Source organism: Simochromis diagramma, unplaced genomic scaffold (genome assembly GCF_900408965.1).
Source record: "Simochromis diagramma unplaced genomic scaffold, fSimDia1.1 OVJJ01000321.1, whole genome shotgun sequence".
NCBI lineage: Eukaryota > Metazoa > Chordata > Actinopteri > Cichliformes > Cichlidae > Simochromis > Simochromis diagramma.
The window spans coordinates 11,319,893-11,391,981 of NW_024386772.1; the positions used below are offsets into that span (position 1 = coordinate 11,319,893).

The 72,089-nt window shown below is 39.2% G+C and overlaps 2 protein-coding genes and 1 long non-coding RNA gene across 16 annotated transcripts in view; 1 reads left to right on the top strand and 2 right to left on the bottom strand.

Annotated features, from left to right (window-relative positions):
- Positions 1–2,365: 2,365 nt before the first annotated feature.
- LOC120744294 (serine/threonine-protein kinase LMTK2-like) lies at positions 2,366–32,131 on the bottom strand. The gene is given in 15 exon segments (XM_040048591.1): positions 2,366–3,936; positions 4,301–4,504; positions 4,595–4,775; positions 4,864–6,221; positions 6,224–8,154; positions 8,852–9,001; positions 9,190–9,311; positions 9,395–9,479; positions 10,191–10,324; positions 10,463–10,550; positions 10,644–10,762; positions 11,115–11,194; positions 15,656–15,797; positions 19,649–19,782; positions 31,432–32,131. Coding segments are annotated over 15 exon segments (4,812 nt in total). The 5' UTR covers positions 31,487–32,131; the 3' UTR covers positions 2,366–3,907.
- A 7,847-nt stretch (positions 32,132–39,978) lies between these two features.
- The window catches only part of LOC120744375 (immunoglobulin lambda-1 light chain-like), a 47,565-nt gene continuing 15,454 nt past the window's right edge, over positions 39,979–72,089 (top strand). Inside the window, exons 1-5 of one of the 14 annotated variants that reach the window (XM_040048840.1) lie at positions 45,641–45,747; positions 45,847–45,945; positions 58,834–59,057; positions 66,638–66,671; positions 67,435–67,944. In XM_040048840.1, coding sequence (XP_039904774.1) covers positions 45,708–45,747; positions 45,847–45,945; positions 58,834–59,057; positions 66,638–66,671; positions 67,435–67,757 — 720 coding nt within the window. In that variant the 5' untranslated portion in view covers positions 45,641–45,707 and the 3' untranslated portion in view covers positions 67,758–67,944. Of the gene's footprint in view, positions 40,044–40,137; positions 40,461–41,693; positions 41,737–45,640; positions 45,748–45,846; positions 45,946–47,334; positions 47,408–47,492; positions 47,819–52,004; positions 52,163–52,245; positions 52,571–58,603; positions 58,655–58,734; positions 59,058–62,463; positions 62,546–62,641; positions 62,968–66,637; positions 66,672–67,434; positions 67,945–72,089 lie in introns of those variants that run through there. The other 13 variants (XM_040048834.1, XM_040048825.1, XM_040048817.1 and 10 more) reach the window with 13 other exon arrangements.
- LOC120744477 lies at positions 41,966–46,844 on the bottom strand. The gene is made up of 4 exons (XR_005698373.1): positions 46,014–46,844; positions 44,134–44,145; positions 43,943–43,948; positions 41,966–41,982 (listed from the first exon to the last, which is right to left on the bottom strand). It is a non-coding gene; the product is annotated as an uncharacterized LOC120744477 (long non-coding RNA).

The following is a 72,089-nucleotide window of genomic DNA, read 5'->3' on the forward strand; positions in this document are numbered from 1 at the left end:
ACATTTTTAGCAGACGTGCGGTTGATTTTATTTATTTTTATTTACTGTCAGATTTGTTCCCAGTGAGCTTTGCAATTTGAAAGGATTGTAGAGTGCTGTATACAAGTATGGATGTTGAGCATGAATTGCGTACCTCTGTTTTGCATCCTCCCCATGGTCAGTCGTGTCATGTTATCAGTTTCAGTATGTATGCATTGCACCAGGAACTAAACAGTGTTCCTTACAAAAGGTACCCATGCATGATATGAGAGATGAGGCCATTCAAATCAAAAAGTTCTTTTACCTTCCAGTTTGGGTCCAGAATTTTCCCGGGTTCTGAGGGAACAGGACCTCCGTAAGTCCACCAGTCTCCATCGCCTTTCAGCCAAGCAGTCTCTTATCTTCTGCTCTCTATTACTGTCTGGTTCTCATTGTTGTCATTGGCTGTCTGGCTGCAGTTAAGACGCGGGGAATAGCTGGTTCTTTCTAGTCCTTTGGCCTCTTTGAGTTGCATCACTTGGTTCTGTCAATCCAGCAGGCCTTGGGTTGTAAAAGAAGTACTTTTATATTTTAATTTATGTATTTTTTTTTTTCTTTCTGTGTGTAACCCAACATCATACAGAGAAGACACTAACCCTTCATGCATGCCTATTAACACGCTATTTAATTAGAATTTTGTTCATCATATGCTTGCCTAAATCTCACAAAAACTGCAACTTTTTGCTCAACTTACTGTTGGAAAACTTTAGGAAGGTAGAAGTCTTTGGGTGTGGTTACATATTAAACCATCTAGATCTTGTACTTTTGCTCAAGCTACTATAAGTCTTGTCTCACCCCTCCTCTCCCCACAGTGACCGTTCCCTGGAGGTCTACCTCCGGCCTTCCTTCTCTGATGACCGAGCTGCACCCATCTTCTACTAGCAGCCTGCTGCCCCCTTTTTACCCTCACGGGCCTTTCCTTTTTAAAAAGCAAGAGATAATGGCCAACACTGGCAGGTTTCAGTTGTATAACGTTATCGCAAGAGGGCCCAGTGGCCTGTGGAAATTCACTTAAAGAATTTCCCATCAATGTTTTTTTGCGAATGCTTTCACGAAACATTGAATGTTTTAGTCAGAACAGTGTGCCAGTTAGATTTAATTATTTAGATCATACCAATTGTGAATAAGGTATTGCTAATAAGTTTTACTAGTGATGCCAATACATTAATATTTATCTGTACTTCTGTTATGCTATTTTTTTTTGGTTTCTGCAACACTTTACACTGTAACTTTCACTGGAGGATTATTTGAATTAAGTATCAGTGGAGGGGCACACTGCAATAGTTGCTTACGTGAGCTGAGGAAAACGAGAAAAAGATGGTTGTAAACAGTCTACCACACATTGCTGTAATGTGAACTGAGTAATTTGAATACTCAGACTGATGGTTGAACCCGACAGGCGATGAGTAAACTATAATTTTGCTTTTGTTAGGTAATAATATAGAATTATATATTGACTAGTTGTGATACAGTATACCCAGATTTTCAATGTGGGAACTGTGCCTTCTAGGTGTTCTTTTTTGTTTGTTTGTTTTTCTTTATATGCATATGGCGATATCCATTTTGTTCTGTAAAGTGGTTTGAGGGAATATGCATCACAGTTCTATTTGTATTTTTATATTACTGAAAACGTTGATGGGATTATTTCACTTTCTTTGGCTTGAGCAAGCTTTCGTACAGTGCAGGCGCATTTCCACAGGTATAACACGGGAATAAACTGCTACTCTTATGTTCAAATTTCAGTAATATCTAAGCTGCCAGATTGCCAGGAGGTTTGTTTTTTTAATATATATATATATATATAAATACATATATATATTCAGCTTAGAGGGGGTGGTAGCTTATCAGATAAGGTACAGTATTATCATAGCTTTGATCATTTGTTCTCAGTATTTTGCAGTACACTCACCTGGGACACAAGATTAGAGGCATGTTTTTCTTTTCTACAATATGATGTATGGGGTTAGTGCTGAAAGTGTGGTTGAAAAGTAAGAATGTGTTGTGTGAATGAGCTGAAATGCCTCTTAGTCTCCAGGAAATAAACTGTTACGTCACAAAAACCTTTGTGGATGAGTCGTTTCCACTGAGAATTGCGGTCATGCTTTTACTACATAGCTCATTTAAGAATCAAGTTTCAAATGCATTTTTTTTAACTTTTATATAGCCCTCACCTCGTCCATGTCTCTCTGTTTGTATTATATCTGTACCGTGCAGAGCATGCATGTAAATTAACTTGTCCAAAATAAATCCATATGGGCACAGACTTCATACTTTTATGTGTTGTGTTTTGTTTGTTTTACACTTGTTGACATTAATGCAGATAAATATATCACAGACACAAGAGGGGGAAAAGTATTTGGATTTATTTGTTTTGGATAGTACAACAGCCGTGAGTGAGGGATGAATGGAAACAGCAATGATGTTACTACCGGTGCATAGAACAACCCACCTCACCTTCTCCAAAGGCGTCTGCCACTTTAGCCAATGGGCTTTGAAATATCTCTTTGGCAAATTTGAGAGACTATCATCCTGGATTGCATCTTCTTCAAATTCTCTATACAAAAATACTAGCAATGTTTTCTCTTCTTGCAGAACTTCAAAGGCAAGGAAAGAGGAAACTGAATTGGCACTTGGAGCTACAGGAGGATAGAGAGGGGGGGAGTGAGCTGCCGATACAGCAGTAGTAATTCAAGTCAAGCTACCTGCTACATGTTGATATAGGATTCATACAATTGTCCTATTTTGAATGTCTTTTTTTTCTTCCCCTTATCACCCTCATACCTGGCTCATTCAGCACTAACATAACAGATGCATAATGGATGAGACCAAGACCTAGATGTAGAAAAGATGCTCGAAAATGATAACTGACATTCAACATTTATAACTGGCATGTTGATACTGACACCACTCAACAGCGGTGACACATCTGAGTCCCTTTTAAAGTCATTCTACTGATGATCAAATTTATTTAAAAAAACAACCCTAAATCTATAAACGGCACATGGACACTAATGGGGGGAATCTCATTGTTCAGCTGATTCGTTGCAGAATGTGGACACGAAGAGCAACGTGGGGAACACAAAGTGCTTCAGAAAGGTGTGGAGAGCCGTGGGTTGTCATTAACTAGAGTGAGTGGTGGAGAATATGGTAGTGGTAACATCCTGGTTTCTGTATTATGTTGCCATTAATATTAAATCCACAAAGTCCCACAATGGTGATTTGGATAACGTGAGAAATTAGGATGAAGCACCTCCAGCTCCACCATCATCACCAGCTATAACTTTTCATTGAAGTCAAATATTTTGTTTGAAAATCCATTGTAGTTTCTTATGTAACAATCATCAAGCACTGTTTTCTGGCACCAACAATGAGAGCCGTAACAGTCTTAAGTTGCCAGAAAATGCCAGATGGTAAGCAGATGGACAAAGGCAGCCAATGAGAGGAGCAGCTATGTCTGTCATTTCACTTTTTTTTTTTTTCTTTTTCCTTTTTTGGGGGATTATTTTTATAATTCACAAATCAAAAGAACTGTAAGGTCACGAAAAGGAACTGATGCCGCATTTAGCAAATAAATACTGCGTGTCAAAACTAACATTTCTATTTCTGCAGACAATAACACTTCGCTTTGTATCCACTTTAGGTTGCCATCCGTGCAGCTATTGCTCTTTCTTCATAAAAAATAAATAAAATAATAATAATAGTGTGCAAATCATTCGGGGTACTTCACTACAATATGAGGCACTGTCTCATAAAGGGTCACCAGGGTCAGATGCCCCAAAGGTCGATTAAAAATAAAACTCTGTAAAACATCTAGATATAATAATGCTGCTTTTTCTGTGTTGAGAAGAACCTGGAATCGACCTTCTCTCATCGTGGTGGCACGGCACTCTCAGTCTTTTGGATTATCGTCACTGTTCCCTGTGGGACACAAGAGATTGGAAATAGAAGGTAAAAATATTATATTTATGTATTTGCCAACTTCACAACAAAAACAAATTAACCAGGAATGCCCTAGATCTACTTTGTCTGTGTAATAAGCCACATCGCTGCAAATATTAGCACTTAAATATTAGATTTTAGGAATCTTTAAATCCACTTTGTCTTTCAGCTGTTTATATTAGCTGCATGTGGATCTTTGCTTACAACATTACAATGGAAGCCATCTTTCAATAGCCACATTACAAAGTAGGATCAGTATTTTAAACTGAGGTGACGTTTAGTGGAGTCTCACAATTTTAGAGAAACTTTTACTACTACAAGTTGGACTAAAAGGCATTTTTACCTTTTGCTGAGCTCATCTGGGAGTCGCAAACATGTGTGATAGAGAATCGTGACACCATAAAACGATTAAGTGCTACAGCGGCTGGTTTAGGTGCCTCGGGACTGTTGGAGAGAGAAGTGGGTGTTAACGCGGGCTCAAGTGTGGTGACAGGTGAGGATGGACAGGGCTCAAAGGACAGGTCATCTTCCAATTCGCAGTTCCCACCTGAATGCACACAGAAAATCATAATCGCTTTGTTAAATGCAGTGAGAAAAAAAAATGAGGCTTATTCTTTGCAACATATTACATCCTCACCCTCTTCTGATTTGTTTCCATCTGTTTGTTTAGAAACACAGGGTGATTCACGTGACTGAGCTTCAAGTTCAGGGTCAGGTTGGGGCTGCTGGTCAAAGTTTTTTGTCTCTGATGTTTCCTCTCCACTGGCCTCTACTTCTGTTGAGAAGGAATAGTCGGCCAGCTCTCCTGTGGGGCTCTCCTGGAAGGCATAAAAACCAATTAAGTGATTTAATTTAATATAATAATCTCCCCAGTTTGTACAACGTTGACCTATTAAAATATTGTACCTGGTCAAAAAGGAACACTGTGACATCATCAAAAAAAGACACCGCTTTTTTCTTCCTCTCCAACTCCTCACAGAAGGATTCGGTGAGCAGGCCGGGCATCTTCAGGAGGCTGCGGAGGTGTCTAGCCCTGCTGCAGTCACTCACCACCACCGGCACTGTGGTGAAATCCTCCTCACTCTCCTCACTGTCTTCATCTTGAATGTTGTAGGTCCTCAGCTCTTCATCAGAATCGCTATCATCCGAGTCATCTTCATCCTCTGCCTCCTCCAGTGGAGCTCTTACATTCTCTCCACAAAGCTCCAGCAATGATGAGGAAGTGGACAGGTCAAGAGGACCATTGGATTCTCCACACAAACTGTCTTGTGAGTCACATTCCTCTGCATCTATGTCCTCAAATTCTTCCTCATTTATTCTCGCACCATCCCCTCTGTCGTCTGTCTCCTCGTTGACATGACTGAATTCGGGTAGCTCCTCCTCCTCTGTGGAGCCATCACCATTTTCATTTTCTTTGGGGGACTCGTCATTGTCATTGTTGGTTATGGTGGAGCCAGTATGCAATGACTGGGAATTGGAGCAGTCTTCTCTCCTGCTCCCCTCTTCCCGGGCATCCTGGACAGTGGAATTTGGCTCAGATCCAGTGGCGGGGTTAAGCTCTGTGGAAGGTTCGTCTTCTGAGTGCTCTGTCTCCAACCCAAGATCATCATCTGCAGGGGCGGTCTCTTTGGTCAGGCAGCCACCCATCTGTGGAGGAAATGGTGACAGCATAGACAACCCAGGGGTGGGAAGAGAATGGGGTGAACTATTGTCAGCCTCTGAGAGATTCACCAAAGCACAACTTTTGATGTGTCTCAGATTTGTTAAAGTTTCCCCATTAGCAAACTTCTTTTCTACAGCATGATTATTTCCTAAAAGGCTTGGTTTCTCAGCAGGGGGGTGACAGTTACGTGGACCTGCAAAGAACTTACTGCCGTCCTCTTGGGGACTCCTCTCATCATAGTCAGAAAAATAGGCTGAGTCCCTGTAGGGGTTCTTCTCAGTTAGACTTTTTAACTGTACCTCTGAGTTGCTTGTGGAAGTGCAGACCCCTTGTCCTAAACCCACCTGCAAAACAAGCTCGGATTCTCCGCCCAGCCTAGGGCTCCTCTCACCACCCAGGGGATCTCCAAGCTCTTTAAAAATAAACTCTGGAGATTCGTTGTTCTCTGTGTCATAGCCGCTATCCAGTGATTTGGGCAGGACTGGGATATTGAAGGGATCAGGGCTTAAGGGGCTTGCCATTGATGAAAACATGTTGTTGGTGTCTAAAGAGTCACCAGCTGTCTCTGGCTTCTTCTGCGGGCTGAGCTCTTCCTCCTCTATCTCAGCATAGTCGAGGTTAAGTCTGCAAAGATCCCTGAAGTAATATCTGTAATGTCATCTTCTTCCTCACTGTAGTCACCAAGTTCAACCAGGCATATGCTGGAGTCTCTTACGCCAACTCCACTATCTAATGTTCTGCTTCTCTCAGGTGTCTCTGCATAGTTTAGCTTCTTGTCGCTCAGATCAAAAGATACTCCTGTCGAAATGCCCTCCCAGATCTTACTTCTCTGCTTATCTGACAGTTGTCCTGCTTGACTAGCCTGAGGCTTCCTAAAAGAGGATGGTGATTTTATGTGGCTTGCCTCAGGTATCATTGCAGGATACGTTCTATCTCCATAAAGAAATGATTGCGTTTCATATTTTCCACCCTCTCTGTCTCTGGTATTTATTCTTGCATCTGTGAGAGAATTGGTACTTTGCACATTATCTTTAGTTGTGTTCCTTTCCACTTGAAAGGCATCTTCCTCTTTTTCTTGGTGGCATAAGTGAATGTATGAGCCTAAATCAGTTGGTTTGCTACAACTATTACAGTCAGATCCTCTTCCTCCTCCTTCTGAGGCATCACAAGATCTGGAGCTGTGGAAGGTTCTGGTGGAAGCTTTGGTTAAAGACCATAATTCAGTTGTGTTTGACTGACTGGTATACTGCAGATCCAGACAGCTGTCACTTCCGCTGCCTGTCTGCCTTGTGTCAAAGCTCAGGCTGTTATTGTTTGCAGAATGGTTTGAGATCCAGTTTGTGGCCTCTCCCTCAGAGAAAAGGTCGTCCTCGATTTCTCCACTTCTCTGTTGACCCAAAAGCACGCCGTCAGCAGTTCCTGCATCAATTCCGATGTGGTTAACAATAGATAGTCTCTTTCTAAGATGACCTACCATATTATGGCAGCTTTCATTAACTGTGCTATGATTTGTGTTTGCTTCAAGGTAGGGATCACAGAACCCTAAGCTGGGGCTACTGACTGCTTGTGATAAACTGCGTGGGTTCTCTAACTGCTCCTTAGACTCTGCTGGCCTTTCTGCAGAGTCATTGAGATTGGACGAAAGGCAATTTTGGGAGTGGCCTAATTGTGGGGGGCTGGTGCTGTATATGTGTCTGAGCAGTGGTTCCCTGGTTAGCTGGCTAGTGGGACTTGAATCAGAGTCATAGGCAGTGGATTTGATGTTATCAGCAGTAGACCAGTATGCGCTGGGTTGTGCTGTGGTTGAACAAGTTTCACTCTCAGATAACAATCTACTGTCACTGACTTCTAATCCTGGGCTGTAGTCCACAATGCTGTCATCCAGGTTAATGTTACACTCTACTGGTTCCTCTATGCGAATGTAGTACTCACTGCTGACTGAGGGGCTGTGGGCACTCAATACTGGAACCACACTCGGGTGTTGGGGTTCATAATAGGATGGGGACATGCTTGAGGTAAGGCTATCAGTCTTGCAGCCCCCTGTGGTGCTTCCCTTGCTTGAATAGTAGATATCCTGGTAATGTGGGTTCCCTTGGCCCAGTGGACCACTGGTGGAGGAGGAGCAGTAGGGTTGCTCAGCTCGGGCCTGCTCCCATTTGTATTCAAAGTTGAGACCGTGGCTGGTCTCTGTGACAGTCAGTAGGTCATCACCTGTGTCAGAGTGGAAGCTGTCAGAGAAGTGCTCCAAGAGGGGGAAGGAGGATGAAGCAGAGGAGGCCAGCTCCACTGCTTGAGTTTGGTCTGTATTAGGGGCATCAGCTGAGGCTGGTGTAGGGGTTAGAACTAGAGCTGTGGATGTAGCTGTGTGAGAGGTGCTGCCAAGCAAATTGGGTCTCAAGGCATTCCAGCGTTGCTCAAAGTCTTCCTCAGCTTCACTGGAGCCTTTGGCACACAAGTATGTGACCAGAAGGTGTACTTCCTCACTGCTGGGTCTCAGCTCTGGCTGCAGCCAGCAGAACTGCATTACCTCGTACCTGAACGGAGAAGAGGGACCGAAAAGACCACACACACCTTCAGGCTGGAAAACACTTACTGGTATCCTAAGATATTTTTGTTAAAAAAAGAAGAAAAGTTCAGAAGCAACATTTAAAAAAAAAGGTGATATAAGGAGAACTTCAAAGTCAGCACTTTATAACAACACCTAGCACTTATTTACTGCACTAGTCAATAGCATATACAGCATAGTATATGAAGGAGGTGCAGTGGAGATGCTGACACAGTTAGAAGATGTTTATGCTTTTCTTTGTGCATCTGTGTGGCTTCTCAGTGTTTGTACCAAATAGTTTAATTCCTTAGGGAGCAGTTTTGAAATAAAAAATAAATAAAAAACAATATCTGGCAGGCTTCCCAGGTAAAGATGAATGAGGTGATTCGGATCTGGTCGATGCCAAGGGGATCATAAAGAATAGGGAGAGTATTGATCATCTGCCCTTGGTAGCAAAGACAAATGTTGCTACAATGGACTTGTATCAAAATAAATAAAAAGATATAAAACAGGAAAAATAAGGTTGTTAGAAACTCATTGGTCAGTTTGAACTGAAGGCTTACCAGCATCTAGAATCTATTTTGTGTGGCATCACTAATGTATAAGCTACTAGTCTTTTCTGAGTGTCAGTATTCACTGTATGTACAGTAGGTTCTCCTGAGTGTAGTTATGTGTGGATGTCTTACCAGCGGTCAGCCAAGGGGAACTGGAGCTGGGGTTTGGGTAGTTTAAGCTGCTGTTCCTTCACAGCATATGTCAAGACCTGTCTGTCAGAATAGTGTCTATACGGCTGGTTTCCCAGCTCAAACAACTCCCACAAAGTCACCCCAAACGACCTGAAACACACAAAGAAATCTTTTAGGTTGGTCACTTCACATATTCCGGATAGAAAAACTTTCCAAACAAACTGTTCCACTCATTCGGTAACCCTTCAGACGGCTTGCCTTAAGTATGTGTGAACTCGAACTGTAGCTTCGGTAATCTGCAATAAAAGCTTCCATTTCTCTCTCTTTACATAACTCACCATATGTTGCTGCTTTTGGTTTGGTCAACAACCAACAGGTTTCCATGGACCTCGTCTATGAGTTCAGGTGCAATCCAGCGCAGGGGTACCCAAATCTGGTCTTGTGTTATATAATAGTCATCCTACAGAATTAAAAAAAGAGATATTGAGTACTAGGAGCATTACTAGCAGTCTTTAAAAATTACAGATATTTCAAAAGCCTGACCTTGTACCGACTGTGAGAAAGTCCATAGTCTCCAATCTTAACTGACATTTCTGATGTTAGGAGGCAGTTTCGCAAGGCCAGGTCACTGTTGAAAATAAAAAACAACCAACCCCCCCAAAAACTGTTAAATAGAGAGATAAAACAATGCCACTTTTATTCAGAAAGACGCACTATGTGCAACAGTGTAGCTGTTATTGTTTTCCCCTAATTAACTCTCTGTCCATGTGTGTGTTACAGTCTAAGCCTGTTCCTTAATAATTTAACTTTTTGGTATTTTTATGTTTAAAAAAATGTTTCTCTTGGGATCCGATCTAGTTTAAAAAATTGCAGCTGAAGTGTCTTGAGAAGAGTCTGGGTGATTTTTCTTTTAACCTGCACTAGAATGTTGGCACTTCCTTTTTTACAGCAACATACAGTAATGTTGTCAGTTAAAATTCAGTGATAAATGACAGAATTATACAATTAGAGTAACATACATATCACCTAAGTGCGTAAACACACTCACAATTAAGTCAGTAAGTGGAATCTCACCTCCTCCACAATGGGAGCTTTCAGCCTGGCAGTCACTAATTGGTTGCTATGGCCACCACCACTGCATGGATGGTGGAGTGAGAGCGAGAGGGGCTCGCCCCCAGCAACAAAATCACTGATGCTGGAGTTTGTGACAACTACTCAGGCAGCACCAGGATGTTGTTGCCAGGAGAGACCAACAGGTGGCGCACAAACCATTCAAATAGATTCTTCCTTTTAAAGCTCAAATTCCAGAAGGTAAAGGGAGCGGGACTGACACACATACCTGTGGATGAAGTTGTTTTTGTGAAGGTGCAGAAGCCCTGAAGCAATGTCACATGCCATTCTCTGGAGGATCAACGGGTCAGGTGTCTCAGAATCAGCTACTTGACAGCTGTGGAGGTAACTCTTCAGATCACCCTAAGAGGGGAAAAAATATGAGAACATGAGACACACTGACTTTTCTTTAATTCTGCAAACAAAACTAAACAAAGAAATTAAAAAAATATATATATGAAGGACTGAACAAACAAAGTTGGTCATTAAAATGTGTCTTACCATAGGGCAAAACTCCATGACCAACAGAAAAGGAGTAACCTCTGTACATTGTGCCAAGCACTGCAAGAGGGCAGGGTGCTGGAGGGTCCTGTGAGACAATTTTAGAAGGTATGATTGTGCAAAGACCATACCGGTAATAAAATAAAAACGTGTGGAGTTTCTGAAGTTTGATAAAACTGACCGGTATGGCTGGACCTCTTCAAGAAATTGCATCTGGTCCTGGACACTGGCACTGGCCTTCAGCTCCTTCACCACCACCTGCGTGGTGCTGAGGCCTGCATTGACCTCGCCCAGCAGAACCTGCAAGATTTAGCCAGCATCGATAAACTGTAGATTTAGAAACCAAAGTAAACATAAACTAGGAATGGAAATAGTGTGCGAAACAATCCAGGAAGCAAGGTAAAATGTAGGGAATCTAATGTGGCTGTGTATTTCAACTCTTCCCCTGTGGAATAAACTCCCCGATCGAATTAGCCTCACTGGAGCATTCAATATAAGAGTAGAACACATTTTAAAAACCACGTATTATAGTAAGGAAGCTGCTGTTTAAACTAGAATATTAAAATAGTAATATTGAGTGCAAAGGTGTTTAAAATCCCTCTATCTAAAAACTGCGTGAGTGTATGCTTTCAGAACTAAATAAAAGTTTTACCTTGCCAAACCAGCCATTTCCAATCTCCTTCAGATAGAGCAGACTGTGGCGTCCAAGGTCTGATGATTTCAGCAGTTGGACTGGAAAAGAGCAATAAGAAAGACATACAGTAAGATTACTCTCAGACAGGAAGAAAATGACGGCTTTAGCATCAAAGAAGTGACTAAAAGAAAAGGAATCTTACAAGAACAATTTTCAACGCACTGAACGAGGTAAACGAGTAAAATCGAAAGTTAAGAATGCTCTCTGCAGAAACAAAAAGAAGCTGAGCTCCACAGCAGAGAAAAAGAAAACTGAAAACACAGATAAGGCAAAAATACAGAAACCTCTCTGAGCAAAAGAATACATTTCCTAAATAAAATGTCACATTTACTGAAGAGAAGCTTGCCTGAAGCCAAATAAATGTTTTACTTTCCATATAAATTAAATTGTCCTTTAAGAACAAAGAATTTTTTTGTCACGACACAAATTGCAGCAACACCATAATTCTACAAATCATCCATCTTATGCACAAAATCAAATACCTCCATGGATCTTCATATTTTAAGTATGAAGATGTTGAAAGGACGATGATGATGGAGCAGCGGAGCGGCCAGCCACTCTGAGCACCGTCACAGCGACTGAGTCCGAGTCCCAGGCTGAGATGAAGTACTGGTTCAGAGTGTGAGAACCAAGAGCCCGTGGCCCCGGCCCCAGCCCCAGGCAACTTAGCCTCATTGTGTGTATGTGAGAAGGAGCCCACGGTCACAGTGTGTGTGTGAGCGCCTCGGCAGGATTTAACCCTCCGAGCCCTTGCACAGCTGAACAAGCTCACCGCGTTGCCTCTCCCCGTCTCCACCGAGCTCATCCTCCAACTGGGACACATAGAAAAAACACATACTGTCCTCATCTAAAGCTCTCCAGCTGTCGAGCAAAGGCCGAAATCCCTGCTTCCTATATAGGCTTCCAGCTACAGTACACAGAAGAGCAGACAATCTTTAAGTCCGATCTACTGAACCAAAAAAAAAAAGATGAGATGAGATTTCTGCCCCGGCTTCTGGTCATGTATCCCGCCTGATGTGACTGTCATGTATGTTGGTTGTGTGCCGTTTGACACGCCACCTCTATGTGCAGCTTCAAGACACCCAGGAGTGACATAAGGCCCCCATAATGCCCCCCTATCACCCAGGACAGCAGCATTCCTCAGCCAAACATGACACAAACACTGCTCTGTCCACAAAAAAAGACCTCTGTCATACGCATTCACCACCCCTATCTCTCTGCTCTTAGGTCCTGGTGCATGCCACCACCCTTCCCCTGTCTTTCCTCATTCTGTCACAGACCCCTCACTGTATTCTCCTCATAATGCCAGTCCTCCGCTTGCGCGTTCCATGGACGTTTTAGCCAGGCCTTATGCTCCCCCACTGCCCAGCCGGTTTAAAACAGGCCCATTGTTTGGTTCGCTCACTCACACACACATTCACAGTGTCTCCTGGTACCCAGTGCACCAAACACACACTTGCAGACACACACACACACAAAAGTGGCACACAAGGCCCATTCTCCACTGGATCGCTGGACAGAGGTTGTGTCACAGTGATAACAGAACAACACTTCTCCACCCCAGCCTCCAAGCCTCCACTACCCCTGCTCGACAGAGCAACAGAGAGAGAGAGAGAAATTAAGAAGTCATATTATTCCAAATGTGGAATTTATGAGCGTGAGTGTGCATTCTTGTCCTACTATTGGCATTTCATGAAAAGATGCAACTGAAAATACATGCTAACACTTTAAACATGGATTTTGAGTCAGCTTTGAGCTTCTATAGGGAGTCTGAAAGTTTGACACGATCTGTTAGACAAAAGATTAGAGCAACAAGTGGAAAAGAAGAACTCTCAGATTGTTAAAGGCAAACATTGTGCTGTGTGTTCAAACTGATGTATGGGTTCATATAGAAAATATCATCCATGCCTGGTGTATAAAATATACTACTGGTATTTTCTTACCAGTAGTGAGGATAATTCATTCACCCCATGCATGCTAGTGTGAGGGTAGGCAGTTTATGACATGTGAAGGAGCTTCTGATGATTATGTATGGGTAACAACAAATGTAAAACATCTATTCAGAAAAACCGAAAATATCAACTTTAAAGGAAATATACATTCTGTGTATCTTCAGTGCTTAATTGTGTGAAATATACATGTAAAAAAGTAAATCCAATAGTACAAAAGGTTCAACTATTTATAAAGAGGAATGAGTCATAGAGTGTTCTCCCTCTGAATCACTGGAAGGAGTCAATATCACTCTTTTCACGATCTCGCCTTTCGCCATTTACCCATTCCTCACCCTGCAACACCTGGACCAATCATACAGCAGTAGCTATGGGGGAAAGAGGCGAGAATAGTGATTGGCTGTGAGCCTGAGGCTGCCTTGTCCAATCATTGCTGACGCTTACATCCTGGGACGCTGAGCAGCAACTCACCTCCCTTCTAGCTGAGCACAGTGCAGCGCGCACAGCCAGTGAGTCATACAGGGTGAGGCACTTTGAGCACCCAGGATCTGACTTGCACTGAGATCGACAAATATATACACGTCACATCAAGGCGAAAGCGCACTTGAACATCCCGCGTCTGAGGTAGAATGTCGTGAAATAACACAAATATAGAATTATCAGCTAAAAATACCAAAATAACATGAAACACTGTTCTAAAATAAGATGATAAAAACAGAAAAAAACAAACCGCATTCATGTGCTGGAACATGGATTTAACCCTCATCTCATTGCCTGGGTTCCATGCAGATCACAGAGCATAATCTTTGACATATCTCACTTTTTCTCATATTTTCATGACTTTTTTAGGCAATTTGTTCCTAATGATTCCACGTCCCTGTTTTCCCTTTTTTGCTTTAATTAGTGCTTTTTAAAAATACATATGTTCTGGGGTCTCAGGAGACCCCAATTACACCTAAGCAGTTTTAAAAAAAAAAAAATAGAACTATTTATTTAGTCAATGTTTGCCATGAGTCTCAAATGGGAGTATCACACAGTTTTCACAGAGGCGGAGGCACTCTAGCAGTGATTTTAAAGAAGAAAAACTCAGATGTCATTGCCAGATGGAAACTTATCAGAACATTGGAGACATCAGGTAGACATGTCTACCTGAGACAGATAGATGCCCTGGTCCTGCCACATATGAAAAGGAGGGCTGATACTGTTGCATTGCAAGCCTCAATCTGAGCAGCAATGACCCCCCCTGGGCAAAACTCCATCTGCTGATGTGACTGTCAAATGCTAGGCTGGACAATCTAAAAGGTGTTACCTTTGCTGCTGAATGCAGAAACTGTTTGCTTCCCCTGTCACATGCCAACATGCCCTGAGCAAAGCATGAGGCTAATTGGGTGCTACAGTGTAACTGCCTGGATTTTGTGTTTATTTTTTGCTAGTTCCAGTCTCTGTTAAACTGCAGTTAGAGTCGGTTTACATTTCCAGCAATAAGTCAGACTTGCTTCAGTGGGTGTTGGTCGATTCTGTTCATGGACAGAATTTCCGGGTGCAGCCGGGGGGTGGAGGGTGTCAGGTTCAGTAGTCTCAGGATCTCGTTTCTGTTTTTCGCAAATGATGTGGTTTTGCTGGCTTCATTGAGCCATCACCTTTGAGTTCGTTCTTGGCCTGTTTGCAGCCAAGTGTGAAATGGCTGGGATGAGAATTAGAAGCTCCAAGTCTAAGGCCATAGTTCTCAGCTGGAAAAGAGTGGAATGCCCACTCCACTTCAGAACAAGCGGCTGCCCCAAGTGCAGCAGTTTAAGGTATCTTAGTGTTTGTACACGAATGAAGGGAGAGTGAAGGAGGAGACTGACAGATAGGAGAATTCTTTGCAGGCACTGAGCATATTAGTGAATCTATCAGTTTAATGGTCAGTGTAAGTTCTTACATTCTCGTATAGTTATGAGCTCTGGGCAGTGACTGTTTATATAACTAATAATGCTTTGAGTAGCAATAAGGTGTGATATTATCATTATTTTGCTATTATATTTGCCTCTTGGAGTAAATTGCAGGGTTTTTGTTTTTTGTTGGGTTTTTTTCGTCTTTGTTTGTTCGTCACATCAGTCCATGTATGTTAAATATGTTGGCAGGATGAGGGTTGAAAAGGCTGCTGTAGCAGTCTCATGCAATGGGGTTAGGTCAGATCTTTTTTTACATTTGCGAAATTATGCAGCAGGTCAATTTCTATATATGTTGCACAGTAGTTAGATATCGCTCTTGTACTGAGACACAGGGTAAGGGAGAAGAAACAAATAAAAGACTAAAAATGAAGAAGGCCAACTGAGCTTGGCAGAATTAGCTCAGTTTATATCTTCTACATGAATAAAACCAGTGAGATGTTCCACAATCCACTTGAGAAATGTAGCCTTTGTTACATCTCTTAGAATGGCTTAAAAGAAGTAATGGAGGTCAAGAGGACTGAAAAAAAAAAAAAACACCAAGCAAACCCAAGTTCATAGTTCAAATACTCCAATACATCACCATGTTATTTGTGTATGCTGTTGTGCAGTTTCTTACTGGATCTGCCAGGTTGTTTGGAGACAGGCAGGGAGACCTCGGTGAGTGGAAGGATGTAAACCTCGGGGCCATTCTGGGAGGAAGGCGAGGCCAGGGCGGAGAGATCTGCCTGGTACTCCTCTCCCTCTGTGTTTTCAAACTCCTGCCGCAAAGAAACACGCTGGGATTAGTCATCCACTCACAGTCGTCCTTCCACTGAAATAGTGGGAGACAATGGTTCAACTGTGAAGACATTCAAATGCACTGAGGCACTTCCACCTACCCATATACATTAGTCATGTACATTGTAGGGTGCATTGTGTGGGACGCTGTGGGGGAACACATAAATGCATGCCACTATTCAAACCGTGTACACAAAGCCTGTCTTTATTTCCTCCCTCCAGTGTATTTACTTTCTTACACAGCTGAACATCAGAAACATAATTCTTATTTTCAGGTTTTGTTTTGTTTTTTATTCACAGAGAAAGAAACTTTGTTGTTGAGTACATTTTATCTCATAGAGACTTGTTCTAATAGATTTAACTTTGAAAATTACATCAGGATTCGCACTAACAGGCCTCATGGGAAACAACTGTGTTCTGATAGCTGTGAGATTTAAACTGTGCTATTACATCTGCCACTACAGTGTCTGAATGATCTCAGTTTTTCCTGGTGTTTCCGTCTGCACAGTTTTATGCGACGCAGTCTGTATTGCACACTACACACAAAAAAGCTATTCACACAGTGTACACTGAGCCACTATAGCACATTAGGAGGAAAAGGAAGCGAATATAATCAGCTATAAAAAAGAAGCAAACAAACAAAATGCTAATCCCCTCCTCCAAGAGGCAAAACTCATGGAAGATGATGATCCTCTCTTTCCATTTGCTATACACCATATCCCATATCTTCCACTCTGCCACTTATACTTCATCCTAAAAATGGACTCTCTGGTCTGCTGCAGTGTCCTTGCACTTCAGCTGCTGTAGCTTGTCCATGCTCTCTCCCAAAATGTATGCATAAATACTGCTGATATTAAACCAAGAGGCAGATCTCTATGGACTACTTGTCTTTTACTGGCCAGTAGGAACACTTAGCACTTGCAAATGACAAATCCTGTACTGCCGTTTACATGTAGTTGCCTCTCCTCACCTTCTGCTGCATGCATATAGTTTCAAAATATGCACTGTGTTCATTCACCCAATAGGTAGAATTTATTGTTTGGTAATTTACAAACAAGGACCACCATTATTGATACAATTGCTAAAAATACTGAATGAAAAAAACAACCAAACAACTACAGTAAATAAACAGTAAAGTAGAAAAACTGTAATCTAATATATATAATAGGAAAAATTGGTTTCATCAGGATATGTAAAAATAACTGAATAAAGCAAGAGTCTCACGTGTGTTCCATTAATTTATTGTTCAGAGCTTTTTCTCCAGCAGTTTCAGCCTAACAGCAACCTCTGAAAGGTTAATAACCACTGATGTAAAGAAACAGTAAAGAGAGAGCTGGAAGAAATTAGAAAGGATGATATTAAGCTGCAGGTTGAATATTTGAATGGCTGTGTGTGTGTATGTGTGTTATTCAACATGTGTTATAAAACACTAATATGTACATAGGAATGTGTGTGTCTTTCTCATTGAGCAGAACCATCTGCCACTCTCCTCAGAGTGAAGTGTGAAAGCGAGCACCTGGCTGTGAGTGAGCATTGCACAGCTCCCCTGAGAGCCTTCAGTTTAGAAAGCACTTAATACCCAGCCTCGCACTACACGCACCAGTAAGAACACTGCGATGAAGAGGAATAATGAAGCTTTTTGGACGGTGCAACAGTGCAGCTCTGCAGTCCCACAACACTGCACACCTTACAAGCGAGTTGTTGAGAGGGACAGACAGGGGGACCGCTTAATCATGATGTGATACCTGGTGTTAACCTAAGAAACAGAGATAAATATTTGAAAACATCTGCGCTCTAAAATCGAAATATATCTCCCTTAACAAGAACTTGGCTTGTCTTCATATGCAGTGTCTGTCATGTCCTTGTGCAAGACACTGACTCGTTAGGACGGCTGTTTAGTAGCCCTATTTCCATCCTGAACTCTGATGACATGGTGCTGGAAGACAATATCCCTGCAGGAATCAATAGTTCTATACTGGTTTATCAACCCGGCTGAAAGACGAAGCTTTGCTTCAAATCAACTATTGTATGATGGTGTTTTAGCAACTTAAGCCATCTTTGTGTCATTAGGGCCAGTGAAAAGTAGACACAGACTGAGGCTTCCGCTGTTCCTGCTGGTTATTAAACTATGTTTTCACATAATGAGGCTGAGGCGATCTGGCATGGGAGAGACAGACTGCCACACACACAAACACACACATAAACACACTTATCCACTAATAGGAAAAGTTCTGCAGTTGTTAAAGGTACCTCTCTATGCAGTGCTCATTAGTGACACTGTTGTCCCTGCAGCATGTACCTACTAGAGGCAGTTCCCATTGATTCTCATCACATATAGTACATACACAAGGAACAAGCAGCTCTGCTCTAATCCCCACTCCTGCACTGTCCTCTGCTTTCTACAGCTATCTAATCAACAACAGCAATGTCAAACACAGGTTTCATCCTCCCATTTGAATACTGTAATTGAATTTGCTCAAGTAATTACAAATAAAGACACTGTTGTCCAGTCAGCGCTGGACAACAGTGTCTTTAGCTAAAAACAGTTACAGACAAATATACATAGACAAAATGAAAACATATTGCAACACTTCTTCCATAAAACAAACAGCATGCTCATAAGAAACTAGTAATGGCAAGAAGCAGGCATGGCAGCGACTCGAGAGTTACTCCTCCCTCTCTCCTTCTTTCCATATGCCCCCTGCCTGTGTCAGTCACTGTTAGCCCTCATCAGCTGCTCAGTTCAGCGCTGATGTTTGACACAGCATGACTGAGTCATGCTGGCAGCCAAAGGCAACACACAGACAATGTGTGCCAGTGTGGAATTGGTAAGTCTTCCACTTTCATACAATCAGACAATAGTCATTAGCAAGACTAAAACACTTAAGGTGTGCTTTACTGATGCAGAAAGAGAGAGACATTCACTTCAATTAATTAAATCAGTGCAGAACCCTTTTTTTTTTGAGGAAAAAGGGAAACGGGAACAATAATTTGTTTACACACATGCCAACATAGGCATCGTCATCACAGTTTTTTTTCAGGAAAAATTCAGTTCAATTCAGTGGTATTATATAGCACCATATCACAACAGTTGCCTCAAGGGGCTTTACATTGTAAGGCAAAGACCCTACAATAATGCAGAGAATACAGGCTTCTTAAAGGACATTCAAAGCTATCCTTTAGGCACTGGCTGCCTTGTGTTCCATGATGGGTAGCGTTCCACTGGCTGTTTTTCTACCCAGGTATGCTTTTACTGCATGGGTAGTACGTAACTGACATGCTGAAAAACAAAGCTGCTGTCAATCGAATGCTTTCTAGACAGCATTGCATGCTGGATCAAAATCTTTGTGTTCGGAATTGCATCAATTTTGACAAGATCCCGCAAACCCCTGGCTGAAGGGTCTCCACCAAGTTTTACTGATGGCTGTACACAATCAGTGTTGTACCTTTCTCCTGACCCTCTTCATATATACTGACAGTGATGTGAACCAAAATTTCAAATTTGGATTCATTAGTCCATCAACCACAGATTTTGAGCCTAGTTCTTTTGTCATTTGGCTTATCTAAGCATTTTCTTCATGTTTCCCTTCCTTTAGAATGGATTCCATGTGTGTCCATGTGTGTGTGGACACTAGCAGTGTGTTATTTTAAATGCATAAAATCTAACAAACTTCAGCAGATATAAAAGCAAGTTTCCTTTTTTTTCCCCACTTTCTTTCTTTTTTTTGTTACTCGGCTAACTCGCAGATCATCATATTCCCTGGACATCTACTGACTCCATAGAGTTTGTGTTACTCTCACTACGTCCAGTTGGGGGCAGCAGGGAGCTCACCTTGAAGCCAATGTCTCCCTTCTTGCAGCAGAGGCAAGCCAGCATGAGGAAGACGAAGGTGAAGAGGCCAGAAAAGGAGACAGCTACCACTGCCAGAGATGAAGGCCAAGACAGCTCGCTCAGTGGAGCCCCATCTGCAACATCAGAAGATAAAGCGAGTGTTAAAAGCATGGAACCAGAGATCAGATGGTAAACTGTAGTCATACAGGAAATTAAAACCAAAGTGCAGATAGAGGTGATTTGTGAATGTTTATGGGCAAGCCTGATGAAAGAAGCATGACTCCTCATTAGCATTTCTTCTTCAGTTTCATATTCATCTCCATAGACTGTGTAGAAAGCAGGCTGCCGTAGATTAATTACAGTGGTTACGATGTACTCTGAGTCATAGAAGCTGAAAGTTTTAAACTGCCCACCAAAACAATTACTGCTAAATAAATGAATAAAGCGGCAGCAGAGTAGGAGTAATGGCTCATTCTATTTCAGTGTAAAAAACGATGATGAAAATGCTGACTGTGTACTTTTAATGCACCTTGCGACTTCTTCAATACCGCCCAAACTGCTCTCAAAGGAGTGTTTGGAACTAAAGTACAACTAAAAATTAATTAGTTGTAAGTAATTGATTTCCATTAAACAACGGCAAAATGTTTTCTTTTGGTTTGTATGTGGCCACAATCTGTTGTGTTGTTCCTGTATGCATATATGCAGCACACATGTGTTAGTTTGTCTTTCAGCCTGTAGTAACTTAGAAAAGGCCAGAGGGGCCAGATGTCAGAGTTTGGCGCATCTACATAAGCTGATTTACAGCGTTAAACCTGCTGCCAGCACAGATGGAAGAGACAAAGGAAGAAGGAGAGACAGAGGAAGAGAGACAGAGAGTCTGTGAAAGAAGGCTTGGAACAGATGCAAACATGCAGGCATGAATTAGCAGTATTCTTTCCACATAGCTCAAGACATTTATTCAATAATTTTTTACTTTCTTCTTCTTTTTTAAAAATCTTTCTTCATGACATCTACACAGACACACAGCAACAAAACTTTATACACCTTCAGTTCAAACTACTGATCAGAGGACAAAACATGCCAATATTATACTGTGTTGTACATATATGTTATTTCCTCTGTCCATAATAATTATAATTTCCAATTTCTTAAAGAGCACCTTGCTTGCATTTTCTTAACTAGAGATTTTCTGTATTAAAGAGCAATTCTCAGATTTTGGTGATAACCTTCAGGTTTACAGACGCTGTAATGATAAGATTTTTATTCCTTGCAATAGATGAATAAATGTCTTTCAGACTCTGTCTTTCTAATGTCTCTGCATTAGAAAGTTTTATTAAACTGACCGTGGTGACATCATTATGATGTGACTCAGAATAACATTTTCAAATAGTGAATTTCCTATTCAGGCTGAAAAAACTTAACTTATCATAAAAATATAAATTATATAAGCACACAACCTAAATTAAGGATTATAGTTAGATTATATATATACAGAGAGATATTATATATTCAGTAAAAGGATTAGATGTTGTAGTCACTGATAATGCATTGCTTTAAATGGCTTTATAGTTTTATCTACAGTAGTTTATCTACAGTAACCCTGTAGCTTTTCTTTATATGTAAATGATGAATTCATCAGCTGGTTCAAGAAAAGGAGCAGAACTGTATTTAACTGTATTCCATCCATTTTCCTTTATTACTTTACAACTGTGATGTTAACACACAAAAGCATACTCCAGTGCTGACTGGGATTGCTGTGGTCTGTGATTCTTGTACCTGGGTTTTTAACAGCTCCATGACTAAGACCCAGCAGTTCAGACCCATTCGGCTGCAGGGAGCATCCTCTTCCGGCCCTGACAGCTTTTGCAACCCAAACAGAACTACTCCAACCAAAGCTTAACCCTGAGGTCATGGCCACAAAGCCCTGTATACCCTCCATTTACATATACATGGAAGTGGACAGTGCAAACAGGCAGGGTTCCTATGTGAAGCCTGCTTTGAGAATTGCAGTGCATGAGCGTATATGTGTGGGCACTGACCCGCCAACACATCACCATGGTAACGTCCTGATGGCCAACACATATTAGTTGATTGGCTTTTACAGTGCGGTAAACCTCATGCCCCTTCCTTTTTGCTGATGCCTTGCCCGCTGAGAGAGGGTGTGTGTGTCTGTGTGTCTCACTATGTGAGAGCTTGTGAAGTGGAAAAGAAGGTGATTATGAAACTAAACAAAGCAGCGCCCTTTCTAGATCCACCACATACCACAACACACAGCCTGTGAGGGGGCTGATAGGGAAATAGGGGATGATCCTTAAAATGCCATCTTTTCAAGCCTTCTAATGTTTTAAGTATCAAGAAGCAAACCATAAAAGTAAAGGAAATATGCAATCTTTCCCTCTGTAACACAATATTAAACATTTCACCTGTGTTATTCTCACATTTATGGCAGAATTTGTATCTGCTCAACAGTTACTCCAAAGGATTACACTGTATACTAAAACATATGTACATGCACTGATTCATTACTCAATCCTTTTGCACAGAATTTCCTGCTGTCTCCTCATTACAAAACAACAAACACAACCCATTATATCAAATAGGAATAAAATGTTGGGTGCATTAGAATGCAAGAAAAATGCAATAAAATATTCTAAAAGCAACATGAAAATGTCAAGTGATATTAAAAAGAATAAGAGTTAGCATTTTGCGTTAAGTTACTGCTGCACAATTTAGGTGCCGGCAGGGCTGGATTGATGGATGAATGTGGGGAAGGAGGAGGGAGTGGGGAGGAACCATGCTGTGCAGATGGTGCCAGAAACAGCAATGATACATGCTGAATCAGAGGGCACGGTGACTCAGAGCCCACTGAAGGACACAACATAAAACAGACATACACATGTTGTCACTTCTAAAGGAGACTATTAGTTGCCTGTCATCGTGTACAAGCCCAGGAGCTGATCAACTGGTCCTGTTTCTGCTTGCTACCAATAAACAGTTGGTTACAGTCCCCACAGCACAGTCCCACAAATATATATATATATATATATATATATATATATATATATATATATATATATATATATATATATATATATATATATATAGTTCACTAGAGCTGATGTCACTGACAACTGTTACTAACTAACTAATTTTGCAGTTTCAGAGAAGCTAAATGCCAGCTTCATACACAGCTTTGAGACAGGAGATTTCTTTTTTCTTTCACAGTTGCAACTGGGACTTCTGTTTGCAAAAATAAGGTTCGCATGTATACTGAATTCCAACAGTTCTCTCCTTACTAGATACTGGGATGCAGTATCTAGTATTCACCAATGATGCTGCACAAGGCAATCAGAATGAAGATCAGCATTTCTATGGACATACAAATCCTAAACTCTTTTATGCAGGCTCCTCTTTTGAAGCCTTGAGTTTGGAAATGTGGGTTCTGCAATCCGAATGCCAAATGAAAGGCACTGCATGGTTCTGTACAGTATGTAGCAACATGTCAGCCTGGCTCTACAGTGTGCCCTACTTTATGAGCAGTTATGCTCTAAAATTACTCTAGTAAAATTTGGAAAAAATGAATATTATGTTGTTTTAAATAAGACTTGGAACTAGTGGTCAAGCCATTGGACTCATGAGATACTAACTCACAATACTAGATTTATTTTTGCAACCAGAGCTAGAGGCTACATCGATCTTTTATGTACAGTCTATGTACATAAAACTAGCGAGACAGTACTAGAGAGACCATGAAATATCCAGGAAGTCCAAGGTTTGCTGGATGGTGAGCTATGTACTACTGGAGGTTTTTACACAGCAATTCCTCAAATAAATATTGTTGTTTGTTTATTTGTTTGTTTTCAAGAAATTCTGCTGTATGCCTGAAACTCTGGTCTGGGTTCAGGGCAAACAATCGACCAACTAACTGTAGGATCAAGTTTCTGTAACATTTTAGTAAAAAACAAATAAATAAAACAACAAATAAATATAAATAAAAAACTACTACCCTTTCTATAAGCTTTGGGAATCAATTAAAGGAAAATTCCAAATACTGACAGTAGAGGTAAGTTTTTTCACAATGTCAAACCACCTTTACTTTGAACAAGGAGTGCAAGTACCTAGTTGCTAACTTACAAGTATGTATAAGTGCATGATTGGCAAGGTGGAGATTTTAGGACACACACAGAGTTTGGGGAATCCCCAAATGCAAGTGGTGTCTGTACTTCTTTGCATATCCCTTCACCACCAGGACTCTGCCAAAGAAGAGTTTCAAAATGGGTCAGTAAATAGGGGACTGCAGAATCCATATCTGCTCCCTTTTTAGCTTCCCTCTTCCCAGTTGGGAATCTAACAGTCATATTCTAGGATACTTTTCAATATTTAGCCAAAATTAAGTCATTTGGATCATTCTTTATTAAGCCTTCCTTCTTTACCAGAAAGTCAAATATGGTCACCCAGAAGAAAATCCGAGGTATAAATATAAATATGAAAGTGCAACATTTGAAAAGCCGTCTCACTTCCTCTTGGAGGAATCGCGAACTGAGCGACAACTCGTGGTTCTTCATAAATATTAGAAAAGCACACATTACTTCGCCAGCTGCACAGCGAAATGAAAATAAAGCACTTAAATCCATGCTCATACCCACTTTATTAAAAAGCTGTCTTTAGGACTGAAGAGAGATGAGAAATGTCCTGAAACACAGGAGGGGGAGTGATGGAGCCACCATGCCACCCCCACAATTCAGACTGATGATGGCAAGGATGCAGTAGGATAAAGGGGGGGATAAAGAGAAAAACAATGTAGTGGCATAACAAGACAGAATGAATGAGGCCATCTGCATTGCTTTGCACTTCCCAATAGTGGGAAACCTTCAGTGTTTCTTCTGGCTTGTGCTGTGAGATGATGGTCAAACAATCTAATACTAGGTTTAGGATTGATGTGCACATGTCACATCGCAGTGGCTAAAGAAAATCTGCTGAGTCCTTCACCATCATAGAGCTGACAATGCAGGTTTAAAACTACATAATGGCCATGAAATACAAACAGCAGACTGGCTATATCAGAAACAGTTGACTGCTCAAAGTGTCAGTGCAGGAATAAGGTCTACCAATAGTAATGAAAGCAAGATGAACCATCTTACTGTCTGACCGTGCTCCATGAAATACCGCGGGCAATGATACCAAGTAATAAAGAGTGAGCAAGAAAAATAGACATGTAGAAAGCTCAAGGCCCACAGCACGAAGTAAAGAGAAAAGCTAAGCTCAGCATATGTACATGTGGCTGTGTGTGTGTTCATGCATGTATACAAAGGATGAGGATACGATGTGTTAAGCACAACCACTGAGCTTTTAACAGTATATCATAAATAAACCAATAAGGTAGAGGCCTTGTGTTGCTGTGCAGCTCATACGGCCCACTTCACCAGCTAAAAAACATCTACTGCTGCCTAAATGCAACTCTGGGTAACTACACGGTGCTCATGTTCATCATGCATTAAAAAAAAAAATCTGTTCCAAATCGACAGAAACGGGACACACAGGGGACAAACGAGGTATTTTATTCAGGACAGAGTGAGAATATTAAGATCTCCCTCCCACACTCATATGAAGGCCAGAGCTGAGCCATGTGTTCATATTCGCATGCAGACATAAGAACTTGCACCCACGCAGAAAATCCAGTAAAGGTGGCGCACTAAGCGCCATAAAATAACATTGGACTAATGAGGTCCATGAGGAGGAGCACTAACACACAAACAATATTGCGGGCTTCGCCCTCTGCGAGATGCCGTGTCTCCTCGCTGTGCACCTCTGTTTAGCGCTTTGCTTCAGTCTCTCGCTGGTCTCTCTGGTAGCTCTCACTTTTATTTATTTATTTATTTATTTTACCAAGGGGCCTGCAGGGTGGGCAGCATGCCAGACTACACACCACTGCAATCAAACTGTCTCCAGAAAGAGCGGGGTGAGATACAGTTTCAGCTGCAATTAGTATTCAATAGATCGGGCATGTTTTAATTTAAATAAATAGTGTGTTAAGTCTGTGTGTGGTCAGTGGCCAAGCACTGCGTTTTGTGAGTGTTAGGAAGGCCTTAAGCACAGCATGTTACAGCCATTCCTTCTATACAGAAGCTTATATTAAGAAATAATATTTGCAACTTCGTTTGATATTAAAGAGAACATTTAAATGATCTTGGAAGACAATGAAATATTTTACAGAGGAACATTTCTAAAAGGTACGAACGACTAAGTTGATATTAGTATGCTTTGAAAATAATGCAGCAAGTCCTAGACTGTGGCAGTAAGTGTCACCACTTATGCAAGAGTAGACTAGTTTCTTCCAGTTTCACACCCTTAATGCACTTCTACTGTCGCTCAATTCTACGGAGGGGAAAAGCTGAAAATCTGTGAAAGAGACACACACAGGACAGGAGAGCAGAAAACAGTCCAAATTTACATTTAGGACAATGCTGGAGGGCCAAACAAGCATCTCCATCTGCCCTGCCTGGGCGGTACCAAGTGGCATCCAATAATACCATTCGCTTTCACACATAAATCACATAGCGGAGAGAACGAAAACTGCACACGAGGCATCTGCATTTGCAAGCAGTGACAGGCAAATCACCAATCAAAACATTTTAATTGCAATAGCTGAAAAATTCCAGTTTCAGGTGATTAACAGAGAGCTGCCTTTGTGAATATATGATCATTCTGTGCTGCTTTTCTTCAAGTTAATGTCAAGATTTAATGTGAGGACCAACTTGAGACTTCTTATGTGGGGATGAAAAGTTGCTGGACTTAGTTCCTGCTTTTTCATCTAGTGGGATGTAGCAGTTTGACACAGACTGACTTCTCAAGGGAAAACCAAATGACAAGTTGAGAGAGATAAAAATGCTCTGAAGAAACAAGAAAAGTTAAATCAGAAAGTTAGAGGATCGCAAGACTGTAATGACACAGGGATGAACACAGGAACATACAGAGGAGAAAGCAACAAATACACATGTGCACAGATGTCAGACTAAGGAAGGGTTGGGAGCAGAGGGAACAGAATGACATGATTAATGGCAGGATATGGTATCCTCCACCATCTTACATCCTCTTTGCTGTTCTGTAGTCGCACTGTCTGTGCATGACTGCAGATAGCAGAGGGATGAGCTGGCCTGCAGAGAGCCATGATAACTGTCATTAACTGGGAGTGAGAGCCCAGGAGGACCACTATGGATCTGCATTATAGGCCTGCCATGTCCATCCGCCTACAGTCCAGGCAAGGGCACACTACTGTAAAAAAGGGTTTGAATATCACCTCTGCACATAATGGATAGATCTTTTAAGACAGACTAATTACAAGACCAGGGCACTGAATGAAAAAGTGTTAGCTGCAACATTTAACATTAATAATTCATTTATTTGAGCCATAATTATGATTTATGTACAGACCATTGCAGAGGGGACTAGCAGCCTCTGCTGGCCTTTACCCTGCACTTTATAATGTGTGCTGATGGCTGAGATTTTGAAGGAAAACTGCTAATTTGGGGTAATTATTATGCAGCACGATAGAATCAAAGCTGATGTTCTTCACAAATAGAACAAAAGCTGTTCACAGTTTATCATTAACTGGCAAACAGAGAGCTGCGTGAATGAATGGGATGAAAATATGTTTATCCTCTCGAGTCCACTAGAGTGGGAAACAGAGGATTGTGTGATGCATGTGTTTCCACTCAGCCATATATTCAAGTACGGAGATTTTATTGAGGTAAATGGACAGAGAGTATCATGAAGTAACCACACGAACCCCTCTATGACATGTATGTATACAAGCCTGTTTTTGTGCTTAGTGATACAAACTGTAATAGTTCTTCCTGTTAGCCAGAGAAAGAGAATATAAAAGATACTTAATTTCTACACAGCTCATATTTCATTTAAGCTCTAACAGCTCTGGACTCAACTAAGTGGCCAGGTTATGTTTTCCTATTGGCTTAGCATTGATAAATATATAGGTGTAATCATCTAGTTCAATTGTGGATATGATCTGACCATTTCTATTTCACTGCTCTCTAGGCTATAAGTACTGAAATGAAGAATTGATGTAAACAGGAGTCAATGCCTTTTAGAAACATTAAACTAACATCACTATTGCTTTACACACAAAAGAAGACGCATCAGAAAGAAAATTATTGTATGTCCTCTATGCAAAAGCTGTCAAACAAAACCGAAGAGGATTATTCCTCTACACCAAGTAACAATACTATTTAAATTACATTTGTCTTTATCAATACAGAGAATACAATGCAGTTTTTCCTAAACTCTAGTAAAAAAAATGGCAGGATTAGAGTCAAACAACTTTTACAGCTACTGAATTGTATAAATTGTCATCAGTGACAGCGCTGTCTGCATGCAGACCTGACAGAGCGCAACTCCGCACTCACATGACACCACACTTGTATACTTAGGCCTCAGGCTGATAAACACAAATTTAATGCATGTGCAAACCATATGCACTTTATATGACAGAGTCAGCCAGAGTCTTGTGATGCATACCACAGCAGTGAATGCCCAATAGTTTTTGACTGTGTGCAAATGTAAAAGCTGAAATGCAAATATTCCCGTTCAAAACAATTTAATGTGAGTTAAGCTGGTTCTCGTGTACATCCGTGTTTGTCTGCTTCTATTAAACATGTGCCTATTCTGACCCAAATGCAGTGAACACACTAGCACACAATGAGCACACTTTCCACCCAAATTCCAGCAGCAGCTGTTTAGTCATCATCTTATAATAACACAATTCTAAAAACTGACTACACATCAACCTTGTTTTTGAACTAGCGCTATTCATTTGTTATGTGAGATGTTGCTAAATTGCCACCAGTGCAATCTGACATTTACAGTGCACAGAAAAATTTAACACTGTATTTCCTCCCTAAACAACTACACACAGAGCTTTAAACAACTGTGGCGCACCACATCATCACACAGAGAGCACACAGAGGAGACATAGATGGTTTCCCTTCAGCGCTGAAATCCACTTCATTCTTATTCTAGTTCCCCCAGAGGAAGACTTATGCAACCAAAGTGCTTGGTGTTACACATGAAGAGATGAATAATCAAATAGTCCGCGGTGACTGGCTTATACTGACCCAGTCAGTGGGAGGAGCTTCGAGAGCAAGCACAGAAACCATTTTTAAAATCTCTTCCCTTCAGCATCACCGACGCCTTGGTTACAGCCTGCAGCAGTGTGTCCATGTGTATGCGGGGTCACGTGAAAGCTTTCCTCAATGTGAAACATGCATGGAACATGTGTACACCAAGACACTATTTATAACATGTACACTCGATGCCACTGCCACCTCCAGGCATTAGAGGTGAGTGCTGAAAGACAGCCTCCCACAGTGCTGCATTGTCAGCTTGTTGGTGTATCAGTGCTTCCTTCCATATCAATCCATTGTCTGTTTGCAGTGACAGTGATGCGCTGCAGATTTAGTCTGTATCAAGGATGCAGCCAGGTCTAAACGTTAGCGCGCACGTACATCTGCTACCGCTCCTGATGGGAGCGCTCTCCTTGGTGCTGAAGCAATAGTAGGCCAGGTGTTGGCTGCAGTTGTTGGTGCAGAATGCTACACTCTACTGAGCGCAGCCGGGTGCTACTTTACCCCTGGCTGCACTCAGACCGAACCCCAATCCAGTCATGTGAAGGCTGATGAATTCAAACCTGCTACGGTGTGTCTGTCTTGGCTGATGGCTTATATAATGCCAGCCAATGTGACAGTTGACTTGGCCTCATGGTTGTTTTCATGTCTGGATGTGTGTTTTTGAACATGTGTCACTGTTTGCGTGAAACCGTGCAGAGGTAGAGCACACCGTGTTCTTATACAGCCCGGGGCATAGGGACAAAATGCAGCTGTGGAGGTTGGCTTGAGGGGTGCTGCAGTTCAAACGCTGCCTGAATTTTAGCTTTGATGTCAAATCAACCAAGTGTTTGTGTGAGTGAGGGTGTGCTGAATTTGTGTGTGCATGCACAGTCGATTACACTGTTAAAATGGTCAGTTTGAAAAGCTCCAAATGGTGGAATGATGGAGAATCTGACATTTACATCCTCCCAGTAGTTTGTATGTGTGGCTGTAGTTTCATTTCACTGCCCCATTCCCTCAAATTAGTGGATCCAAAATGAGAGTGTGTTTAATTAATCTGCAAACAGCATATTCAGCGACTACAGCTAATTCCTCTCTGAGTATGTCCCTCCCCTTTAAGGGTCTCTAGCATTTTTCTGTCCTTAGCAGTGGCTGCAGAAATGATTGGTTCCTTCTAAAACACACCCCCTCCATCTCCTAGGCAACATTGATTCTCAGTCCAATTACTAGAAAGGAATCGGATCGGTGGTGAGGGCCTCCTCTCATGAGAAATATAGATCATTTTGACAGGAGTGACAGTCCAGACCCCATACTTAATTCCAGTGATATACAAGCCACATTCACAGTCCCACTCATACCCCACCCTTTCCACCTCATATAAGCTGAAATCTTCATATATGTAAAGCTGTAAGAGAGGCTCTCCCGCTTCAAGCTGATGAAAGAAAATATTTTTCACTGAATAATCCTGATGGAATGTTTTACAAACCTGTGTTCTCCAGTAGGGAAAAAATGCAAATGCAACAATATTACAGATGGCCCACAAGAGCTTTAGCAGGTATTTTACACATAATTTAATTGGGAGCTATTTATCATTTTTCCAAATTAAAAGAACTCTTTTGGTTTGTTTGTATCATATTGCACTAAACATTCCCAGGGATGGCCAGATCAGCACCCACCACTTATTTTTCAAGTATATGAAGGCAGAAATTTCTTCATGTAATATTTTACAACTTTGCAAATGCAAAAAGAAAGACATATAATCACATATAACCTAATTTTAAATGGAAGCCCCCTTTTTGTGCTACACTTGGACTTAAGGACAAGAGAGCTTAGAGACACCAAATAAGACATGGAGAGAGTCACGGGAAGATAGAAGAGGGCGGAATAATTGGACAGAAACGGATCAGGGATCACTGAGAGTGTCCAGAGTGGGGAGGACAGATAGAGCCTGAAACTTGAGAGCCACTGTGCTCAGTGCTGTCATTTGTATGCTCAGCACACTGCACCCAGTGCAGGGACTCTCTTAGTCCTGTTTACATTTGTACACAGTTATTTATTCTGCTCTAATTCAAGCCCTGCCATCCTGTGTGAGGGCTTGTCTTTCTGCTCAGTTGTCACAAAACACTGCAGCAGCACACGGGCTCACCTTTGCCAAGATCCCGTCACTTGACATGCTGGGGACGATTAAATGCTGCATCCAAATGAGGACCAAAAACTGCAACCTCAAACAGCAGAGCCATGCATAGCTGTAATGTATTAGTCAGCCTACAGGCGCACACCCTGATCACAGCACAGACATACACTACATGCATGCACACAACAACTGCAGGGATGTATGTGTAGGTAGGATTATGCAGGTTCAGTGCAGGTATAACTTTTAACCCTCTTTTCACCAAGCTATGATATGGCCTGACAGTGAAAAAAAAACACCTATATATAGACTGTAAGGGTTTAGGATCATTGTGTTTTTTCACGACATACACTGGTATATTATTTATGCTACTGATGGTTAAGAAAGAAAATGTATGTACATATGATATATGGCATATTACCAACAGTGATCACTCAACCAAATCATAAAAAGCACATAAATAACGAGCAGCTCTCCAGTGAACGGATAAACATTCTTATTAGAAATAGGAAATCCTTCCGTTTGACCCTTACCTGTGTCGAAGTGAGAACTGAAGGCAAAACTGGGATTGAAAAAAGCCGAAGACATGACAATTACATGTAGAGCAAAGACCATCCTCCTCGTCGCTTTTCAGAAGACAGCAAATGCCTAACCGAAAACAAGGGTCAAAAAATAAATTCCTGACTCAGGTGCGTGTGTAATTTAAGAAGCCTAACCTCTAACGGAAGCAATAATGCGCAGCATTTTATTCCAGCACACCTCATAGAGAGCCCCCCGAAAATCCTGCTTCACCTTCAGCTCGAGCAGACCTGGAGACAGATGTTGACAGTCGTTTCCATTTGAACACATCTGTGTGTTGACTTTTTGAACACTAAAATCATGAATCATGCCACGCGCTTTTTTTCTTTCGGCTATCTTTTGACAGAATCAGTTCATCTACTCGGTCACCGAGTGAAAGCCTTCAGTTATTTACACCGATTTTATACACTCTAAAATCTGGATTGTTCCAAAAAATTTGGAAATATCCCATGTGTGTTTCTTTCAGAATAAAAACCTTCTAAACGCCCTGCCTTGTACTACATGTAACATGCCAGTTAATGGCAAAACAGTTGATTTGGGTTTAAAAAGATGCGACGGTAAGCGACGCGCATTTGGGATTCAGCTTCGGTAAAGAAAGACTGAGCGACATCTTGCACCACTGTCAAGTGACCAGGTTTGTAGAACTACTTCCGTTTAAGACTTTCACAATAAGAAGTCAATCACATAGTTTCTCTAAGAGACCTATTTTTATAATTATTTTAATCACGGAATTAGCTTGACTTCCGTAATGACCAAGGGTTCTCTGACGCACTTGACAAAATCGTTTCTTAAATTAAAAAAAAAAAATGCTGGTAGAGCAAGCGCGCGACCATTCGTGCACTGGGTCATGATCAACCTTAAATGAAAACGTTTTAGCCTAATTTGAAGTCATTTGCATTACCTTACTGTCTGCCTTGGAAACAAGGCATGCCCAGGAGGAGGCAAAGAAAGGACGCTCAACAGCCTCCATACACTCCATAGAAGGTAGTAGCTTGGTCTATCATGGTTTCATGATTAGGTCCTTTCACTGTTAAAATGCGCTGGGAATTGAAGTCACATGTTAATTATTTTTGCACAGAATGGTAAAAGGCTGGTTTTACTGTGGCCAAAACCAGAATTAATTAGTAAAATAAAAGTCTTTTATCCCCCTTCGTCCATATTTATTTATTGCATATTTGTTTTGTTTAAATGTTTTAGATCATCAACCACATTTTAATATTAGATAAAGATAATGCAAGAAAATACAAAATTCTGTTTTAAAGTGATGATTTCATTTATTAAAAAGGAGGGGGGGGGGGGGGGTATCTAAACCTGCCTGACCCTATGTGTGCAAGGAACTGCCCCTAAACCTAATAACTGGTTGTGCTGCCCCATACTTAATTCCAGCTATATACAAGCCGCACGCACAGCCTAATTCTCTCTCTCATCACTAGATGGCAAAGAGCGATCTTCACAATATGTTGAAGAAATTTATGATTATTTATTCCAATTGTTAGTTGGTTTTAAAGCAGATTGACACTGTAAGAAACTTTTTTTAATTATCAAAAGCATCAAAATAAAAACAGACAACTTGTTAATAAATATAAATGTTAGTTAAAGCGCTTGATGCTCCTGCACCTCCTGAAGCTCCATTGTTCCACTGAAGGAAAAAGCACCCCAGACCATTATGGTGCCCCCTCCACTGTGTCGCGTAGAAAACATCTCAGGTGGGATCTGCTTCTCATGCCAGTAACGTTGGAAACCATCAGGACCATCAAGGTTACATTTTTCTCTTCAGAGATTAAAACTATCTTCCATCTTTCAATGTCTCATGTTTGGTGCTCTCTTGCAAAGTCCAAACGGTCAGTTCTGTGGTGTTCAAGGAGACGAGGACATTGAAGATGTTTTTTGTTTTGGAAGCCCTTCAGTCTCAGATGCCGCCTGATGGTTATTGGGGGGGATTCGGCACCAGTAACGGCCTTAATCGTCCAGTGTCTTGACGGACAGCCAATTGTATCCTCCAGCTCAGTGCTAGGGGGGATTATTTGGGGTTTTCCACTTGACGTCTTTGTTCCAAAACCCTCAGAATCATTTAACAAATTTCAAATGACTGTCTTACTGCGTCCTACCTCAGCAGTGATGGCACGCTGCAAGAGACCCTGCTTATGGCTTATGCAGTTCAACAACCTGACCACGTTCAAAAAGGGAAAATATTTTGGCCTTTGCCATCAGAACGTCATGACAGTGTGACAACCTGACAGAAAATGACAATGAATCCACATTTTTGCACAGATTAGGCCTTTTAAAGGCACGTGGTCCTAAACTTTTGATCAGCTGTAAAACAGCCTCTTTTAGTTTAAGCGTTGTTTTCAAGAAATTGCATGTTCAAAAAATGTTTTGTCGCACTCCCATTTATCCTTGTTGGATGTTGAAGCTGGAAACCTTGTTAAGATCCAGGCAAAATATGATTTTTTGCCATCTTTCAAGTGATCTTTTGATCGGGACTGAATATTAAAAAATAGAAATGTTTTGAGTGCGTTTATCTGCAGATACTTAGTTAAAGTGCATAGAAACTGATTTGGAACCGTTTATACAATATCATTTGTCTTAAAAATTCGTATTATTTAATTTCAAGTTTAGTTTTTTGTTTTTTTAAGAAAAAAATGCTTGTATTCAATCTCCTCCCATTGCTAACTGGTTTACTGAAGTTAATATATGAAGTAAAAACATTACAATCTGACCTTAATATGGCCAAGTTTTACATCAAATCTGATTGTCTCTGAAGTATTTTATTGGTCTCGAAGCGATCATACTGCTACTGTATAATTTTAGAGTACTACTAATAATATCAGTAATGATTTAAAAAAAGAACTGATGCTTTTGGGAAAAAGTTTTTCCTTTTCATGTGTAAAAAAATTCTGCTGCACCAGATTTTCTACATGTTATTAATATTATTTTTATTATTATTATAGATTTTTCAGATTATTGTCTACATCACTTACTGTTACTTCAGACCTCATTTCTGGTTTCTGAACACCTATTAATTTTCAGGCTCCAGCCTCCCTCCTTCAGTTAAATTTAGTAAAGAGAACACACACAGGAGAATTTAATTTAATCATTTTTGAATTATGCAAGTAGTCTTATTCGTATAATCAATATAAAACACATAAAGTACATAAGTAAAATTCTGAAAATGCATGCTTTATCATATTTGTCTACTAGGTGGCAGCATTTGATAATTCTAAGTATACATAGGCACACATGTAATTGGTTTAAACTGCTGGTTGTGCAGCAGCTTGCAAATCTTCACACTTCAGTGAAGCATCACCTCTCTACTCCTCCACCTCTTCCTGCCCAGGATGCACCTGTGGGTCTCATCCTCTCACTTAGAATACATGAAGAAATATAAGTCAATTGTATGAGATTGCCCCAGACTGAGAATGTTTTAGTAAACATTAATTAGCCACCACAGTCAACGTGTCACCAGGCGAAGCACTGATTTTATTTAAGTGTAGTGCAACAATAATCCAAACACAAAATCCACAGCAGTGATGATCCCAATTCCCAAGTTTCAGTGACTCTCCCAGATTCAGCTTCTCCACAGAAAGTCTCTCCAGAACTCTCACAGGATTTCTCCACAGGTCTCATGTATGTATCAAGCACAAAGAGCGAAACCCTGTATCGCTGAGTGTATTTTTTTTGTAAAATAACTAAATAACTAAATAAAATAATCACATGACTGATATAGCTGCTGTGTCAGGAAGTGGTGTGTTTGCATTTTTGGCTCATCATCACCCAGTACACAACGGAACCATTTAGAGAAAGAACATTTTCTCCAGTCTGAGATCATTTAATCCATCCTTCTCCCCTCACATACACAAGCACTTCCACTGTCAGGAGCACTTCTATTTCCTAAACAAAACTTTCACTCTGACTTGAAGTTCTTCACTTATAGGACCCTGCAAAAAAACCAAACAAACAATTTTATAAAGTCTGCATTAAACACACTGTATTAATCATATAATTGTATTTCTAAATGAACAAATTATTCAATATATACTCTTCTTCTCATTCAGTTAGCACTTTATCATTAGCTGGTTATTTAAACAGGACCATTCGTCACTCATTTGGTGTTTAGATATCAGTTAAGTCTCTCTCTACAGGTTTAATCCAGGTTGCCAGCTATATGCATACACATATATCATTTATATATTTATTTTTTAAATCCATTGCTTAACCACTCCTTTTAGTGGCGTCTCCAATAAAGTTATCGGTGATAGCAGGGTGGCACACAAAAGACAGGAAACTAGGATGAGTCACACTATTGCACATAGACCAGCACACCCACAGATAACAGAGGAGAGGTAGAGCGCTCAAGAGGGAGACAAAGAGGACAGAGGCACCATGATAGTTTGTTGTCCATGTCCTTGACCTCACTGATTATAGTGTAGTTTGTTTTAGACCTATGGTCCTAGTATTACAGCATGATGGGTAGCAAATAATACTGTTCTACTTTGTCTGCAGTTGGTTGTTGCATTAGCTGTGTTATGCCACCAGGTGGCACTCTGTGACCTATTATTAGAAAGTTTCATGACCGCTTTAGGTGAATGCAGTTCCTTCTTTGTGTAAAAGTGTTTCTGTGTTGCATTCATACAGAGGCGGCGAAAGTACAGACATTCTTTATGCAAATAGAAGTAGAGACACTTGTGTAAAAAATACCCAGTCAAAATCTGAAGTACTGATTCAGGTGGAAAACGTACAGGCTTTGAAATGTAACTAAACCTTCTGTTACATTAATGTAGGGTAGTCACCGGTTAAAGTGAGGTTTGGGGAGCCCTAAGTGTGTCACTGCTTGAATACGATCAAACTTCTCCTTCTGCAGGTATCCATGTAAACATGCTGTTACTGACAGGAGGGCCTGGAAAACAAAGGTCCAGTATGCTGAGGAGAATTTAACAAGTTTTGTCTTCAGTCCCACTTGGATAGGTGTGCTGAAGGTCGAGAAGCACTTAGTGATGGATGGGAAATGCCCTACAATGACTGAGGGGGTTTGGCCCTTGGCCATTTTGAACTTCACATGGCTGCATGCTGAGGCAGCAACCCCTAACCCTACTCAAGTAAGTTAAAGTGAAGTAAAGACTCGTTGAAAAATGTACTTCTAAAAGTGCTTTTATTGCACCATGTTCATTAACTCATGAGCTGCTGTAACATGAATCAAATGGGTGAATTACAACCTCAGCATGCAGTCAAGTTCTATAGAGTCTTACTAATGACCTACTCGTGTTGCAGCAGGTGTGTTGCAGCAGGGACACATCGAAAGGTTTCAGGATACCTTGTCAAGTCTTTTTACACACAGCAAGTTTGTTGCTGTGTGTAATGTGGCTCTGTGTCCCTGAGGATATTCTAGTGCTTTCTGGCAACTTATTTCCTGACTCCATTTGGCATATATTTTTGATTCCTTTGGACTTGTTTTGGATTCTTTTCCTGTATCAACAACATTAAAACTTGGTGGTTTGAAATTAGTTTTAAAAAAAAAAAAAAAAAAAAAGGTGCATCCTGTCCACAGCACAGATGTCACTAGGCAGTTAGTGACGGTAACATTGTAATAAGTTTGCAGTGGTTATTTTAGGGGTGAAAATCTTGACTTTAATGTGGACTGAATTACAGAGTAAAATGCATACTTTACATGTTTCTAATTAGATTAAAGACTAATTTGTCTTTTCATTTGTGCCTGCTTTTTACTGTCCTTTTCCTTTTCTTTTCCTCCTCTTCATATTTCCTGCTGTAGTTCCCAATGCTTATAACCTTTTGGAGGTTTTTTTTCAGGGTTTTCTTATTGCGTTGGTGGTGTGGAATATTGTAACCGTGGCACCTTCAGCTGATCTATTAGCTTTGCATCTTAGTGGGCCAAGTGTGGGTGGCAGGCAGGACATGATGTGGTGTGGAACCAGCTTCTTGAAACACTTTAACAGGTGTTAGAGCAACTGGTCGGTCGCTAGTATTTAGCCATCACAAAATATTTGCAGAATCATAACCATATCACCATATAATTGATACCCGTCAACATGATTTCACTTTCCTTTTCCTTAAGTCCAAAACTAATAATAAAATGATATCTCAGGATTGGCAACTTTATCATACTTAGGAGTATTAATCTAGCAATGAGGCCATGTCTAGTCATACAAATGTCTTCTGTAATTAAAAATGCAAGTACAGCATATCTGATAACCTGGTAATTTGTGTTGAATGAATTTTTTTTGTTTGCTCAACAGTTGTACAACTACTTTCCAATGCTGTTCAGTTGGGTTAAAGCCAGCAAAGAACTGATGGAGAACACCTCCACTAATAGGAGACAGATGGCAGCATTGACCAAGAGTTTGCAGGACACCCTTGATCCGCAGTTGTGCAGAGTTTTGATGGATTCTTTTCTTGTTTGAAAGATTCAACTTCAGGTAATCACCTGATTTATTAAGTTCTCACTCAATTCTGTTTAAATTTTTGGATTGAAACAAATTTTAGAAAGAAATCTGCACATATAATTGCCAAGACCTAAATTGGATGAACTACATTTCCAAAGTATTCATATTATAGAGAACAATTTCTTCCTGTTCTCTAGTTGTATGTCATCTGGAAATATGAATTATCACTATCACAAAGACAACCTGCTGATTTCTGTTGTCAACCTATTTAGTGCTGTCACAGAAACTACAGTACATATAAAAGCAAGTTAAAAGGCTTAATATACAACATGTGCACCATTTCTGAGTTATTGCAAAGTTTAATAAGAAAATACTTTTCTATCTTTGGAGTTTAACTGTAATCACATCACTCTTGAAAGTCTTTCAGCCATTCTCACAATTATTGAATGAATAAATATTATAATAATATCTGTACACTAGAGAGCATCATTTCATAATTTGTTGTACATGAAGCACACGTTTCACTTGGTTGCAGACTTGCTAGTTACAAAAAAAACCCTTCACACTCAGTGAAGCATCACCTCGACCCTTTTCTGTTTCTCCTGCCCAGGATGCACCTGCAAGTTTCTGCAACTCATTTCTAACCTCATGTAAATAAAGAAGTATCAGCTTTCTGTAAAATAAAACAGAGCTGCTACTTACTGGAAATGCTTCAGTTATGATCATCCTGAAACAATTAGCTGAATACTGTTTACATTTTTTCTCTGATTGCATATCTCATGTACTGTTAAGAAAGACTAAACTGAGTCCAGGTCTGTAACTTCTTTTCAGGATGCACCTACAGGCCTCAGTATCTCATTTATAAAGTATCAACTATCTATAAAAGCAGAAAATAGCTTGAAAGTTTTGAATTGCTGTAGATATTTTCTGTATTTTCAGAGTTTGCTTTCACTGGATCTTCACCATCAACTGTGTTTGGGCATCACCTTTACAATAAGTCTGGTCTCATTGACTTATGAAGATTTCAGCAGTTCAATAAAGTTCAATAACAAGATCTGTACTTACTCCTCCAAATATCTCCATCTAAATTCTGTTCATCTATTAATTGTGCTCATTCTATCTAACAACCTCTTCCTATTGAAATGGCTGCAGATGTGCAGATTTCTCTTTCATCTTACAGTTTCATCTCATTTTTAAATATTTAGATGATTGCATTTTTGTGGAAACCATAAATTTTGATGTCAGAGAATAGCGCTAAAGCTGAAATTGTCTACTTTACATTGCTTCAAAAATTTTACATATAATTGAAAATTCTGAATAAAGCACAAAAAAATGATCAAATGTAACCAAGCATAACCCCGTTTCATTTAGGACGTGGAGAATGTAACCATTCCAATGTAAGAAACAAACAAACAAATACATAGAAAAAAATGGATGATCTTGCCTGCCTTAAGTAGACAAGCGCAAAACAGCACCAATAATAGTAATTGTCATGATGTGCAGTGTGGCAGGCAGGCAGGGGAAGTGGACCCAAAATGCAGGACTCAGACACGGAAGTAAAATTTAAAGCGCAGCTTTATTGCTGGGGAAAAACCTCACTAAACTAAACTCCCCAAAAGACAAACAAAACTCTGGACAGAGGAACTAAGGACTAAAACACTGGAAAAGAACTACTAAACCAGCGCGGGAGACAAAACACACAGCAGGTTGAGGGTGAACTGACATTAACGACGCGACACTGACACAAGGACACACTGGGCTTAAATACACTGAGGGAGTCATCAAGGAATGAGAAACAGGAGGGAGACACAGCTGAGAGGGTTTGGGCTAACGAGACACGGGGAGCAAAGCTAGACACACTGACACAACCCAAGAACTAATCCCTCACAAAGAACATAGAATAATACTAATAAACAAAGTATAACAAAAGGACCAGAATACCAAACCATAATATAAAGGAATGTAAGAACTGAAAATGCTGGGTCAAAATGACCCAGGACCGTGACAGTAATAGTACTAATAATACAGGCAAGACAAAAAAAAAAAAAAAAGCTCCGCCTCTTTTAGCTGTATTAAATAACCTCTCCACCACCATCTCTCCACTGAATACTTAGCCCACACTGACAACATGCTGGTGACTCTCTGTGCAATCATCACTTGTCTAACATGTAAAGAGTCTTACTTACAGTATAGCTTAAACCCCATTTTATATTCATTTGTCAGTGTGTTACTCTTGACCTTGTGTCTTCTTGTTGTTTGCAGGTGTGAGTGGTGTGACGGTGCTGACACAGAAACCTCCTGTTTTATCAGTGAGGAAAGGAGAGACAGCCACCATGGACTGTAACCTGGGGACTGTTGATAGCTATGTCTGTTGGTATAAACAGATTCCAGGAGGAGTTCCTCAGTTTGTGCTGTATTTTTATCATGGCGATAGTTCTCCATACTATGGCTCTGGGTTCTTTGCTCCAAAATTCACATCCACTCATCAGTCAACAACAGATTATAGTTTGATCATCAAGAACGTAGAGGAGGGAGACTCTGCAGTCTATTACTGTAAGACATATGACGACTCTGTTGATGAGTTCGTATCACAGTGAATTACACTGTGACAAAAACCTCCACAGAGATACTTCTGCTTTTTGATACTCTTTTTATAAAAGACACAAAAAACAAACTCACTGTAATCCCACCACCTACAAATAGTGTTTTTTTCCTAGCTGCAGAATTAAGAGATTAAAGAAGAATCTCAGATAGAGCTCTTCAGTATGTACACAGTATTTCAATGGGGACAATCAGATGCTAATTGTTCGAATGAAGTTACCTGAAGTGCTTTAATGCTGAGCCTTATATTAATCTAATATTAACCAAAATGCCATAAAATCATATAGTGTAGTATTAAGTGGACACGGCCCTGAAAAATAAAGGCATTAGACTATGTGTCCTTAGGGGATAGAAATGTAGTAGACATTCGCCCACGTTTGCCTGCAGAGAGTAGATAATGGGGAACTGTGTTTTAGTGGAAAGTTAGTGAATTGCTGTTGTTTAGACTAGAATGGGCCAGCTTGGAATAAAAACTGTTAAGCGTGTGTCACCATTTTGAGATTTGCGGCAACGTGTCATTCAGGACGCATCTCCCTTCTAGAAGTATTGTGTAAGAGAATAAAGTGTAAAATGGTTTACTGAGCAGTATGTATTCCATTGGATGCTTTTGAGGAATCAAAGGAACCCGGTGAAGTGTTGATATTTAACATAATTAACAGTTAAAAGCAGGAGACTCTGCAAAGTGTTACTGTGAAACATGGAGAGACTTTATTGGGGAGGACATAACACAGTGGTGAATACTGTGACAAAAAAAACTAATAAAACAAACTAAGTGACACCACAGCTTTTGTGAAATCTGAACATATTACATTCCCAAACACACAGTGTGGAACAAAACACAGAAATACAGAAATGAATGTAACAGTCCACACCTATAATGTTTTAGGTAATATAGTTTGGTCAGTCCTAGAATCATAGAATGGTAGCAGAAAACGACTCACTTTTTGTTTAAAATATCAATAATAATAGAAGTAGTAGTAGCAATAATAATAATAATAATAATAATAACAACAACAATGTATTATTATTAGTAGTAGTATCAGTATTAGTAGTAGTTAAAAATTATATATAAATTATAAAAAATGATGGATGATTAAGAAGAAAGGAAAGTAACCAATGAAATACAAACAAACAAAAACCATCAGCTCCTCCTCCCATTAGTTGTGTTAAATAGCTCTTCCAAATCTTTCACTTCTTAATTCTTTGCTCAAATCAACAACATGCTGGTGACTCTTTGTGCTCTCATCACTGCTCTAACATGTAAAGAGTTTGAGTTACAGTATAGCTTAGACCTCATGTTATATTCATCTGTAAGGGTGTTTATCTTGACTCCATGTGTTCTTGTTGTTTGCAGGTGTGAGTGGTGTGACGGTGGTGACACAGAAACCTCCTGTTGTATCAGTGTGAAAAGGAGAGACAGCCACCATGGACTGTAACCTGGGAACTGTTACTGACACTGGTGCCTTTTGGTATAAACAGATTCCTGGAGGAGTTCCTCAGTATGTGCTGTATTTTTATCATAGCTATAGTTCTCCAGACCTATGGCTCTGGGTTCTCCTCTCCAAAATTCACATCCACTCATCAGTCAACAACAGATTATCGTTTGATCATCAAGAATGTGGAGGAGGGAGACTCTGCAGTCTATTACTGTGAGACATGGGATGACTCTGCCAAAGAGCATGTATCACAGTGATTTACACTGTGACAAAAACCTCTTACTTTTCCTTCTGCTTTTTTAGACTCTATACTGATCACAGCGCTGTCAAGTATACTCAGTGTAATATCTCCAGCTGCATATAATGAATTTACAAACAAAAAATTGCTGTTTTTGATTTTCACTTATTTATTTCCACTTTTACTAACTACACTACGCATCAAATAATACACAGACAAGGGGTCGGCAGATTGATCTGATATCAATAGTATTGATACTTTACTTTCATCCTTTCCTTTTCCTTTGTCTGGTCTTCTCATGCAGGCACGCTTTGCCCATCCCCTGCACATGCCGAGGAAGGGCAAAGCACAACATGTTGTTCTGTGTTTAGTTGCACCATGCTCACATGACTCTGTGCCACTGAGCAGTGACATGGTGCAGCGATTGAAAGAGACATCATTTACACCTGTAAATGAAAATGGTACATGTTGGAAGGATTTTCTCTACTGTGGCAACAGCACCATCTTATATAAAGTCATGAAAGACCATGAGTAGGAGCAGAACGAAAATGCTGTAGTGATGACAGACTTACTGTACTTGGCAGATAAAAAATGAACGGTGGCTCAGAATTAAACAAGCACTTTTTGAAGATTAATTTACACCAAACATTTGACAGACGGCAAAATCATTTCCAACACCCCGAAGGACAGCAAGGAGATGCTTTCCAGGGATACATTGACGGGTGCCTAAATACTGTAGACCTGAGGAAGGCTGAGAGTTCCTCTTCCCCAGCCAAGAACGAGATGCCATCTTCCTAGAGAAGTTCCCCGGCAGGCACCGCTGGAACACTCACTGCTGAAAATGCCTCACTGCTGAAAATGCCTCACTGTGGGACTCGGTCAAGTCTCTAACTGAGAATGTGACCCAGCTCAGTGAAGAAAATAAGGATATAATTGGCTGTTTTTGACTACTTTTGGTTTTACCTCTATATTTCACCTTTAAAAACTATTTATCTTGCCTTGTTTGGTATCGCTCTTTTCACCACAACCTCACATGTCTGAATTTACTGTTATTTTTTTTTTCATTTTGACATACTTAACACATCTGATGTAAAATCAGACAAAAAACATAAAATCAGTGTGTTGAGGAACCAGGGCACCCTGACAAGAAGGCATCGGTGGGCAAGAGACAAAAATAGGGTTGTTGTAATGCTAGTATGCAACCATGTAACTCTGGCGGTAGGGGTTACATGAATAGGATGAGGGACCTATGGATTCTTCCATACCCAACATCCAAAATGACGGCGAAACAACTAGCAGCTCAGTGTTCCAACATTTGAAAGAAGGGACTGCTCTCACAGCTAGAGATTGATGAAGTACAACATAAATGCTATGGCAATGGGGAGCCAGGACGCCAGGTCAGGGGCGAGATATCATCACCCCCACCCGAGATTGGGTACCAAGCCCCAAGCGCGATAGGAGAAGGATCGTTCAGTGTGAGAGGAACTGACTTGAAAGATAGGATCATGGCCAAGTTTGAAACCTCAATCCCCTGTAGCCAGTTACCAAGACTACGTGAAGTACCCTCAGAAGGTCTGCTAGATGATGTTAATGCAGCACTACGGACAATACCTACAGCTACCACTACCGAGACTTACAAGCTGATCTACAAGTTGAAGAGCCACAAGGGGCAGTACCCTCCATGGAGAAGCAGGCTAAAGGCTAACATCAAGGTAGCACTGAGGGAGGTTAGTGGAGTTGCAGAAAGGTGCGATGAAGAAGGTGCCTAAGAAGTACAGGAACCTGTCCATACCTGAGGCTTGGAAACTGCCAAGCGACGACTCACAGCCTGGGCCAGCCGCTTGAAGAGATTTTTGTTAGAAAGACTTGTGTCATGACAGTTTGAAGAACATGTGTTGCCACTATATAATATACAAACTGTACACTAGTGAGCAAGGGTTTATAGGTTTAAATGTATAAAGGTCAAAGTTACGGTGAAACTACATGTTTCTTACCCTGAATTAATTTGCATCGTCAGTCAGTGAAGCATTACTTCTTTACTTCTTCATCCCCTTTTTCCCAGGATGCACCTGCAAGAGTTCATTTATTATTTATATTTACAGTACATGTAAATGAAGAAGTGTCAGCACTCTGTAACACTCTACATGTTTAAACTATTCTAATTAGGAAAAGCGTAGACATTAAATTATTTTTCTCTTTAAATATACAATTTCACCTGTCCACACACATTTTATTTTCAATAATTATCCAAGCTTGACATATTTTTCTGTAAATATTCTCTACATTACATTTAATAAAGCTGATAAATTACATTATACATCCTGAGGTATTGATGAGTTAATTAAGGTCAGACTGTATACGGTTATTGATATTGGTTCCAGAGGAGTTCAGTGTAACTCCTCAACCTCAAGTGGATCAAGCTAAGCTATCAATTAAATGATTCTACTCAAGTCTATTATGACTTAGTAAAGTAAGCAGGAGGACAGGCCAAATTAAATTTCAGTGTCAACCAGTTGGCTGGGCCTCTCCCATATCTACTGATTAGCCGTTCTTTTTGGTTCTGTAACTGCTCATGAAAATAAAACAACTTGGTGACAATATAAGCTGGGACTCTATTAGCTAATTTTTTTGTGTACATACTGTATGGACCCTGTGTTCAGTTGTTACCCATATGGAAAAGATATATATAAATCTTATCTTGTATCTGTCTTGTGTGAAACTTGTATGAAAAGCATACAAGAGTGAAAACAGATATAAGATCCCTTGAAAAAATATATAAATGAAACTTGTATGTTTTGGATACTTATTAATACAATATATGAAAGTAATGAGAAAGTGGCCACTTTCATGACTAATCATATAAGCCTTATATGATTCACTATATGAAGTAGGCCACATCTTATGCAAGTTTTTACTATTTCTTTTCCATATGGGTATGTATTTCTAAATAAAGTGATATTTTATAAAATATTCTACTACATTAACCATTCCACTTTCATGAAACTTCAAGGAAAAGTTCTGTTATTTTAGTGGTTTGGATTATGTAATAATGCCATTGATCTGTAGTAAGGCATAGCACTTTGACTATTCTGTCTTGTAATTAGTGAAACATGAAAAAAAAAACATTCATATGTTTGTGCTATTTTATTTGATAACAACTCTTTATTTATATTATTGTTTTTTGTCTCCTCAAAGTTCATACATTTATACTGTGTCCTAATTTTAAATCTATTGCTCCATCTTTTTAGTATCAAGAATGTGCTGCCCAAACCTAGAAATATTTCATTAATTTTAAGTTGGTCAAACATAGGCGGTTGGCTAGATACTGCTCTGTGTTTGTCCAAACATACTAAGACACTAATCCATAATTTTAAAAAAGTAATTGTTATAGCATCAACAATACAGCTAAAGGACATTAACAAAGTAATATTAAAGCTCCTCCTCCTGTCAGTCTCTCTGAGTTTCAGTTATATATTAAATGGTTCACACTTCCTCTCTTCATCGTACTTAGACAGTGCAATCTCTTTCTAAGTCCATTCTCAGCTCATACTGTCAACATGCTGGTGACTCTCTGTGTTCTCATCGCTGCTCTAACATGTATGAGACCTATTTATACTTCAGACTAATCTTAGTTTAGGTGCTGGATTCACATATCAGTGTGCTTCACATGACTCCATGTCTTATTGTTGTTTGCAGGTGTGAGCGGTGTGACGGTGGTGACACAGAAACCTATTTTATCAGTAAGGAAAGGAGAGACAGCCACCATGGACTGTAACCTGGGGACTGTTACTGGTAGTGGTGCTCGGTGGTATAAACAGACTCCAGGAGGAGTTCCTCAGTTTGTGCTGTATTTTCGTTATGACTCTAGTTCTCCAAGCTATGGCTCTGGGTTCTCTGCTCCAAAATTCACATCCACTCATCAGTCAACATCAGATTATCGTTTGATCATCAGCAATGTGGAGGAGGGAGACTCTGCAGTCTATTACTGTAAGACATGGGACAGCTCTGTTAAGGAGTACGCATCACAGTGATTTACACTGTGACAAAAACCTCCTCACTAATACTTCTGTTTTTTTGACACTCTTCCACATCCTGATAACTGAGAGATCAAGCAACTCAGTGTAAACCCACCAACTGCAGATAATGTGTTGCAGTTTTTCTCAAACAATTTTTGCTCATTTCTCAAAGCAGAAAAGTCATAGCACTTTCCAATCAGTTCTAAAAAAACATGATAATGAATAAATGTAAAACTTTCACCACCCTATAAAGACAGAGTCATCAAAAAAAAAATCTCAAAACATTACTAACTTTGGAAACAGTTCTGCATTAATGCAGGTCTAATGTAGTGCTAACATTTTTCAAAAATAAAATATGAAGGAACTTTTGGAAACGTTACATAACTAATGTAATGGAGAAAAGCAAATTGTTACTCATGAAACTCTATGCATCAGAAAGCAGGCAAAGAAAATATAAAAAAACTGAGAACGTGGCACCAACTAATGTATAGTCCAGTACAGTCACGGTACATAAATTCAACAACCACTTTATTAGGGACACCTGTTCCAGTGCTTATTATAGTGATCCAAATATCTAATATCTAGCAACTTGAAGCTAGCAATGTACATATCTAGATATGGTCAAGACAGACTGCAGAAGTTCAAACCGATCATCAGAATAAAGAAGAAAGATGACTAAATGTGAGATGGTTATTGATGTTAGACAGGCTGGCGTGAGTATTTCAGACACTGTTAATGTACCGGGATTATTTTTTTGCACAACCATCTCTAGGGTTTACAGGGATGGAGGACTCAAATTAGAAAATATCCAGCGAGCAGCAGTTTCTGGTGCAATGTTTCAAAACAAGCTATGCAGAAGAGCATCTTTGGGAGCACCGTACATCTGACCTTGAAGCAGATGGGCTAAAGCAACAGAAGGCCAAAATGAGAGCCACACCAACAGCTACAAAAACTTTTTCAAGAATATTATTTTATGACAGACATGAGCCTGAATGATGAATATGAATCAGAAACATGTGAAACAATGTGAACAACAATGTGAAACTGCTCATGAATCATTTAATCTATGAGTGAAAGTAGTCTTCTTCTTCTTGAATCTCCTCCTCCTTTAGTTTGCCTCTCCTCTTTATAAGCTCCAACTCTCTTCTCCTACTCACATATCGCTAAACAAACAAGATCATTTACACTTCACACTGACAACATGCTGTGGATCCTCTGCACTCTCATTACTGCTCTAACGTGTAAGATCTTCTTCTTATTCCATTTTTTAGTCCATATTTAGAGCTACACTTTAAACTTCTGTTTTTTCTGTGTGTTTCCTGGCAGATGTTGATGCAGTGATCGTGTTGACCCAGACACCACCTGTCCACACAGTTTCTCCAGGTCAAGAAGTTGTTCTCAACTGCAACATAGAGAGATATGATGGGAATTATGTTAGCTGGTATAAACAAGTTCCTGGAACGGTTCCTCAATATGTTCTAAGTTTTCATCATTCTAGCAGCTCACTCAGCTTTGGAACAGAATTCTCCTCAGACAGATTCAACTCCAGATCCTCATCAGACATTGATTACCAGTTCATTATCAAGCGAGCAGAGACAGGAGACTCTGCAGTGTATTACTGTCAGACATGGGATGACTCTGCCAGTGCAGCTGTACCACAGTGATTTAGACAGTGACAAAAACCTCCTCATTAGTACTTCTGCTTTTTGAGAAACTTTCACATGCAAAAAAAAAAAAAAAAAGACCCATAAAAAAAACCCTGCAATGTGTTATTAAACACCAAATCCTCTATTTTTAAATCCTTTTTAATCTTCATTATTAAAGGCATAAAGAGGAAAGCACTGAAATATGTACATCTCATTTACTCACATCAACCCGAATAGATCACATAAACCAAACTATCCAACATATAGTATTATATGTTGCTGCAAGCTATTTTTAATAACAGAAATTTTATAGACACTACTCACAGGTCTAACTGTCCAACAGCAGTTTAACTTATCATTTAAAATAAAGTGTAATTAACATGCAGTTTAAAAAATATCTATAAAGCTATACTGAAGCTAGTTTAGAGCTTCTAGACCATCTTCATTTAGTTTTGATTATTCAGAAACATATTTTTAAGGCAGAAGGAAAATATAGAAGGGTGAGGATAAGGACACTAGTGACAAATGTTTGATTCTTTTACAACCATTTTAAGAACATGGTGTGATTTATTGTAGTTATTGTATTATTATGGTATATATTTTTCTATCATTTGTAAAAATGATGACGATCAAACTGACTGACATAATACTCATGGGAAGGAAATATACAGTATTTACTCAGTGTCTTTTCTGCACACTGCAATTCTGTCAAGAATATTTGAATGCGTTTTAAGTATTTTACTTGTTTAAATGATTAGCACTAGTGCTCATAAACCACAACGTAATGATCTGTGAATGTGCTTGAAAGCGACTGTTTACAGTACACAGCAGGTATGTTAAAAATATGCTTCTCTGTTATCTGAAATAGAAATTACAAAAACTAAAAGTTTTTTTATCTGCAAAAACTAACAGATCAAAAAAAATACATTCCCCAAACAAACAAAACAAACTTTGTTATTGATGACTGATGAATAAAAAGAACAAAAAAGAATGCAGTACAGTAGAATTGTATTGCATGGGATCATTTTACAAATAAACTAATGCCAACAAATAACTAAAGCACAATAAACAATAAACATTGAGCTTATTTGAAATTCATCCATCCATCCATTCGCTTCCGCTTATCCTTTTCAGGGTCGCGGGGGGCGCTGGAGCCTATCCCAGCTGTCATAGGGCGAGAGGCGGGGGTACACCCCGGACAGCATCAGGAAAAAGGAGCACGAGAAGCTTGAGAAATACCAAAGGCTCAGAGAAGAGCTCGAGAAGATGTGGAGGGTTAAGGTAACAGTGGTCCCAGTGGTAATCGGAACACTCGGTTCGGTGACTCCCAAGCTAGGTGAGCGGCTCCAGCAGATCCCAGGAACAACATCAGAGATCTCCGTCCAGAAGAGTGCAGCCCTAAGAACATAAATAAACATAAATCAGAATAAATTTGATAGTATTGACATTATATAAATATACATTACTGTTACGGTGTGTTTAACATTTTAAAGTAGAGTAATAAGATCCAGCTAATCCAAAATACAAGGCTGCCCTGACTTCAGATCTTCTAGATCAAGAGAACTTATAGAAATTTAGTTTGGATTAATCAGAAACACATTTAAAAGGCAGAAAGAAAGGTTGAAATGTCCTCCTATCTTTCATTTTTCTGTTTTTTCCCCCCCCTGAACATCCTTCATATATTTTCAGGCTTCAACCTCCCTCCTCCTGCCCTAACAGTCTTCCCTCCATGCAGTGCTGAGCTCCAGTCCGACACAGCTTCTCTGGTCTGTCTGTCCAGTCAGTCTGTGCCTTTTGCAGATGTGAGCTGGTTGGCTGCTGGGACTCCAGTGAGCAGTGGGATCTCTACCAGCACTGCTGTTCAGAGACCAGACCAGACTTACCAAATCAGCAGCTCTCTGACCATCCAGACATCAGACTGGAACATGGATAAGGTTTATACATGTAAAGTGTCTTTGGGCTCGCAGACTTCAGAGAAAACCATCAAGAAGTCATAATGTCCCACTGAATAGTCGAGGACCAGAATGTGCATTTAAAATCTGCTTCTTTACTGCTTGTGCTGTTTGCTCATTACAGTCTTTACATGTTAGAAATCAGAATAAAGCAAAATATTTTAGTCACGTATTCATTTGCTGGCCATTAACAAGTATTTTCAGGAATTCATGTTTTGTATTAAATTAATAAAAGCATTGGTTTGAAAAATGGGTTTTCTTGTGAGTAAATAAGAAATTGTGTCACTGTCAGCACACATTTAATGTAACTGAAATGAAATGTGAAATTTTAGAGAGGGGAACAAAGAAGAAAACAATTACTCACAAGCACACAATTTTTAATCGTATTGTTCCCATAGTTAAAACATAAGTATATTCTGAATTATGCGTTATGTAATATTTGTACACTAGAGAGCATCATTTAATAATTCTTCCTCAGTAAGAGAGAGGGCAAGTGTCACTGGTCTGAAATGATTGTTGTAGACTTGATGTTTCTTCATGTCTAGGATGCAGCTGCAGGTCTTAGTAACTCATTTATAACCTCAAGTAAATAAAGTATCAGCTCTCTGTAAAATGAAATACAGCGGCTGTTTACTAGCAATGTTTCAGTTCATATCATTTGACCATTCAGAGAAAGCTGAATACTGTTCGATTTTTGCCTAAACATAACTTTATTTACTTTACTAAGGAACACTAAATGGAGTCCAGTTATGAAACTAAACCTGTTACACCCCGGCCTACGGGAAAAAAAAAAAATATAATGCCCCCGCTCCCAATCCTGCCACAGTATTGAAGTTTCACAACAACCGGATATGTTTTTTAATTTCAAAAGGTTGAAAGCATCAGCGTGGGCATGGCCAAAGCAACAAAAATACACTCTTGAAATGAAACAGAACTGACTTACCTATAACGAGACACCCGAAAGAAAATGCAGGCCTCTTACCTGTCTCCCTAACCTAAACAGGAGATAAAGGTCTTAAAAGAAAAAGGCTTCCCACCCCATACAGCTACCAGATCAACAAGAAAAGGTCTATTTACACTATTTCCAATATATACAAGACAACCAAGCTCTTCTCATTACAGAAATGGTCACATACACAGCACGCTACACAAGACACAGGGCTAAATGCACAACTTGTTTGGAAGCAGGAAGTAGACAGGCCACCAGTCTTGACAGGTCCCACTTTATAGCCAGCCTCAGTCCATCCTCCGCCAATGATCCGCCTTCACCTGGAACTTACAAATGCACAAACACACATGATCATGACCTGGGTCATAACAAACCTTTCTGCATCATTTTTCTGTTATTTGCTGTTTTGCATTGAACATTAAAACCATTACATATAACCAGTAGGTAAGTCTGTCTCATTCAGGATGTAGCTTTTTTACAAACTGTATTTATATTATTTATTCATCTAAAAATGGTATTTTTCATTTTCTGGTATTTATTTAATTATTTAATTAGATGATCTCACTGTCCTGGCATCATTAACTTTAATAATGACAGTAATATAAGCAATTATCCATAGATATCTAAGAGGAACAAAACTGAATGAAAAACACAAAACACTGGGCAGAAGACCTGTGACCATGACACATGAAGGCAATCCATTTCACACTTTGTGAAAAAGGCGTCTCCTTTAGACCTTTGCAAGAAAGTCATCCTCTCAGAAAGATTTCCCTTATAAAGGCTTGTTTTACAATGTTCATCCATTGTTCAAGACTTGGCAGTACAAGTTTATACCAGTTCTTTGTGTTATTTTTTTGTAACCAACAATGAACAATATTTTCATGAATACCAGTCCTTTTTTAATCACAACATCCTCTTGAATTACTCCTAAATACAGCACCATGGTCTCTACAGGGATTTCACAGCCTGGCTTCTTTCTTTGAGTAAGACATGTATTGTTCCAAAATATTATGATTTTATTACATTTCCAGAGATTTTGTGAGTGGGTGGCATTTATGTGACCACACTGTCTCTTGCTGTTGTGACCTACATTCCTTTTAAGGTGTAACAAAAACACAAATTCGATTTTTTCCTGCAAAATTCTCCCCTGTTCTTTGAGCTTGTGTGTCACCCAAATAGCAGATCAATCCTCCTTTGCTATTTGTATGTCTAGTTCTTATTTCCCATTTTGTTTTAATGCCAGTATTATTCCCTTTGTGCTTCTGGAGGCCTTGGTATGCTTTTCCATCCCATGTTATGATGATGTAATAGGGTGAAAGGAGGAGACACAGCTCCTCCTCCTGTTAGTTGTATTAAATGGCTCCTCCAGCACCTTTTCTTCAAATCAGTTCTTAGTTCACGTCGACATCATGCTGGTGACTCTCTGTGCTCTCATCACTGCTCTACCAAGTAAATACTTTGACTATTATTGCACACATATATACTAATGTCCGTGTGTTTCTCTTGACTCCATGTCTTATTGTTGTTTGCAGGTGTGAGTGGTGTGACAGTGGTGACACAGAAACCTGTTGTATCAGTGAGGAAAGGAGAGACAGCCACCATGGACTGTAACCTGGGGACTGTTACTGACCAGTCTGCTCGGTGGTATAAACAGACTCCAGGAGGAGTTCCTCAGTTTGTGCTGAAGTTTCGTCATGACTATAGTTCTCCATACTATGGCTCTGGGTTCTCCTCTCCAAAATTCACATCCACTCATCAGTCAACATCAGATTATCGTTTGATCATCAACAATGTGGAGGAGGGAGACTCTGCAGTCTATTACTGTAAGACATGGGACAGCTCTGTTAAGGAGTACGCATCACAGTGATTTAAACTGTGACAAAAACCTCCTCACTGACACTTCTGCTTTTTGACACTCTTCCACATCCTGATAACAGAGAGATCAAGCAAACTCAATGTAAACCCACCAACTGCAGATAATGTGTTGTCTGCAGTTTTTCTCAGTCAAGTTTTTGCTCATTTCTTACAGGAAAATCATTATAACACTCGTTATGTAGTTCTCAGAAGAGTTAGGACATTTTTTATAACACAGCTCAGGTTATAGGCTCACCTGTGCAAAACACACTTCGACAATAAAAAAAAAATCCTTTTCACATTTCAATCACTTCAAAACTGGGATGAATGTATATAAAAATATTCTGCAGTACATCAAAAACGAAAGAAAACCATTAATCAACATATGAACATTACCTCTGACGTTACAGCGGTTTTATTAGAGACACGGCTAAGCGTTTTGCATTTAGCATAATTTTAAAAAGTTTACATTTGTTCAGTATATTGAACGGCAGAAATTAGGTTTTCTTTTCGGAAGTAAGTAAAAGGAAAAAAACAACAACAGCCGACAGGCTGTAAACAATGGTAGACTTGCGCGTAACAAGCAAGCGAATAATGCAGAAAACAGATTTTTAGATGGGAAACTGTTCTTGAAGAGAGAGAGAGAGCTGTGCATGAAGTGTGATTTTATCGTGGTGGAAGCAAAACAGCAAAAGTCAGAGGGAATTCATGACGATGTTTATGTGAAGCGTAGTTTGGATCTTCTTTTGCTGTTGGTTCGGTCAATATTGTTTGGGGAGAGATCAAACTAACAGCTTTAGAATCAGCGCAAAAAGCATAAACGCAAAGTGCAGACCCGCCGACAGATCAGAATCAGCGAGCTGTCGGCTTTCAGCCCCGACCGTGTCCGTGCCGTCGTGTGAGAAAGGTGACATCTCACTGATTCTGATCCGCGGGTCTGCGCTGTGTGTTTACGTTTTTCTGCAGAATCCGTGTTCCTGCTCTCATTTACTGTCTTAGCTGTTTGGTGGTTGTTGAAATTTTGTGAGGTTTAACCTGCGATTCTGGCATTTCGGGCAAAATAAATTTATATTAAAAAATCGATTCAGGATTTTAATGAATCGATTTCACGTTATCCAAGCCAGAATCGATTTTAATCGATAAATCGATTATAAAAACCCACCCCTACTAGTAACCTCCCTTGTCTCACTCCTCCTCACATGGAAGAGTAATTCAGACTGTGACCAAGACCTGAATAAGATATACTACAGCTTTTAAGGAATCTGAACGACATTTAACATTTCCACTCATTTGCAGCAAATATAAACAGATTGATGAGGGAAATGACATGTTGACAAAGCATTTAGAATATGCCTCTTTACTGCTTGTGCTGTTTGCTCATTGCAAAGTTTACAAGTTAGAAATCAGTATAAAGCAAACTGCTTAAGTCACGTGTTTATTTGCAGATATTAAAATGAACTGCTATTTTTCATACATCAAATAAAAGCATTAGATATTAGATATACAACATTTGTTTTCCTTTTTAAAAGCGAAGAATACACTTTCAAAGTAGCCACTAACATAAATTCAAAATGACTAACCTCAAATTGTTACATATAAGTAAGATGAAGATTCGAGAGCATAATCAGTGTGTAACCACATATGTAAAATTTCCACTCTTACTCTAAATAAGTGCTCCAAAAATGTATGTGTTTCCATATCTGTAGACTGGCAAGTAACTTTACACAATTCTGCCTGGCTACACAAAGAGAAATGTCTAAAATGTCGGTTATAAATTTGTAAATAAATCTTCACACTCCAGTTAATGAAGCATCACATCTCCTCCTCCCTCTCTTCCTGTCCAGGATACATCTGCAGTTCTCGATGTCTTTTATAACTTCATGCAAATGAAGTTGTGTCAGCTCTCTGTTAAGTGAGATGGAACTTTCCTGGATTATAAAATGTAATTCATATTATTATATTTTCAGGCTGCATTTTACTATAATTTGGTAAATTAGAGGCAGTTAACTGTTTAATTCTTTGGTTTGGTCCATTAACTTCCCATGATAAAATAAACTAAATGGAGTTCAGCTCTATAACTAATCTTTACTGCAGCTCTACTCTCAACTCTACTCTTATACAGTTCACTTGGTCTTCAGGAACTGCCTGTATGTTCTTTCCTCATGAGTATTGTCGTGTACCAGTAGGTATTAGTAGGTACAGGACTGCACCACTGCACCAGTGCAGGATTTGACAATGTGTCCAAGGATTATGTCTGATACCTAATGACAGTCAGGGTGCTGTTGGCTAGCCTGTAGAGGTCTGTGTGTCACTATTTGGCTATGCCTCCCCAGACCATCACTAACTCAACACGAGTGGTCACAAGTGGTCATCCTGAACAATGTTACAGGCAGCTTAACATTTTAAAGGCTTCTTGCAGGGCTCTCACAATGCTCATCCTGTTTGTTCTTCCCTACACAAACAACTGATATCAGTCCTGCCGATGGGTTAGGGACCTTCTGCACCCCCGTCCACCTGTCCTAGAGTAACTGACTGTCTCCTGAAATCTTCTCCATCCTGTTGGGACTGTGCTGGGAGACACAACAAACCTTCTGACAATGGGACATATTGATGTGCCATACTGGAGGACTTGGAGTCCAGGTATTTCTTCATGCTACCAGCTATGACACTGAGCCTAGCCAAATGCAAAACTACTGAAGAAACACTCAGAAAAAGTAAAAGGGGAAAATGTCAGTGACTTCCACATGTAAAATCATTTCTGTTTTGATTGTTCTTTCATTATTGCCTGTGTCGTGCACCTGTTTTTGATTGCATTTACACCAAAGGAGCTGAAATTGATTAATTTTGGAATGGTTTATAGTTGTTATAGTTGATGCTTAAACTTGTGCTTTATTCAAAAATTAAACTTTGATTTGAATTTTGCTAAATTTAAATGTATCACTGTCTAGAGAACACTGTTAGATATTGTTAATGTGACATTTTGACATTTTTGGATGATGCTGATGTTCTTGTATATTTACTTCACTAAAGGTTACATTAGTGACTACTTTCACACTAACTGAAAAATTATTCTGTTCACTAAAAAGGAAAAATAATGTCTTTAATTCAGTGCTTTTATTCAGGTAATCCATGTTATTGAAAGGACCTGACACGCATACAATGTTGCAGGGTTGGTGACGTTTTGTTTACACTTCGAGTTCCTTGATCAGACTGCTTGTGCAGCTTTTCAGCTGTCTAGCTCAGGGGTGGTGGAACTCCAGGCCTCAAGGGCCGGTGTCCTGCATGTTTAAATGTGTCCTTGATCCAATACAGCTGATTTAAATTGCAAAATTACCTCCTTAACATGTCTTGAAATTCTCCGGAGGCCTGGTAGTGAACTAATCATTTGATGCAGGTGTGTTAGTTCAAGGACACATCTAAAACCTGCAGGGACACCGGCCCTCGAGGCCTGGAGTTGCCCACCCCTGTGATATAGGGCTTTGGAGCGTGATGTCACGGGAGATGGGCCACGCCCCCGTCCGCCATGACAGTAGGCCAGCCAAAGGATACCATTTCAGCTATGGATCGTACGTGTTGTGTTGTCGGTTGCAACGTTAGATCACACGATCGTGAAGGCAAGAAGCTGGATAATGGGCTCTCTTTTCATCGTTTTCCGTCCTGGAGGCAACGTGAGGGATCCCATGTATCCGATATTACTAAACAAAGACGTCAGGCTTGGATTGCAGCGGTGAGACGAGCGGATATCGAGTTCTCTGCAATCCCCAGCTTTTTTTTGGTTTTCTCACGGCATTTTCTTTCCGGTGAGTTCTAAATTAATTCATATCACTCTTGAAAGGCTTTTAGTGTTATTTTCAATGTGCTGAGGTCATAGATAATGAGATAAAACATGCTAATGTGTGATGCTGCAGAACCACGTCATGTCGACTGAGTAGCTTACGATTTGGCATTATTGCAGGCAAACCAGCATATGAAATGGATGTAACAAATCCAGACTGGGAACCAACACTGCACATGGGGCACGACGACATACCTGTATCAGACTCGGACCGGCACTCAAGGCGTACAAAACGGAAGCGAAAAAGAGCACCCATCGGAGGTAAACAACAACCCCCCCCCCCTCTAAAAACATACTAAATTGCTATCACTGTACACTAATCCGCACATAACTTCCAGATGAATCACACACCTGTCATTGGAATATTGGTGTACATTTACCTTATGTCTAATTTTATCTTACAGGCTTTCGTTATGCAGCTGCAGAGTCTGAAGGTGTGCCCCATGCAGAAGTGATCGATGAAGATCTGACAGAAGACCAACAACAAAATTACAATGTCATGGAGGCAGTGGACAGCAGTTGTGTTGGACAAGTGGAGGTTGAGGTACCAGCTGCAAATGTGGACAGTGGTGATCGGACAAACAGCGTCACGGAAGCTAAAGGGCAGACGAAGGATTGTGTGAGCAATGAACAGGGCAGAGCAGAAATAAACCGGCTGTTGGAGGGGAACAGACTGCTTCAATCACAGTTGCAAAAGACAGAGCTGAATGAACATTTCTTAAAGGATGATACTGAAAAAGTAAGATATTACACTGGACTACATTGTTATGCTGTCTTAATGTCCCTCTTCAACACTGTCAAAGATTTCCTGCCAATATCGAAGAAACTGACAGGTTTCCAAATGCTCTTACTCACACTAATGCGTCTGAGAGGGGGGGCGTGCATCAGATAAACACATCACAGAGAAATGTGGCATTCTTCAAAAGCTGTTACCAGGGGACGTAGTATTGGCTGACAGAGGAAGTGGTTTCAATAAAACAGAAAAGAATAGTATATTTGTTTGTTTTTTTTATTCTTGATCTGTTCACATGTACTTAGCAAGTACATAAAAATGAAATGCAAACTATTTGCATGGCAACACACAGCTGGCATTAATCTTGAACCACAAAATGAAACATTACAGGCTATTTAGAGCAGCACGTTGTTTGGAGAAGTATTTCCCAACAAGTTCAGGAAGGCACACTTTAAGAAAGAAGTCTTGTGCTTGCTTTAAACGTGGTTCCCAGAAATCCACATCAGGGAAGATGCGTATCACAGCAAGGTCTCTCTGTGTCCACACAACGAGGTCACAGTGGTCGTCTGGGTTTCCACTACACTTCCTTATTTCATACGGGCCCACATTACCGATGCACGCAATTTTTTCAAAGTACCGTCTCTTGGCATCTGGACGCAATCGGTCGCGATACAGCCCCTTACAGCCCCAGTCTTTTCCGCTGATTTTGAGCATGGTTCTGGCAGTCCCGATTCCAACACTCCAACACTGTGTGCTTGTTCTGCTTCCTGGCCTACTGACATGGCGCCGCGATCCCACAATGCACTGCGGCGTGACGTCAACTCCAAAGCCCTATTGGGAGAACCTAATTAGCCAATCAGCCCCTGCTGCAGTTAAGTAGCAGAGGGGGTTGTTTATCAGTGCTGGGTGGAGCAAAGACCATAAGCACAGGAGCACAGAGGCTGCAGCCTGAAAATACACAAAGGGCATTTAGAAAATATAAATGCCATAAAAATGTCAAAAACTATAAAGGTCATAAAAAACAAAAAAGTCTGAAAATGTAGCAAGTGAAGCAATGACATTAACATTAACATTTCCAACAACATTAAGTTTTAAGCTTAAAATTTCCAAACTATGAAAAACCATTTAGAAACATCCAGTGAAAGAGAAGTACAGAAAATATATGCTGTTCCAAAAAATTAAAGAAACACTTTGTGAAAGTATTGCATCAAGTCAGTTAAACTTCTGGTCTGATCAGTCAAGTAGCAGAGCTTTGTTAGATTGTTAAAAACAACAATCAAACAAACAAACTAAAAATGAACAGAGGGAAAAAAGAAGAAGAAGATGACAAGGCATTACTAACACCAGTGATAATAATAACAATATTAGTAATACAGGCAAGACACACACAAAAAAAAAACCTCCAATGCTCCTCCTCCTGTTATTAAATAGCTCTTCCACCATTGCCTCTCCACTCAGTTCTTAGACCATACTGACAACATGCTGGTGACTCTCTGTGCTCTCATCACTGCTCTAACATGTAAAGTTAAAATATACTGAAAAATAGACCTCAAATGTCAGTGTGTTTCTCTTGACTTCATGTCTTTTTGTTGTTTGCAGGTGTGAGTGCTGTGACGGTGCTGACACAGAAACCTCCTGTTTTATCAGTGAGGAAAGGAGAGACAGCCACCATGGACTGTAACCTGGGGACTGTTACAGATGCTGCTCGTTGGTATAAACAGATTCCAGGAGGAGTTCCTCAGTTTGTGCTGTATTTTTATCATAGAAATAGTTCTCCAACCTATGGCTCTGGGTTCTCTTCTCCAAAATTCACATCCACTCATCAGTCAACAAAAGATTATCGTTTGATCATCAACAATGTGGAGGAGGGAGACGCTGCAGTCTATTATTGTAAGACATGGGACGGCTCTGTTAGTGAATACGTATCACAGTGATTTACACTGTGACAAAAACCTCCTCACTGATACTTCTGCTTTTTGATGATCTTTCACATCCTGATAAACGACTCCTCCAACAAACACACTGAAAACCCACCACCTTCAAATACAGTTTTATTTTTTTTTCTTATAATATTTATCATTAAAATCATGAACAAAGCAAACAGGGGAATATTCTCATGTTATTCAGTCACAACTACTCAAATACTGATATACAAAAAAAGAAACTGTTAGTGTATGCTGTTATCTATAAGTAATATAAATTTAATAGACATCAGACTCAACTCTTTGTAGGTCCCATCTGGCACTGAAGCAATCAGAATTATTGTCTGAAGGCCAACAGATTTACCAGACCATTATGGCTTTTGCTCTTTCCTATCCCCTTTTACCAGGGGATAGGAAAGAGAAAGACCAAGAAAAGAGAAGTTGGGAAGAGGCTCAAGAGGATGTGCGGAAGTGCTTCAGGAAGGTGAACGCACGCAAAGCTACTGGTCCGGACGGGATTCCCGGCCGCGTCCTCAGGTCATGCGCGGCTCAGCTGGCTGGAGTGTTCACGCACATCTTCAACCTTTCCCTCTCTCTGTCTGTAGTCCCAGCCTGCTTCAAAATGGCCACCATCGTCCCTGTACCCAAATCCTCCACCATCTCCTCATTAAACGACTGGCGACCTGTAGCCCTGACCCCCATCGTAAGCAAATGCTTCGAGAAGCTGGTCAGGGACTTCATCTGCTCTGCACTACCCGACTCACTGGATCCTCTACAGTTTGCATACCGCCACAACAGGTCCACTGATGATGCCATAGCCCTGACACTACACACTGCCCTGTCACACCTGGAGAAGAGAGACACGTATGTGAGAATGCTGTTTGTAGATTACAGCTCAGCATTCAATACCATCGTTCCCTCGAAGCTGGACAGGAAACTGCAGGATCTAGGACTGAGTAGCTCCCTCTGCAGCTGGATCCTTAGCTTCCTGTCTGACAGACGCCAGGTGGTCAGACTGGGCAGCATCACCTCATCCCCCATCACACTGAACACTGGTGCTCCACAGGGGTGTGTACTGAGCCCTCTCCTGTACTCACTCTACACCTACGACTGCACAGCCACTAACAGCTCCAACATCATCGTGAAGTTTGCGGACGACACTACAGTGGTGGGTCTTATCACCAACGGTGATGAGACGGCTTACAGGGAGGAGGTCAGCGCCCTGACCCACTGGTGTCAAGACAACCATCTCACCCTCAACGTCGCAAAGACAAAGGAGTTGATAGTGGACTTCCGGAGGTGCAGAGAAGTACACACCCCCATCACCATCAACGGCGCTGCTGTGGAGAGAGTGAGCAGCTTCCGGTTCCTTGGAGTACATCTGGCTGAGGATCTTATGTGGTCAGTACACACAAACAAAACAGTGAAGAAGGCGCAGCAGCGCCTCTTCTTTCTCAGGAGACTGAAAAGATTCGGCATGAGCCCCCGCATCCTCAGGACCTTCTATCACTGTGCCATTGAGAGCATCCTCACTGGATGCATCACCACCTGGTATGGCAACAGCACCGCCTACAACTGCAAAGCTCTCCAGCGAGTAGTGCGGTGCTCTGAACAGATAATTGGAGGTGAGCTTCCCTCCCTCCAAGACATCTACAGGAAGCGGTGCCTGAGGAAAGCGGGGAGGATCATCAAGGACTCCAGTCACCCCAGCCATAAACTGTTCAGACTGCTTCCATCAGGAAGGAGGTTCTGCAGCATCCGGTCCCGTACCAGCAGACTGAGAGACAGCTTCTTCCACCAGGCCATCAGACTGCTGAACACGTCATAGACACCTCAGCTTCACTACTGGAACTTCAACATTATGCACTCCACACTGTATATAAATGCCACTTGTTTTGCACATATTCAACTCTGTATATTTTATATATTTTATTATTATTATTATTATTATTATTATTATTATTATTATTATTATTATTATTGTTTTGTTTTTTTTGTTTTTTTACTATTTAATTTGTAAAAATGTGTATACACACACACACACACACACACACACACACACACACACACACACACACACACACACACACACACACACACACACACACACACACGAAAATATTTAGTATACACATCCAGAAATGCATACACTATTATATATTGTACATATATTTATTAGTTTCAGGTCGGCCATTCTTGTATTTTGCTCGTTTGTGTTGTTGTGTTTGCACATCTCTGTTGCTTGTGGGGCTCGCACACAAGAATTTCACTCGCATGTGCTGTGCCAGTGTGCCTGCACATGTGATGTGACAATAAAAGTGATTTGATTTGATTTGATTTGAAGAGAAGGAGACGGGGAGAAAAACAGAGAAAAGACACTGAAAATCTGTTGGATAACCTGCTTGGAAAAAAACAAGCAAAAAGAGAACAACACAGTATGAAAACCACAGGAACAACCAACATAAGCATAAATAAGAGTAAATAATAAATAACTGAATGTTATCGAGCAGCACACAAGACCGACAAATCACGATATGTTTAGAGGCAACAGCCAACCAAGATAGTGTGTGTCTGTCAGTACCTGTTTGTACACAGGTATTCAACACCAGCATTATGCACCAGGATTAGTACAGGAGCATCCTGAGTGTTAGTAACAGTGGTGCTCAGTTTCATCAGTCTGCACTAATATGTGTCACAGTGGTAACCCTCCAACAGATTGCTCTGCTTTCTTCTTCTATATACTCACCAGTAAAAATCTGATTAACTCTCAAGATGTAGATGAGAGCCGCTCATATTTGGGTTTTTTTGAATTGGGGGAAGTATATCAAAATGCCTGTATCACAGTGATTTACTTTGTGAGAAATACCAAAAAACCCCTGTAACTCAAGCTTGCAGCAAAAAAGGGAGCCCACACAATTCTATTACTAAAATTATTCTCTATATTTGAACTCTTTGTTCAGTTGTTCTATAATTATTAATGACATAAAATTTTATAAAATGTTCTCCTAACCCTAACCACTCTGGTTTCGTGTGACATAAAAGTTCATACATTTTAAGGGATGTTGACTATTGAATTATAACAGTTAATTCTAACAGTTAGTGGGGTCTCCTCTGTTTTTGTCCAAACATAAAAACTGGTAATGTTTAAAGCATCAATAATAAATCTGAAGGACATAGTAAACAATTTATAATAATAAAATATAACACCACATTTTTAAGTGAGAGGAGCGAGATATCACTATCACCAATAATTATTAATACAAATAATGAATTACCCTCCACTGAACATAAGTCACCCAAATACATCACAAAATATGCACATTTAGCTCCTCCTCCTGTCACTCTCTGAATTCCAGTGTCATATTTAATAGCTCACACCTCCTCTCCTCATCATACAGAAGCAGTTCTATCTCTTTCCAAGTTCCAAGTCTCGACACACAGTGACAACATGCTGGTGACTCTCTGTGCTCTCATCACTGCTCTAACATGTATGGAACCTCATTTACACTTCAGATCAGTAGTTATTTGTAGGATTCATATGTTCTTGTGTTTCTCTTGACTCCATGTCTTATTGATGTTTGCAGGTGTGAGTGGTGTGACGGTGCTGACACAGAAACCTCCTGTTGTATCAGTGAGGAAAGGAGACACAGCCACCATGGACTGTAACCTGGGGACTGTTACTGACAGTGGTGTTCGTTGGTATAAACAGATTCCAGGAGGAATTCCTCAGTATGTGCTCTATTTTTATTATAGCAATAGTGGTCCAAGCTATGGCTCTGGGTTCTCCTCTTCAAAATTCACATCCACTCATCAGTCAACATCAGATTATCGTTTGATCATCAACAATGTGGAGGAGGGAGACACTGCAGTCTATTACTGTCAGACATGGGACAGCTCTGTTAATGAATTCGTATCACAGTGATTTACACTGTGACAAAAACCTCTTCACTGATACTTCTGCTTTTTGATGCTTTTTTTTTCACATGCTGACAAAAGACCCATTCAACAAACTCAGTGTAAACCCACCACCCTCAAATATTATTTTCATTGTTCTTTTTGAGTTATTTTAATGTTCATCAATGAAAACCTACCAACTTTACACAGTCTCTTCATAAACACTGAATTACTCTTTTTGATCATTTTTTAACATTCATCACTGAAAGTATATAACATATTGACAAATATGACGACCACCAAGAACACAAATTGTCACATATATGTACACAATTATATGCATTTTAAATTATGTGCATCTAACATAATTCAACTAATTATGTGCATGTTTTTAAATAATACCAATTTGTCAAACAATTGTCTAAAACTCTGATAACTTTTGCATTCTATCTGCAGTAAATGACATTAATCAACTTAAATGGATTTTGTTAAAGCTGCACAATGAGGATAAAAAATGTTCCATATGAAGTGAAAATGCAGCTAAATTAAATTTTATCTGTTGCTTCTCTTCTCTCTACAATTCTTTTCACATTTCAGCTGAATAGTAAAGGATGTTTACACCTCACACTGACAACATGCTGGGGACTGTCTGCTCTCTCATCACTTCTCTAAAGTGTAAGACGTTCTTTTCATCTGTTTCATAGCCCATCGTTTTGGAGAAAGACATTTCATGCATGTTTTTCTGTGTTTGTTGGCACATGTTAATGCAGCGGTAGGTTTTCTCCACATACCTGCTGTTCACATGGTTTCTCCATGTCAAGAAGTTGTTCTCAGCTGCAACAGAGAGAAATGGTTGAATTATGTTAGATGGTGTAAAACAATTCCTTGAGGGGTTCCTCAGTTTTGTCATTCTGGCAGCTCACTTGGCTTTGGAACATGATCTCTATTGCCGGAGGTGGGAAGTAACCAAATATAAATACTTTGTTACTGTACTTAATTAGAATTTATTTTTAAACTCTTTACTTTCACTCCTGACATTTTATTACAAATATCTTTACTTTTGACTCCTTACATTTTCAAAACTGACTTGTTACTTTTGGTTCATTTGTAGAGTTTATGCTCAGGAGTAAAAGTGGGCTGGAAGAAGTGCAGGTAAGTTGTGTTTGTGTTACTTCAGATCTAGCTAGCTCTACAGAAGAGGAGCAGGCATGAAAGAAGTGACGTTGAATGAAGTGTCAGGTGAAGGAAGTAACAGGTAATGTCAAATTCAACTTTTTTTATCAGCTCAATAAACATCAGCAAACACACAAACTCTTTGTGTGCTGTTTGTCACACAGTGTGTTACTAACTAAAGGTCCAGCTGCTGTATTTCACAGGGACACAAAAGAAAAGAGACGGCACCTCTGGTGCTCGCTGTCAGAGGCAGGTTACACCAAGTGTAACTGAGATGAATTTGAATTTAAGATTTTGATGCTTAGATTAACCCATTGAATTCCAACTTTATTGGACTCTTAACTTTCTAGTACAAAGACAGTATAAGCAGTGTAGTTTCAGTGTAGGGGATGGACATTATAGCTTGTGAAATTGATGGCATCTTGTTGAATTCAGTTGCGTAAATCCACAAAGAGCAGCAGGTCAGCTGATCACAGTCAGTATACTAAGAAAATCTACTGAAGCTCATATTAGAAATTATTGTACTGTGATTCTTTTGAATCAGTAGTATCAAGAGTGAATCAGAGTATTTTTTAACCCGGGTATCTTTACTTCTACTTAAGTAAAGAAAGTCTGTACTTTTGCCACCTCTGTCTGTCCCGTTGAGACTATCTCTTTACTTTGTTTCATATTCCAAATGTACGGGGATCAGGCCATTCCCCAAATGAAGTACAATAAAAAAAAGGTCAGGATGCATAAAACCAGTGAGGCCTCTACACCTTTCTTAGCCTATTGGCAGAGAACATAATGACGGCATTGGTTACAGAAAATTTTTAAACTACTGAAGGTTCCAGTGGGGCCATAATACAGAAGTGAAAAGAACATCATTCAACGATAAACTGGCCAAAACCAGGATGATTTTAGAGAGAAGAGTGAAAAGAATGATCAGATGACTTTTCCAAGAGCCAAGGACCACTTTTGGAGAGCTACATAAAGACCTGCTTAAATGCTGGTGTAACGAAGTGCAGCAACAACACCAAATAGTCCAAAGAAACCCCCCCCCCCCCACAGGATTTAGCTACCTGGGCTTATATTTACTGCCCATGCTCCACAGCATCATCTACTAGGGCTGTTCGATATAATGATATATATCGGATGATGATATGAAAACGTCTATCGTTTCATTTTACGCTATCGTTTGTTTCGTGGTGTATAAATAAATAAACTGTTTACAGCAATATTTTTTCATTGTTTTGATGGTCACTGTAGAATTTCTTAAAGTTCTCTCTTTCTCTTATACTTAATATAACCACACAACGGATGGACAAGTGACTGTTTTTATGCGTTGTCATTGGCAACAACGAAGGTAAAACTCCGCCGTCTGCTTGTTTAGTTTCCACATAAACCTTTGACAATGGTCAAGGCTGAAGCTGAAGATCCTGTTTTCAAAATAAACTAAATTACGTGAAATAGTATGCAGAGTGTTTACGGACAAGAAACTAAAAACCTCGGATCCTCTCAGAAGCAGACAGGAGAAGTTTTCCTACTCCATAGGTGAACTGAAGAACAAGGTGACCGTCACAACCAGAGGCAGATGCAGCTGAAGCTACAGCAAGGCCACGCAAGATGCGGCGGGCTGACAATGTGTCAGTAGCAGTCACAGTGCTGTGACATAATGATGGAGCAGTCAAAGGCCCGCTTTGAGAAAGCACAGAACCTGGTGTCTTTTGACTTCAATGACGGGGTGATTAACATGTTTGCATCACTGAAAACCCGACGATGTGATCTTCTCTTTAAATAAGGTAAGCCAGACCCCTCTCTTTCTCTCTCTATCCCCTTAAAACAGGTAACATGTGTGAGTAGAATAAAACAACGATTAGAATGGAATGTGCTTAGGTTTGCTCAGATAATAGGCGGCGGCTGGACATCAGAGGAACAGGAAATGATTCGTAAGCGTGTGTTTTGTTAGGATAACTTTGTCAGCCTCTGTTTAAAGGACAATAGTGGAATTTTATTCTCAAAGCATTTCATGGGACTTTAAAGCTCTCCAGAATGAGATTATGTTGCTGACCCCTGACATCCCAAATCAGTGGGTGTAGCTATAAACCTTGATGGGTAAGTGTATAGTTTGAGGAATTTATTGACAGTGGGGGTCTGCCTGCCATAAAATGAGGAGTAAAAGCTGCCTCAGCTAGGTAAACAGGAAGAACAGTTACTAGTCTGGGGGAAATGTATTTACCCAGTTGTGAGCTCTAGTAACCTCCCTTGTCTCACTATCACTCCTCCTCACATGGAAGAGTGATTTAGACTGTGGCCAGGACCTGAGTTATACTAAAGCTTTTAAGGATACTGAACAACATTTAATAAAATTTCCACTCATTTGCAGCACTGTTTTGAAATATAAACAGACTGATGAGGGAAATGAGATGTTGACAGTGAAAGTTGGTGTCTGCAGGATGTTTCAGTTCCTCTCCCCTCATCAGTGACAGTCAGGAGGTTTTTGTACAGCCATGTATACAAACTGAATCACTGTGGTATTCGGACAAGGCACCAAGCTGATTTTAACAAGTAAGTGCTGTTTAAATGATCATAAAACAAGAGAGATTTTGCACAAATCTGCTGATGACTACTTAATTCAATATGTTTCTTGTTCAGCATCATTTTTTATGATTTTGTACAACATGAAATAGTTTCAGGTTGTCTCATATACAGGAGACATGGATTCGTTATGTAAAACAAAATGTGTAAAGGGGTCAAACAAAATTTTTATATTTTTATATAAATGTTGTTCACTGAAAATGATGTGAAATATGTTGTTGTTCACTCTTATTATTCCCATAATGTTTTCATTTATATTTAGGTTAATTTGAAAAACATACACAGGCAAGTTTTCTCTTTCTTCAATAGTAGTTAAAAGTGTTACTAATGTTCAAAATTACTTTGAAGTGATTAGAACCTGGCCTAACAGTTTTTTTTTTTTAAATGAAAGAAAATTACGGGTACTCACAGTAGCCGACATGTTATGCAGAAAATATGCTCTAGAATTAAATTGAAGATGTTTTACATGAAAAGTTAAACAGTAACTAGTCATATTTTATTTCGAAAAAATTCAAAAAGAAATTCAAATGATATGTTGGATTATTATTTCTATATTGTTTTGCAGATTTAAATTATTTTAAACATTAACATTTCTTTTCAAATTTTATAACAATTATTATGTTTATTTCATAATGACTATTATTGATGTCTTGCTTTCTGTTTTTATTACTTCTTTTATCATTATCTCCTTTTGATTTTTCTTTTTCTCTGAACATTCTTCATGTATTTTCAGGCTCCAGCCTCCCTCCTCCTGTCCTGACAGTCTTTCCTCCGTCCAGTGCTGAGCTCCAGTCCGACACAGCTTCTCTGGTCTGTCTGTCCAGTCAGTCTGTGCCTTTTGCAGATGTGAGCTGGTTGGCTGCTGGGAGTCCAGTGAGCAGTGGGATCTCTACCAGCACTGCTGTTCAGAGACCAGACCAGACTTACCAGATCAGCAGCTCTCTGACCATCCAGACATCAGACTGGAACATGGATAAGGTTTATACATGTAAAGTGTCTTTGGGCTCGCAGACTTCAGAGAAAACCATCAAGAAGTCAGAATGTCCCACTGAATAGTCGAGGACCAGAATGTGCTTTTAAAGTCTGCTTCTTTACTGCTTGTGCTGTTTGCTCATTACAGTCTTTATGTGTTAGAAATCTGAATAAAGCAAAAGGTTTAAGTCATGTATTCATTTGCTGGTTTTTGACAAGTATTTTCAGGAATTCATGTCTTGCATTAAATTAATAAAAACATTGGTTTAAAGAAATGTGTTTTCTTCTCAGTAAATAAGAAAATGTGTCACTGTTCAGTAAGATGACTGGAATGAAGTGTTAAATAAACACTCAGAAGCACACTATTTTTTAAATGTCTTCTTCCCGTAGTTAAAACATAAATATATACTGAAATACACGCTATGTAATATTTGTACACTAGAGAGCATCATTTAATAATTCTTCTTGAGTAACAGAGAGGGCAAGTGTCAAAGGCTTAAAATGTTGGTTATAGATTTGCAAATGAATCTTCACACTCAGTTAGTGAAGCATAACCTGTCAGCTCTTCTGTTTCTTTCAGGATGCACCTGCAGGTCTTAGTAACTCATTTATAACTTCAAGTAAATGACGTATCAGCTCTCTGTAAAATAAAATGGAACTGCTGTTTACTGGCAATGTTTCAATTCATATCATTGTTTTATTCAGAGACAGTTAGCTGAATACTCTTAGATTTTAGCCTAAACATAACTTATTTACTGTAAAGCAGCACTAAGTAGAGTTCAGTTATGAAACTAAACCTTTCTGCATCTTTCTACTGTCATTTGCTGTTTTGCTTTAAACATTTAAACCATTATATATAACCAGTAGGTAAGTCTGTCTCATTCCAGATGTAGCTTTTTTACAAACAGTATTTTTAATTTTTTAGTTATCTATAAACTGTATTCTTCATTTTCTGGTATTTATTCTGCTAGTTATTTAGATGTTCCCACTGTCATGGTTCAAGGTTCAAGGTTCTTTATTTGTCACATGCATAGTTATACAAGTATAACACACAGTGAAATGTAGCCTGACACGCTCCTCGACATGTGCAAAAATTGGGGGGGGGTGGGGGGGGGGTGTAGAGGAAGAACATTATATATATATATATATATATAAATATATATACATATAGTATATATATACATATAGTATATATATATATATATATATATATATATATATATATATATATATATATTATATATATATATATTATGGAATGCCCTTTAGGAAAATATTATATATATATTCCAACCAAAGTCTGAATATATAGAATGAAACTTGAATATATACAATGATCTTTTGAATATATAGAATGAAACTTGAATATATAGAATGAAACTTGAATATATAGAATGATCTTTTGAATATATACAATGAAACTTGAATATATAGAATGATCTTTTGAATATATAGAATGAAATTTGAATATATAGAATGAAACTTGAATATATAGAATGATCTTTTGAATATATAGAATGATCTTTTGAATATATAGAATGAAACTTTGAATATATACAATGATCTTTTGAATATATAGAATGAAACTTGAATATATAGAATGAAACTTGAATATATAGAATGATCTTTTGAATATATAGAATGAAACTTGAATATATAGAATGATCTTTTGAATATATAGAATGAAACTTGAATATATAGAATGAAACTTGAATATATAGAATGATCTTTTGAATATATAGAATGAAACTTGAATATATAGAATGAAACTTGAATATATACAATGATCTTTTGAATATATAGAATGAAACTTGAATATATACAATGAAACTTGAATATATAGAATGATCTTTTGAATATATAGAATGATGTTTTGAATATATAGAATGAAACTTGAATATATAGAATGATCTTTTGAATATATAGAATGAAACTTGAATATATAGAATGAAACTTGAATATATAGAATGATCTTTTGAATATATAGAATGATCTTTTGAATATATAGAATGAAACTTGAATATATAGAATGATCTTTTGAATATATAGAATGATGTTTTGAATATATAGAATGAAACTTGAATATATAGAATGATCTTTTGAATATATAGAATGAAACTTTTGAATATATAGAATGAAACTTGAATATATAGAATGATCTTTTGAATATATACAATGATCTTTTGAATATATACAATGATCTTTTGAATATATAGAATGAAACTTGAATATATAGAATGATCTTTTGAATATATAGAATGATCTTTTGAATATATAGAATGATCTTTTGAATATATAGAATGAAACTTGAATATATACAATGAAACTTGAATATATAGAATGATCTTTTGAATATATAGAATGATCTTTGATATATACAATGATCTTTTGAATATATAGAATGAAACTTGAATATATAGAATGAAGCTTGAATATATCTAATGAAACTTGAATATATAGAATGAAACTTGAATATATAGAATGTATGAACCTCATTTTTAGAGATGATGTGTTTCTGAATTCTCTGCCTTTACAAAAATGGCATCAGCTGAACTATTTCAGTACTTTTTAGAGCTTGACAACTGTTTTGCGACAGCTGTTCAAATTGCAAATTTCCATAGTCCACTAAACCTAGTTGTATCCTGTGGTTGTACAGTGTTCGAACATTTACTGACAACATTTGAGATATGGCCATCCAACTAAACCCCAAGTCTCGCATGTCAGTCAGCTGAGTAGCTGGTATGTTGTACCTAAAAGAGTTAGAAACAAAAGAAGAAATATGTTAACTTCTTTCTTATTTCTTGCATTCATTATCTTGTTTGCCATCTCTTGACTCTTTCAAGTACCATACACATTATGAATGAATTTGTTTCCATTTTTATCACTTACCTTGGCCTTCTTCTTTGTGATGTAGAATGATATAATGAGCCCATAACATGTGCTTCAGCTTCTGCTCGAAGTGTTAGCTCAGTTGACATCTCCATCAGTGATTGATAAATTCCCTCAAGAAGTGTGCATAATCTTCTCCCAGAAACATTTTATTGAACATTATTCATGAGCACTAGAAATGTTGCAATAATGAAAACGTGTTCTTCAAGGTGACGTAGTATAAATTCCAAATTATTTCTACCATTTGCAATTTGAACAGCTGTCGCAAAACAGTTGTCAAGCTCTAAAAAGTACTGAAATAGTTCAGCTGATGCCATTTTGTAAAGGCAGAGAATTCAGAAACACATCATCTCTAAAAATGAGGTTCATACATTCTATATATTCAAGTTTCATTCTATATATTCAAGTTTCATTAGATATATTCAAGCTTCATTCTATATATTCAAGTTTCATTCTATATATTCAAAAGATCATTGTATATATTCAAAAGATCATTCTATATATTCAAAAGATCATTCTATATATTCAAGTTTCATTGTATATATTCAAGTTTCATTCTATATATTCAAAAGATCATTGTATATATTCAAAAGATCATTCTATATATTCAAAAGATCATTCTATATATTCAAGTTTCATTCTATATATTCAAAAGATCATTCTATATATTCAAAAGATCATTCTATATATTCAAAAGATCATTCTATATATTCAAGTTTCATTCTATATATTCAAGTTTCATTCTATATATTCAAAAGATCATTGTATATATTCAAGTTTCATTCTATATATTCAAAAGATCATTGTATATATTCAAAAGATCATTCTATATATTCAAAAGATCATTCTATATATTCAAGTTTCATTCTATATATTCAAGTTTCATTCTATATATTCAAAAGATCATTCTATATATTCAAGTTTCATTCTATATATTCAAAAGATCATTCTATATATTCAAGTTTCATTGTATATATTCAAGTTTCATTCTATATATTCAAAAGATCATTCCATATATTCAAAAGATCATTCTATATATTCAAAAGATCATTCTATATATTCAAGTTTCATTCTATATATTCAAGTTTCATTCTATATATTCAAAAGATCATTCTATATATTCAAGTTTCATTCTATATATTCAAGTTTCATTCTATATATTCAAAAGATCATTCTATATATTCAAAAGATCATTCTATATATTCAAGTTTCATTCTATATATTCAAGTTTCATTCTATATATTCAAAAGATCATTCTATATATTCAAGTTTCATTCTATATATTCAAAAGATCATTCTATATATTCAAAAGATCATTCTATATATTCAGACTTTGGTTGGAATATATATATAATATTTTCCTAAAGGGCATTCCATAATATATATATATATATATATATATACACACATATAGTATATATATATATATATACATATAGTATATACACTGGGTGTGAATGTGCAGCAGTAGCAGCAAGCAGGTGAATTCTGTACATTAATATGAATAGACATCTGACTATTTTACAG